The following is a 72089-nucleotide window of genomic DNA, read 5'->3' as shown; positions in this document are numbered from 1 at the left end:
CTTCAGCGCGTGAACAATGTTTGCCAGCTCTAGATCATGAACAGGGTAATTCTTCTCATGAACCTTCAACTGCCGCGAAGCATATACAATAACCTTGCCACCCTACATCAATACCGCACCCAGAACAATACGAGATGCGTCACAATATACTGTATAAGATCCTGAACCTGTGGGTAACACCAATACCGGTGTCGAGGTCAAAGCAGTCTTGAGCTTCTGAAAGCTCAGTTCACACTCGTCTGACCACCTGAATGGGGCACCCTTCTGGGTCAATCTGGTCAACGGGGCTGCTATGGATGAAAACCCCTCTACAAATCGACGGTAATAGCCCGCCAAACTTAGGAAACTACGGATCTCTGTAGCTGATGTGGATCTAGGCTAGTTCTGAACTGCCTCAATCTTCTTAGGATCCACCTAAATACCCTCTGTTGATACAACGTGACCCAAGAAAGCAACTGAACTCAACCAAAACTCGCATTTTGAGAAATTAGCATATAACTAGCTGTCTTTCAGAATCTGAAGAACGATCCGAAGGTGCTGCTCATGCTCCTCTCGAATGTGGGAGTAGATCAAGATATCATCAATAAACACAACCACAAAGGAATCCAAGTAGGGTTTGAACACCCGGTTCATCAAATCTATGAATGTTGTTGGGGCATTTGTCAGCCCAAATGACATCACTAGAAACTCATAATGCCCATACCGAGTCAGAAAAGTTGTCTTAGGAACATCAGATGCCCTAATCCTCAACTGATGGTAGCCAGATCTCAAATCAATCTCTAAAAACACCTTGGCACCCTGAAGCTGATCAAATAAATCATCAATCCTTGGCAATGGATACTCATTCTTGATGGTGACTTTGTTCAACTGCCGAACGATATGGCAGAATGGAAATAGGCTGAGTGCCCGGAGCCAAATCAATGCAGAAATCAATATCCCTATAGGGTGGCATCCCTGGAAGGTCTGCAGGAAACACCTCTGGAAAGTCACAAACAACCAGCACCGAATCTATGGAAGGAACCTCCGCACTAGAATCGCGGACATAAACCAAATAAGCTAGACACCCCTTCTCGACCATATGCCGAGCCTTCACATAAGAGGTAACCCTGCTGTCAGAATGGCCAAGATTCCCTCTCCACTCTAATCGAGGAAACCCCTGCAAGGCTAAGGTCACCGTCTTGGCATGATAATCTAATATAGCATGATAAAGTGACAGCCAATCCATACCCAGTATGACATCAAAATCAAACATGTCAAGAAGTAGAAGATCTACACGAGCCTCAAGACTCCCAATGGTTACCACACACGAACGATAAACACGATCTACAATAATAGCATCTCCCACTAGTGTGGACATATACAGAGGAGCACTCAAAGAATCACGAGGCACAACCAAATAGGAAGTAAAATAGGATGACACATAAGAGTAAGTAGATCCTGGATCAAATAGAACTGAAACATCTTTACTGCAAACTGAAATAGTACCTGTGATAACTGCGTCAGATGACTCAGCCTCTGGCCTGGCTTGGAAAGCATAACATTGGGGCTGGGCCCTACCACCCTGAACTACGTCCCTGGGACGGCCTCTAATTGGCTGGTCTCCACCTCTAACAGCCTAATCTCCACCTCTAACAGTCTGGACTCTACCTCTGGCTACTTGACCCCTGCCTCTGGCTAGCTGAGAAGGTGGTGCAGCAACTGGTGCCGGAACCATGGCACGAGAACTCTGATGCTGTGAGCTGCCCGTTGCCCGAAGGCAAAATCTAGCAATGTGCCTCGGATCACCACAAGTATAACATAACCTCGGCTACTATGACTGCTGACCCTGAAACTGACCCTGTCGACCTGAATAACCACCCTGATAACTCTGCAGTGGAGGTGCACTAATAGGAGCTGGTGATGCACTGTAGGCTAGCTGGTCGAAATAATGCATCTGAGGGCCACGATGACCTGAGGCACTGTGGGATGCCTGGAGCGCTGAATGAAACGGCCTGGGAGGATGGCCTCTACCAAAAGTACTCCTGCCTCTAGATGAGGCACCACTGAACTCACCGGAATGACGAGGTCTCTTGTCAGACCCCTGACCTCCCTGAGTAAGAACCATTTTGACTCGTTTGGCGACAATAGCAGCCGCCTGGAAAGAAATCTCATTCCCAGTCTCTTTAGCCATCTGCAATCTGATAGGCTGAGCAAGTCTATCAATAAACCCCCCTCACCCTCTCTCTCTCTCTCTCGGTGGGAAGCAGAAGAATGGCATGACGGGCCAAATCCACAAAACGGGTCTCATACTGAGTAACAGTCATACTGCCCTACTGGAGACGCTCAAACTGACGGCGACGCTCCTCTCTCAATGTGATAGGCAGAAACTTCTCTATGACGAGATGAGAGAACTGGTCCCAAGTAAGAGCAGGCGACCCAGCTGGTCTGGTCAACAAGTAATCTCTCCACTATTTCTTAGCGGAACCAGCTATCTAAAATGCAGCAAAATCGACCCCATTGGTCTCCACTATACCCATGTTTCATAGAACCTCGTGACAGCTGTCAAGATACTCCTGGGGATCCTCTGAAGGAGCACCACTGAAGTGAACAGGAAAGAGCTTGGTAAACCTGTCCAATCTCCATAAAGCCTCAGAAGACATAGCTAGCCCATCTCCGACCTGTGCCGCAATAACCGGTAGAACTAATCCGACTGGCTGAGCTGCTGGAGCTTGATACTGGGGAGCTATCTGCTCCGGAGCAGGAGCGGTAGGAGTCTAGGCTCCTCCTCCAGCCTGAGAGACTGCTGGTGCCATGAAAAATGTGCCAGTGTGGGCCACACTCTCCATAAGTCCTACCAAACGGACCAAAGCGTCCTGAAGTACTGGGGTAGCAATGAACCCCTCCAGAACCTGAGCTGGTCTGGCAAGAACAGTCTGGGCTGGAACCTTCTCGTCAAGCTCTACCTGAGGCTCCACTACTGGGGTTGCTGCTCGAGCTCTAGGCTGAGCCCTGCCCTTGCCTCGTCCTCTGGCACGGCCTCAGCCTCAACCTCTGCCCCATGTAGGAGCTGCCACTGGAGGCTCTGGCTGCTGCTCAGCTGAGGCAGCGGTACGTGTTCTCGCCATCTGCGAGAGAATATGAGTAGAAGAGTTCAATCAGTATTGAGAAAGCAAAATTGCACGACGGAGAAGAATAGAAGTGAAACTTGTTCCTAAACTTCATAGCCTCTGGAAGATAGGCACAGATGTCTCCGTACCGATCCTATAGACTCTACTAAAATTTCTCGTGAACCGTGAGACCTAGGCAACCTAGTGCTCTGACACCAACTGTCACGACCCAAAATTTCCCACTGACGGGACTGTGATGGCGCCTAACATTTTACTTGCTAGGCAAGCCAACGTTAGAGAATCATTAAACCAATTCCATATTCTCATTCAGTAATTAACAATAATTAACTAAGATGAAATATAAATAGTGCGGAATATCATAAAACTGTATTAATTATTACCACCTGGATCTGGAGTCACAATTCACGAGCATTCTACAATTTACTACAAGTAATAGTCTGAAAGAAATACAACTGTCTGAATGAAAAAAATAGTAGAATAGAAAAGATAGATGGGGACTTCAAGGATTGTGAACGCCGACAGATCTACCTTGAGTCTCCGGACAGCGGACCAATAGCAAAATCTCGATCAACCCGAGCCGGTATCAAAATCTACACAGAAAGTGCAGAGTGCAGTATCAGTACAACCGACCCCATGTGCTGGTAAGTGTCGAGCCTAATCTCGACGAAATAGTGACGAGGCTAAGGCAAGGCACCTACAAATTAACCTGTACAATTTAACAGTGTATATACAAATAACAGAAATGAAGAACTAAACAGGAAATGTTGGGAGGGGAACATACTGAGGGGAATACAAGATAAAGAACTACAACAGAATGATCACTGAAGCAGTCAATATACCATGAATCAACAGGAATAGTGAATACAGTAAGGAAAAATACACGGCATCACCCTTCGTGCTTTTACTCTCAATCTCACCATAAAATTAATAGAAACGGCACGGCATCACCCTTCATGTATTAACTCTCATATCATGGCACGACATCACCCTTCATGCATTAACACTCACAATATGGCACGGCATCACCCTTCGTGCATTAACACTCACAATATGGCATGGCATCACCCTTCGTGCATTAACACTCACAATATGGCACGACATCACCCTTCGTGCATTATCACTCTCCCTTACCATAATGCAATGCATAAATAACAACAAGGAGATAGAATAACAAGTACAAACCTTACTTCAACATTTGATTCCATAATATCAATCTCAACTTTGAAATAAAAACTCAATTATCACCAGAAAACCGTAAACATGATAAGAACGATAAATTGAACAACACTAGTATATCACGTAGCAATTAGACGTAGGAATAAGACAATATAAGAAAAACAGAGAAACATGGAAAACAGGTAAATTGGCGGTGCATAAGTACTCGTCACCTCATATATACGCCGCTCACATGAATTTCACTTAGCAAGTAATCTAAGGTTCCTAATTCCCTCAAGTCAGGGTTAGACACAACACTTACCTCACTCCGAATGCCACTTAATTCTCAATCACAACTTTTCCTTTGGAATTCACCTCCAAACCACTCGTATCTATTCAAAAATGACTCAATAACATCAAATATTGCTAAAGGAATCAACTATATTGCGTAAGTTAAAGTTTCCCAAATTTTCTCCAAAAAAATCAAAAAATCGACCTCGGGCCTGCTTGGTCAAATCCCGAGGTTCAGACAAAAATTCTTTTACCCATTCACCCCCGAGCCCGAATATGTAATTGATTTTGGAATCCGACCTCAAATTGAGGTCTAAATCCTCAAATTTCAAAATTCCTAAGTTCTACCCAAAAATACTAATTTCACCATAAAAATTCTAGATTCTAGGTTGAAATCTTATTAAAAGATATAAAATATTGAAATAAAAGAGTTAGGAATCACTTACCTATGATTTTGGGAAGATTTGGTCTTTGGAAAATCGCCTCTTAAGGTTTAGGGTTTTGAAAATATGAAGAATGAATGAAAAATCTTGTCTAAGTCCCTTATACTCAGCTGCAGGTATCGAAATTGCGACCTGAGCTTTGCAAATGCGAAGGAACAATCGCAATTGTGATGCCCTTCACAATCCCGCTGCCTTCGCAGATGCGAGGATAGTGTCGCATTTGCGACCAATAAACCTCACAAATGCGAGTAGATGTTCGCATTTGTGAACCTGCCCTTCCCAGACTACCATCGAAATTGCGAAGAAAATCTCGTAATTGCGAGAACATGCTGGCCCAGGCCTTCTTCGCAATTGAAATAGATACCTCGCAATTGCTAGGCCTGCTTATTTCGCATTTGCGAAGCCTGATCTCATAATTGCGAGATCAGAGGCATGCAACAGGTTCAATTATACCAGCAACATTTTCTAAGTTCAAAACATCCCGTGGCCTATCCGAAACTCACCCGAGCTCTCGGGGCTCCAAACCAAACATGCACACAAGTCTAAAAATATCATATGAACTTGCTCGCACGATCAAATAGCCAAAATAACACCTAGAACTACGAATTTAGTACCAAATCATATGAAATTCTCAAGAACACTTCAAAATTCATATCTTCTCAATTGGAAGTCCGAATCACATCAAATCAACTCTGTTTCTCACAAAATTTCACAGACAAGTCTTAAATATCATAATAAACTTGTACCGGGCTCTGAAACCAAAATACGGACCCGATACTAATCATGCCAAATATCAATCAATTCTTAAAAATAAATAATTTCCGACTAGGGACCTCCGAATTTAATTCCGGGCATACTCCTAGGTCCCATAATTTGATACAAACCTACCGGGACCGTCAAAGCATGGATCCGGGCCCGTTTACCAAAAATGTTGATCGAAGTCAACAAAAATCAATTTTTAAGAAAAAATTCTTATTTTCATTAGTTTTCAACATAATAGCTTTTCGGAAACCTGCCCGGACTGTGCACGCAAATCGAAGAGGGTAAAATGATATTTTTAAGGCTTAAGAGTGCATATTCGAGTTCTATAATATAAGATGACCTTTTGGGTCATCACAAGATGATGCAGGGACTCCAGACACCGGGGGTACTACCAGCCTAGCCGGTTGCAGCTGTTCAGGCCCAGGTGATTCCCGTTATGACTGATGATGATCAGAGGAGACTTGAGATATTTGGGAGGCTTCAGCCTCTATCATTTAGCAGGGCTGAGTCAAAGAATGCACAGGGTTTCCTAGATAAGTGCCAGTAGATTCTTCGCACTGCGGGTATTCTAGAGACCAGTGGGGTCTCGTTCACTACTTTTCAATTCATAGGGGATGCCTTCAGATGGTGGGAGGCTTATTAGAGGTGCAGGACGGTCGGTGCAGCACCACTTACATGGCAAGAGTTCTCAGTTATCTTCTTGAAGAAGTTCGTATCGTAGTCTCGCAGGGAGGAGTTGCGCAGGCAATTTGAGCAGCTGTGTTAGGATGGCATGTCTGTGACACAGTACGAGATGAGGTTTTCTGAGTTGGCTCGTCACGTAGTTTAGTTGGTTCCCACTGATAGGGAGAGGATTAGGAGGTTCATCGATTGCCCCACATATCACCTGTGGTTGCTTATGACTCGGGAGAGGGTGTTTGGTGCTACTTTTGACGAGGTGGTTAACATTGCCCAGCAGATAGAGATGGTTCGTAGCCAGGAGCGTGGAGAGAGGGAGGCCAAGAGGCCTCGTGGATCGGGTAGTTTCAACGTGTCCCTTCTAGGAGTCAGTTCTACCATGACAGGGGTCGTCCTTATAGGCACGCTCAGATGGCTCGTCCAGTTCACCATGGTACATCATCTAATCATGGTTCATACAGCACTCATCAGGGTCAGTCATCTCTCAGTTCCCTTCCAGCTCAGAGTTCGTTCTATGCTCTATCGATTCACGATTCATCTATTTCTGGTCCTTCTAGCAGTTATCCTAGTGCTCGGGGCTCCCTTCAGTACCCAGCACCAGGGAGTTACTTCGAGTGCGGGGAGTTTGGGCATATGTGGAGGCAGTGTCCTCGTCGTCCGGGAGGTCCAGTACAGCAGAGGAGTCAGGTTGCGACTTCAACACCAGTTACTTCACAAACCCGCCCAGCCAGCTTGGGGTAAGGCTCAGTCAGCTAGGGGTCGCCCAAGAGGGTAAGACCGATCAGGAGGCGGTCAGGCCCGATTTTGTGCTATTCCTGCCAGACCAGATGTTGTTACTTCAGATGCAGTGATCACAGGTATTGTCTCAGTATGCCACGGGGATGCCTCTGTATTATTTGACACTTGTTCCACGTATTCGTATGTATCATCGTATTTTGCTCATTATCTGGATATGCCCCATGAGTCCTTAGTTTTATCTGTTCATGTATCTACGCCAGTGGGCGATACTATTGTTATGGACCATGTATATCAGTCGTGTGTAGTGACTATTGGGGGATTGGAGACTATAGTTGATCTCTTATTGCTTAGCATGGTTGATTTCGACGTGATCTTGGGTATGGATTGGTTGTCTCCATGTCATGCCGTTCTGGATTGTCATGTTAAGACCATGACGTTAGCGATGTCGGGGTTGCCAAGGATTGAGTGGAGAGGTTCTCTAGACTATGTTCCCAGCAGAGTGATTTCATATTTGAAGGCCCAGCGGATGGTTGGAAAGGGTTGTTTATCTTATTTGGCGTTTGTGAGGGATGTTGGTGTTGATACTCCTACTATTGATTCTATTCCGGTGGTGCGAGATTTTCCGGATGTGTTTCCTGTAGATCTGGCGAGCATGCCGCTCGACAAGGATATTGACTTTGGTATTGACTTGGTGTCAGGCACTCAGCCCATTTCTATTCCACCGTATTGTATGGCACCGGTAGAGTTGAAGAAATTGAAGGAACAACTTCAAGAATTTCTTGATAAGGGGTTTATCAGGCTTAGTGTGTCGCCTTGGGGTGCACCGATTCTGTTTGTGAAGAAGAAAGATGGTACTATGCGGATGCGCATTGATTATAGGTAGTTGAACAAAGTTACAATCAAGAACAAATATCATTTGCCACGTATTGATGATCTATTTGACCAGCTTCAGGGAGCGAGGGTGTTCTCTAAGATTGACTTGAGGTTTGGGTATCACCAGTTGAAGATTCAGGTCTCGGAGATTCTAAAAACAATATTCAGGACCCGCTATGGTCATTATGAGTTCTTTGTGATGTCTTTTGGGCTGACCAATGCCCCAACAACATTCATGCATCTGATGAACAGTGTATTTCAGCCTTATCTTGACTCGTTTGTCATAGTGTTCATTGATGACATCCTAGTGTACTCTCGTAGCCAGGAGGAGCATGCCCAACATTTGAGGATTATGTTGCAGCGGTTGAGGGGGGAGAAGCTTTATGCCAAGTTCTCCAAATGTAAGTTTTGGCTTAGTTTAGTGGCGTTCTTGGGGCATGTGGTGTCCAATGAGGGGATTCGGGTGGATTCAAAGAAGATAGAGGCGGTTCAGAGTTGGTCCAGACCGTCCTCAGCTACAAATATTTGGAGCTTGACCGGTTATTATCGTCGCTTCGTGGAGGGTTTCTCATCTATTGCATCGTCTTTGACCAAATTGACCCAAAAGGGTGCTATTTTCAGGTGGACGGATGAGTGTGAAGAGAGCTTTCAGAAGCTCAAGACTGCATTGACCAAAATGCCAGTTCTAGTTTTGCCTTCAGCTTCAGGCTCTTACACAGTGTATTGTGATGCTTCTCGATCGGTATTGGGTGTGTCTTGATGCAGGAGGGTAGAGTGATTGATTATGCTTCATGTCAGTTGAAGTCCCATGAGAAGAACTACCATGTTCATGATTTGGAGTTACCTGCCATCGTTCATGCATTGAAGATTTTGAGGCATTATCTCTATAGTGTGTCTTGTGAGGTGTTTACAGATCATCGGAGTCTCCAACACTTGTTCAAATAGAAGGATCTAATTTGAGGTAGCGGATATGGTTGGAGCTGCTAATGGACTATGATATCACTATTCTGTATCATCCCGGGAAGGCCAATGTGGTGGTCGATGCCTTGAGTAGAAAGGCAGTGAGTATGGGTAACCTTGCATTCATTCTTATTGGTGAGAGACCTCTTGAAGTTGATGTTCAGGCCTTGGCCAACCAGTTCATGAGATTAGATATCTCGGAGCCTAGTAGGGTTCTAGCTTGTGTGGTTTCTCGGTCTTCCTTATATGATCGCATCAGAGAGCACCAGTATGATGATCCCCAATTGCTTGTCCTTAAGGACACGGTTCAGCACGGTGATGTCAGAGATGTTACTATTGGGGATGATGGGGTATTGAGGATGCATGGTCGAATTTGTGTGCCTAATGTGGACGGGCTGCGTAAGTTGATTCTTGAGGAGGCCCACAGTTCACGGTATTCCATTCATCCAGGTGTCGTGAAGATGTACCAGGACTTGATGTAGCATTATTGGTGGAGAATAATGAAGAAGGATATAGTGGGATTTGTAGCTTGGTGCCTCAACTGTCAGCAGGTAAAGTATGAGCATCAGAGGCCGGGTGGATTACTTCAAAGGCTAGAGATTCCAGAGTGGAAATGGGAGCGGATAACCATGAATTTTGTAGTTGGGCTCCCACGGACTTCGAGGAAGTTCGATGCTATTTGGATAATTGTGGATCTGCTGACCAAGTTTGCGTACTTCACTCCGGTTGGGACTACTTATTCTTCGGAGCGGTTGGCTGAGAATTACATTTGTGAGATTGTTCGCCTTCACGGTGTGCCAGTGTCCATCATTTCAGATTAGGGCACGCAGTTTACATCGCAGTTTTGGAAAGCCGTGTAGCGAGAGTTGGGCACCCAGGTTGAGTTGAGCATAACCTTTCACCCTCAGGCGGACGGACAGTCCGAGCGCACTTTTTAGATATTGGAGGACATTCTACGCACTTGTGTCATTGATTTTGGGGGGGTTCTTGGGATCAGTTTCTGCCGCTCGCGGAGTTTGCCTACAATAACAGTTACCAGTCGAGCATTCAGATGGCTCTGTATGAGGCTTTGTATGGGAGACTATGTAGATCTCCGGTGGGTTGGTTTGAGCCGGGTGAGGCTAGGCTATTGGGTACTGACTTGGTTCAGGATGCTTTGGACAAGGTTAAATTGATTCAGGATCGGCTTCGCACGGTGCAGTCTAGACAGAAGAGTTATGCCGACAGGAAGGTCCGTGATGTTTCTTACATGGTTGGGGAGAAGGTTCTGCTCAAGGTTTCACCCATGAAGGGTGTTATGAGGTTCGGAAAGAAGGGAAAGTTGAGCCCTCGGTATATTGGGCCGTTTGAGGTACTTCAGAGGATTGGGGAGGTGGCATACAAGCTGGCCTTGCCACCTAGTTTGTCAAGTGTGTATCTAGTGTTTTATGTTTCTATGCTCCAGAAGTATGTCAGCGATCTGTCTCATGTTTTGGATTTCAGCACGATCCAGTTGGATGGTGATTTGACTTATGATGTGGAGCCGGTGGCCATTTTGGATCGGTAGGTTCGAAAGTTAAGGTCAAAGGATATAGCTTCAGTGAAGGTGCAGTGGAGAGGTCAGCCAGTTGAGGAGGCTACATGGGAGACCGAGCGGGAGATGCGGAGCAAATATCCACACCTATTTGAGACTCCAGGTATGTTTCTAGACCTGTTCGAGAGCGAACGTTTGTTTAAGAGGGGGAGGATGTAACGACACGGCCGATTATTTTGATAGTTATAGCCCTGTTCCCCCATTTACTACTCATTTTTGTACTTTATAGTTGTTATATGACTTGCCGGGGTAGTCGGTTCGGGTCCGGAGGGATTTTAGAATAAAATGAGACACTTAGTCTCAAAGTTGAAATGGTTGATCAGATGTTAATTTGTGTGTAAACGACTCTGGAATAGAATTTTGATAGTTCTGTTAGCTTCGTTGGGTGATTTTGGACTTAGGAGCACGTCTGGATTGTGAATTGGAGGTTCGTAGTTGAATTAGGCTTGAAATGACGAAAATTAGATTTTTGGAAAGTTGGACCGGGAGTGGACTTTTTGATATCAGGGTCGGATTCCGATTCTGGGAGTTGGAGTAGGTCTGTGGTGTCATATGTGACTTGTGTGCAAAATTTGGGGTCAATCGGATGTGATTTGATAGGTTTCAGCATCATTTGTAGAAGTTGGAATTCCTTAGTTTCAATAGGCTTGAATTGGGGTGCGATTCGTGTTTTTGATGTTGTGTGATGTGATTTGAGGAATCGACTAAGTTCGTATGATATTTTGGGACTTGTTGGTATGTTTGGTTGAGGTCTCGGGGGCCTCGGGTTGATTCCGGATGGTTAACGGATTAAAAGTTGAATTTGAGAGGTTGCTGAAGCTGGAGTCTACTGGTGTAACCGCACCTGCGGAGCTTTGATCGCAGATGTGAGCTCGCATATACGGGTTGAGTTGCGCAAATGCGAGTTTGGAGGGGAGTGTGCAGGAGGTCGCAGGTGCGGCGAGATGGGCGCATAAGTGGAAGGCGCGATGGGGAATTCCGCACCTGCGGTTGCACAGATGCGGGGGAAAGGACCACAGAAGCGGAGGCCCAACTCCAATGGTTCACCGCAGAATCGGAAGATTGGTCGCTTCTACGACGCCGCAAAAGCGGTTAAATGTCCACAGAAGCAGAAAGGCTGGGCAGAATGTTTAAAAATAAGGGTTCACGATTTGGCTTCATTACAAACATTTTAAGCTCGGGTTTTGGTGATTCTTGAGAGGATTTTCGAGGGGTATCTTGAGGTAAGTCACTTGTACTCATTTTTTATCAATAATCTTGTTTCCCCATTGATTTTCCCACCTAGTTGGTGTGTATTTAAGGTGTAAATTGAGAGTTTGAGGCTAGGAATTTAGAGAGTTTGATTTGGGGATTTGGGTGACGATTTGGTATCGGATTTTGGCAAATTTGGTATGGTTGGACTCTTGGTTGAATGGGCTTTCGGGTTTTGTAACTTTTAGCGGATTTCGAGACGTGGGCCAGGGGGCTGGCTTTTGAGTCAATTTTTGACTTTTGATTAATAACTTAGTATTTTTCTTCTGGAATTAACTCCTTTAGCCCGTGTTGATTATATCGAATTGTTTATGGCTAGATTCGAGGCATTCAGAGGTTGTTTCGCGAGTCAAGGGTCTGTTGGAGTAGAGATTTGCTCGGATTGAGGTAAGTAACAGTTCTAAATTTATTTCTAAGGGTACGAAACCCCGTATTATGTGTCATGTGTTTGGTTTTGAGATGACGCACATGCTAGGTGATGGGCGTGTGGGCGTGCACCGTAAAAATTATGACTTGGTCAATTACATGAAACTGTGTAGTTGAATAATCTGTTGTTATCCGTACATTTTCCATGTATTAGAGAAATTGAACTGTAAATCATGTTGGAAATCATGTTTAGGCCATGTGTTGACATTGTAGTAGGAGTGTTCGTCGGTCGGTACGGTACGATATTTTTAGTATTTGGTTTCTTAAAATGCAATACCAATACCGTACCTAATTAAATTCGATATGGTTCGGTTTTTCTCCTTTCGGTTTGGTAACTTCGGTTTATTCGGTTTGAATACTAACTAGTGCATAGAGTCATAGATTGTAATATTCTAAATTAAAATACTCAAACGTACAAAACTAGAAATATTTGTTGACAAAAGTTTTATCTAAAACTAGCAAATATCAACCCAGAGAGAGAAAACTGTACATAAAAGAATAAATTTGATCATTAGAAATGTTTTGTTACTTGCTTAGAGTTAATTGGTGAACTTAGAGAATAAAGAAAAGTAAAATTTTAGATTTTTATATTTATATTATAATTAATAATATGTGTATTATGTAATATAATATATATATTTCGGTATGGTATCGGTATTTCAGTATTTCATTTTAAAATACCAAATACCATACCTAATACCAATATTTATTAAAATTTAAACCAAATACCATACCGAATATCAAATACCAAATTTTTTGATTTCGGTACGGTAATTCGGTATTTACCAAATTATGCATGACACTACACTGTAGGGACCCACAGAGGTCACGTACATATTGAATTATCTGCTAAATTATTGTTTGTACTTAGTCACAGATTTATTTACATATTATATCTCAGTCTCTATTATTCCTTGTTGATACATTATATCATTTCTGTGTGGGTTGATTTTCACAATTTTTGAGAGCCCGAGAGACTGGAGAGGTTGGTGACTGAGTGAGGCCGAGGGCCTGATTATGAGGATATTTATGAGATCGGGCTGCACGCCGCAACATATTTCATTGATATATTCCATGATTGGCTTGTTATAGCGCTTGGGCTGAAGGAGCCCCTCCGGAGTCTGTACACACCCTAAGTGAGCGCAGATACCTACTGAGTGCGAGTGCCGAGTGCCGAGTACTAAGCGACTGAGAGGAATGGGTGACTATGAGGAATGAGTGATTGTGAGGTTGGAGTGAATGGGAGGACTGAGTGACTGTTGCTATGTGAGGATGCATTTGACCTCATTATTGTTGTATTTCAGCTGTCATATATCACTGTCTTGAAATTTCTGAGAGCTATTATCTTCTGCTTCAATTGAACTTGACATGAATTAACTATTTTGGTCTTAATCGAATTTGAAAGCACGCCTACCTTCCTAAGTTGAAATTACTGTAATTGAACTATAACTGTGAAGCTTGTCACTATTTTCAGTTCTTTATTTAGTATTGTTACTTACCGAGTTGGTTGTACTCACGCTACACCCTGCACTTCGTGTGCAGATCCAGGTATTTCCGGACATGGTGGGTGTTGATTCCATCGCACAATTGATCTTTTGGAGATTCCAAGATAGCTGCCCGGCGTTTCGCAGACCTTGTCTCTCCTTCTCTATCTTCCGCTTATTGTATTTAGTTTCAGACTATCATAGACAGTATTTTCTAGACTTGCGATGTATAAATGCTCATGTACTCTGTGACACCCCGATAGTTGGGAACTTCCGCGTTGAGTTTTGGGTTTTTATCCTGTTTATGAGAACTTTTATTATTTAAACTGCTTTAATTCATTTTCTGTTAAAAGTGTTAGAAATATTTTGTAATGTCGGCTTGCCTAGTACCACGTTAGGCGCCTTCACGACAGGTTAGGATTTTGGGTCGTGACACACATAACTTTGGAACTTGTAAATTTTCGAACGTGTAAACTGAAAAATGAAAAAAATCAGAACTGAAAAAATTAAATTTTTTTTTTTTGGAGGGGGGATTGAGGAGGTTGGGTGGTGCATAAAAACGAAAAAATAAAAAATAGAAAAATTTAAAATACAAGAAAAAAAAGTATAAAAAAAATTGCGGGGGTGGGGGAGAGGGGGGGTGTACAGAAAAACGAAAAAACAGAAAATAGAAAATTAAAAATACAAAAAAAAAGTAAAAAAATAAATTGCGAGGGGAGGGGGTTGACGGGGTAGGGTGGGTAGATGGCGCAGAAAAACGAAAAAAAATAGAAAATTGAAGTTGGAGGGGATTGGGGTTAGATGTGAGGGTAGGTGGGGTATTTGGAAAATGTTTTCCTAACTAGGTAAGTTATTTTATTCCAATTTAAGAAAAATGTGATATCTAGAAAAATATTTTCCAAACTATTTTGTGCAACCAAACACACCTTAATCTTAAATAGAAATTCTTAAATATATCTATGTCTCGTTGTGAATATTTTATTATTTATATGACTTTTTTTTTTACAAAGATCAGTAAAAAAATCATAGAAAAATCTTTGTAAAATTATTTTTCTTAGTTCAAAATTATTATAACTTGGTATAAGAGATGACGAAAATATTATACTTTAACTAATCAAATATAATAACATAATTAAATATGCAGGCACAAATGTTTGTAGTTTGTTATTGTAGGGTATTAAATCAATAATTTACCTTTACTTTCTCCGCCTTTTTCGTCCTAACTACTGAAGCCCCATTTCCCCTTTCCCTCTCTCTCCCTCTTCCATTCTTTCCTTTTTTTAACTCATTTTGATACATAGAGAATGTTTCTACACTTGCCAAATATCCATATATAGGTGACAACATACATATATATTAAAAAAATGGCGTTTTCTCGTGATCTATGAACAGTCTACATGATATAATTGGATCTACTAGAAAGAGAGAGAAAGAAAACCCCTTTGAAGTTTTGGGATAGTTTCTTTTAATTGAAATGAAATGTCTCTGAAAATTGAGAATTTTTATTGAGAAAGTTATCAAGATTTTTCCCGGCATTTGGAAGAATTTGACTTGTTGTAGCTCCAAAAGTGACTTTTTCTTTGCTATAAAAGGAAGAGAAAGCTTCATAGTAAGTGGGTTTTTATTATTTATTTTTTGGTTCTGTACCCATGCATATTTTTTACTGTAATTGGTTTTTACTTTGCTTGTTTTTAATTTGAAGTAAATTTAAGTTGCTGGGCTTATTTTAATGTATAGTTCTTGTTTGAATACGTCAAGAACAATTAATGGCTGAAAACTGAATCATTTAAATACAACTGAAAAGCGAAACATATAACAGAAATATTGACAATTAAAGGTTTTTTTTTTGGGTAATATGGACAGTATGTTTAGTGGAATGCTAATTCAAGCGAGCTATCGTCACTTATGGAAAATGTTGACTGCTAATTTAGAAGTTCTTTAGATTCAGAACATCATTGTATGTATCTCAATTGAGACTAAACTATATACTAAATGTGATTCATTATGTAATGGTGGATAAGGATACAAAGTTTTGGAGCTTTTAGTCAAAAGTGGGTAGCTTGGAGTTTTTACGGAAAAGTGGATACTGATACAAAAAACTTGGATTGACAGCTTTAGTGCCATTGTTTATGATGATGAAGTGCATACATAGGTTTTGGGAGCATTCTTGAGCTATTTTTACTGTGAATTATAGCTCAAGCTGAGCTTTATTAAACCCTTTTAACTTTCACCATATTGTCGGTGAAGAAGATGAAATAATGAGGGAAGGTTTATAAAAAAAAAAAAAAAAAAAAAAGAGTAGAGGGGCAGGCTCATTATCCCCCAAGTTTCGAATGTTGCGGTTGGTCTTAGGGTTGACCCCAGGCTGATTTGCATGAATTACAAAACTTAGGGTTATACTTTATAGCTTAAGGTAATTTAGTTAGTGTTCATATGAGTGGTTGTTATCTTTCTTGCTTATAAGGTTTTCCTTTTACCCTACTAGGAAGGTCTATAGACGAGTTTTTTTCTGTGTATCTGATCGATGATCAAATGAGAGATTTGTATGTTGGCCTACAACTGTATTCCGTGCAACATTGTAATGAGCAAAATATTGTGGTGTTGCATTATATAGAGGTGTAACCACATTCTACTGAAGAAATGTGATATAATATAAAGGTCCATCAAAAGGAAGGGGTTTCACTTGCGTTAGTCTCTTTGGATTACATGAGTATGATATTTCTTTTATTGATGCATTTTCACTTTTGATTACAGTATTTACTAGATTATCCGTGCACATTTTCTTTTACCGTATTATTCCTTTGCTCATTACAAAATCTACCTAATAGTGCTGAATGTCAGTTATAGCTGATAGAAGGATTGTTGACGATATTCATATAAAAAAGTTGCAGCATATGCAACAATTTAGAAATTTCCTCTTTCGATCTATCATCAGATTTGGTTGGTTGCGGAAATAATTTATGGTGTTATCTGTATAGATAATGTAAAAAAACGCAACCGGTAGTCCTTTTTCTTGTCTTATCCATGATATGGCCAACTCTACTGTATTTCCTATCCTTTAAGATGACTAACTTGAAACTTCAAAACTTACGTGTGAATATGAAGCATGTTGATTTTTCAACTTTTATATTGTATCAATCTTGCCACTTCAGATTACCCTATGTTTATACAAATTCTTTGTCTAATGTATGTAATTCTTGCATGTGGCTGGTCTTATGGGAAGATCTCTTCACATACCTCTTTCTTAATTTATTTAACCAATATTAACATGAAAGCTTAGCATTCCTTGACAGGATTTGAGATTCACTAAATACTTAAATATCTACTACCCTGATCACCCTTCTTAACTTGACAGGATTTTATAAACTTTGGGATTTAGCTTATAACAAATGGCGGTCTTTTGACCAGAATGAATCCTCAGGCTTTCATTAGGCTCTCAATAGGGTCACTAGGGTTGAGAGTGTGTGGGACAGCTACTGGTGCAAAATCAGGGATAAGTGCGCTATCTTCTCCTTGTGTATGTGAGATCCGTCTTCGAGGTTTTCCCGTGCAGACAACATCTATTCCCCTGGTATCTTCTCCTGAAGCTACTCCAGATACTAACAATACAGCCTCCAGTTTTTATCTTCAAGAATCTGATCTGAAAGCATTACTAGAACCTGGCTGTTTATTAAAGCATCACGCATGTCTAGAGATTGTTGTTTTCACAGGACGCAGAGGAACTCACTGTGGTGTTGGTATTAAAAGGCAGCAGATTGGGACATTTAAGTTGGAAGTGGGTCCTGAGTGGGGTGACGGAAAGCCAGTCATTCTGTTCAATGGATGGATAGGCATTGGCAAGAACAAGCGGCTAAATAGAAACCTTGGAGCAGAGCTTCATTTAAGTGTGAAGCTGGACCCTGATCCAAGATACATTTTCCAGTTTGAAGATAAGACAAAACTAAGTCCTCAAATTGTTCAGCTTCAAGGAACTATCAAGCAACCTATATTTAGTTGCAAGTTTAGTCAAGACCGGTACAATTTTTGCTCTCTTGTAGATTATGAATCTTTTCCCTTCGTGTTTCGGACATGGATGAGGACTATTTACATTGACACAGGCATTTCGTTCTTTGGTTCTAAACTTTAAGTTGCTTCATTTATATCTCCCAGATCTCTCGTTTCCTCTTGCCAAAATTGATTTAAATAAGGTTCTTATAGTAGGATTATCATTTCTTTCCCTGCTTTCAGCTTCCATAAGGGACCGTTAATTTTGGTCGAACGTAAATGTATTTTGCTACCTTGAACTTGCAGGGTATCCCCACGAGATCCGTTGAGTAATTTTTGGTCAAGCTCTAGTGATAGCTCTGAACTTGAAATTGATAAAAGAGAGAGGAAAGGATGGAAGGTGAAGATTCATGATCTCTCTGGCTCGGCTGTTGCAGCAGCCTTCATTACAACTCCTTTTGTGCCATCAACAGGTTGTGATTGGGTGGCCAGATCCAACCCAGGAGCTTGGTTGATTGTTCGCTCTGATGTTTGCAGGCCTGAAAGCTGGCAGCCATGGGGAAAGCTTGAAGCATGGCGTGAACGTGGGATCAGAGACTCCATCTGCTGTCGCTTTCATCTGCTATCTGATGAGCAGGAATGCGCAGATCTTCTCATGTCCGAGATCTTGATCAGTGCTGAAAAGGGTGGGGAGTTCTACATAGACACGGACAGACAGGTTCGAGCAGCATCAAGTCCATTGCGTAGTCCAAGAGGGAGTGGAGATTTCACGGCTCTAAGTCCTGTAGCAGGCGGGTTTGTCATGAGCTGTCGGGTGCAAGGGGAAGGGAAATGCAGCAAGCCCGTCGTGCAACTTGCCATGCGACATGTGACCTGTGTGGAGGATGTTGCCATTTTCATGGCTCTTGCAGCTGCAGTTGATCTGAGCATCGAAGCATGCATGCCTTTTCGCAGAAAGCTCCGAAGAAGTGCTAGCCATTCCTGGTGATATATATAGATGTTTATATATGTGATACTGATTTCCTTTTCATGAAGCAAGCCAAAGCCCCTGTATCTCTTCTAAATTGTTGTAACAACTGGACTTGCTGTACAGATTAAGCTTGATATATATTTACTTTCTTCTGGAAAATCAGTTCATTTCCATTTTAGTCGTTGTCGAGCGCATACAGGAAAAAACTGACTTCTTGCTTGCTGTTATATACTCACTAAATAAATGGCGGTGGTCTCAGAAAAGAAGTGAAAAATTATACTAGTAGTGATTATCTCGAGAAAATTTGTACTCCATAAAGAAAGGCACCTGAATTGAAGGAGAAGAAATATTAACTCATGCCTGATGTATAGGAGAAGAATTAGGCAGAATATTATTTCGTAATCATATGTACTACTTAGTTAATACTAGCAACTAATTGGGCTTGTTAAGAAAGAAATAAAAAGATGTCAGTACTAAATCTGAATTGAAATTTTTAAATGTGTAAAATGCTCCCTACCAAGAAGGACTCTTTTCCTTTGGACAAAAGGAAAGAAATCTTCTTCAAACAAACAAAAATAAATAAATAAAACACCCCCACATTATTTTGTAGCCTGTTTCAGTTTGTTCGCCAAAATTAACACACAAAAACAAATCAAAAATAAAGGAAGCAAACGAGAAAGTAGAAATACGAAATGATGTTCTACATACAAAAGTGTAAACAACAAATTTTCCTCTACAAACTAATTTCCAAATTCAGCTCTAATTTTACAAAAACTCAAATATCCAACATATCATCAGAATCTAGAAATAAAAGAAGAGATCATCAGCCAAGCTTATATGGTTCTCATCCATAATATTCATCCTATTCTGTTCTTCCCCATCACTATCCATTGAGCCTCGATCACTTGAAATCAACGGCACGGATTGATTCAAAACCTCAGATAGCTGATCCTTTACATCGGACGGTGGATCAGCAGCCACGTGTCCATCAGTCAAATCCACTACCTCCTCTAATTTGCGCGTCCGTGGACCACTCGCCGGACAAAGTAGATCGCCGCCTTCGATTCCCACCGGGATTCCGAACACACATCCTGGATCAATCACTTCATTTACCCCGGCATGATTCCCACTCGCCCGATAAGGAATGTCTATAATCGCCGGCGACGGAGATGGAACACCGGCGGGAGAACTGTCATCGGGATAGCGGATCTCCATTGTCACCGGCGCCAGAGAAGGTGCAAAGCTGCCGTAATCAAGCAAATTCACGGCGTCATCTAACGACATCGACACAGCTAACACAACAATCCACCGATTCCGATAAACCTCCGTTTTATTAACAACAAGGCCGTTAACAGTCACAACGCCGTCGACGAAATTCACGACGAGCGTCTTGTTCGAAGCAAGAGTCTCTACAACCGCACTCCCCTTCGCGCTCCTCGCAAGATCCCCAAAACGGTATCGTTGGGGAACAACATGGTGACGGTAGTCGTAACGGAAACCGTCAGGGCGGGAGAACAAAGCCGTATCAGACGGCGCAAAAACGGAAACGGAAGTCAGCCTTAACAGCTCTAATCTTCTAACAGTCAACGCTGTAGCTGCAACAGTGAATCGTCTTCTCCTTAACGCTCTAATTGCGCGATCAAGAAGATAACGATGATCTTGAGATTGAACCACAGGCGTTCGAGTTTGAACTTGAGGAACTGAGCATTCTGTTGCTGACGTGGCGTCCAGTACACCGTCGATGCCGTGAACGATGATATGATCGCCCACGTAGATGTCAGGTTGCCTGATTTTAACAGCCCCAGTTGAAGTATTTCTCGAAGAAATTATTATTTCTGCTGCTAAACTCTTGAAAAGGAAGAGACAATTGTTATTGTAAAGAGTTGGAATTTCAGCGGCATTGGAAGTGGACGACAGGTGGGCCCATGTGAGCGGGGTCTTGAGAGTATGGTAAAGAAGGATAACAGAGGAGGGGTGTGGGGGGAAAATATTGGCGGTGGCGAAGGAGAAAATGAAGTCTGGTGGAGCCAAAATTGTGCCGGAGAAATTGTTGTTGTTGGTGGAGTCGAGGGTGGAAGCGAAGAGGGAGTAGCCACGGTTGCGTAGTGCGTCTGCAGCAGCATGGGCAGAGGAAGAGGGTGGTGGGGTGGAGAAACAGAAACCACAAGAAAGTAGAAAGCAGAAGAAGAAAGTATAGGGATGGAGATCCATTGCTGTGTTTCTTGATTTCAATGGTGATTGAAGTTTGAGAGTTTATATTATATTATACTGGTAATTGATTGCAAGGTTTGTTCTGATGAGTCTCGAAGAGAGTATGATAGGCGGTTGGGACTGTTAAAGTAACAAGTGCTTCTTGATTTGCAGTTTCTTTTGGCGGGCATTTTATTTATTTACTGTTTTCGGCTTCTAAAATGGAAATTTTAAAAATAGTTTCAAACCCCATGTGTGAAAAGTTAAGTCTTTACTCTCCCTCCCTCTTTTTATCCACAAGAAAACCACGAGCAAAAAATGGATTTCATCGCGGTTTTCTCTTTGTTTATTGTAGTTATGTGTGTGGGACAATTCTCAAGGCAGAGTGCAAATGCAAACGTGGTAACTGACGATTGAGTAGAAAATCAGCTAAATACAAAGTGCAGAAAGCTGGAGAGAATGATGTGTGTAGTGTAGCTGAGTTCAACCCTGGGCCCTAGCGAGTCAAAGTGTGTTCTTTACCGATATTTTATGTGTGTGCGGCAATTATTTAAAATTCGTAATAAATTGGTCGGTTAAGAGAAAAAGTAAAAGAATATATAGTTTAATTGAAAATTATATTCAAATCTATATTTATCTATACTATATTAAAAGGACGAATGTCCTCGTCTTTTTTACCCTTTTAAAATAGAGTTCATATTGGACAAAATAAATATTTAATTATTCTCCTAATATTTAGGAATAGTCATTTATTTAGTTTTCTAATATTTAGGAATAGTTTTTAAATCCCCCCTTTTTTTCCCTAAAATTTAGGACTTTAAATCAACTCAAATTCTCTTGTTAAATTTTTCCTTATTTGAATTAGAATTATTTTTCTTAATTATATTTGAACTCCTTTTGTGTATGGACTACGTGCAACATCAGCATTAACTATTAAGACTAGCATCAACTAAAATTTTATAGTGTTATTTATACATGTGCACAAAGAATAATTTGAGGTAGCTTATAAATTTTTTATTTCTGTATGTAAATAGTTTGATCATCAACGACGGATAGAGAAATTAAAGAGAAAAAACACTAGAAAAAAGATTAGGGAATTCCACGATAAATCTTCTAAGTCTAGCCTATGAGATAAGTTTGTATAAATTTTATAGTTGATTTTAAAATACTAAATATCAGAAAAACTAACATGAAAATTATTATAGTTATGTTACATAATTCAAATAAGGAAATAATTTATACAAGGTAAATTTTTTATATAAAATGTGATTCCTTATTTGAACTGTGTACGTAACTAAAATTTCAACTAGAATAATTTTTAAATCATTTAGATTGTCAACTAAAATTTTAGGATGGTTCTTATTTGAGGTGTGTATGTAGTTAATCATGATATTTAGAACTTTAAAATTAATTAAATTTTACTTAATATAAATTATGTTCTTATTAATTGAATTGGGACAATTGTTTATTAACTATGATTTTCCATCCTCTTGGATTCTCTTTGTGTAATACTTTTGCACTACTTTTAAATTTATATAAGCGACACTTCCCAGTATAAAGGCATTAACATACGTATATGCATTTTGTCTAATGTAAAATCTATTCTTAAAGGGTAAAAAAAACTAACGACATTTCGTTAAGGGTTTTCGTGCTTTTAATATAGTGTGTGTGTGTATATATATATATATACTAGACTTAAGGTACGCGAGTATTACTGCTATTACAATCAGATTCTAACCACGTAAATCACCCACAAAACAAAGTTAAAAAGTTTAAAAATATATATTATTCATTAGTTTTATCATTATGATAGGATACAGAAATACATATAAAAATTAAAATAAAATTGACTGATGTCAAAGACTAAGAACATAGGAATATTATTTTCAAAGCTAAAAGATGCTTGGTTGCGACAATACAACGTACATAAAAATTAATCTCAATAGTTATGTCATCTTTTCATTAAATTTTTACAACACAGTAAATATATAGTTCTTACTTTTAGCTAATAAATTATTTTTCAATTTAGAAAGAAGAATATGCTATTTATCATTAATTGGTATTTAGTGTGGAAAACTCACGTTTTTTTTCTTCCACTTAATACATAAATGGAGACCACTAGATTGGAAAACGTTTAATTGCAGAGGAGTTATACGAAGGTGTAAAAGTTAATGAAATGAAAATTAAACATGAAGTTATAGAAGCGAACAATCATAACAATGAAGACCCATAAATTATTTAAAAAAATATTAAATAGAAACGAACTAATGGAATAACATTCTCTAATTAATATAAGCTTTAATTATTCTTGTCCAAGTGCAATTTTATTTTAAATAAAGAGCAACTTATGATGACACAACATTTAATATTTAGTTTATAATTTTCACTTGATTTATGTTTTTACCTCATATACTATTTTAATTTCATTTAAACACAATATTAACAGATAATAGTTATCTACTAGACAAATTTTTATCCCGTAATAACGTCATAGTATACACTACAAGAAAAAAAGGCCTTTAGCGAGGGAAAATTTGGTCGCTAAAAGTCCAGTTCCAGTCGTTATTGATCATTTACGACCGAAAAAATTACGGTCGTCACCGGTCGTTAAAAGTTTCGACGTTAAAAGTGCACGACCGGATTGGAATCCGGTCGTTAAAAACTTTTTAGCGACAGCAACAAATCCAGTCGTTATTCCTCCTTTTAGCGACTGAATTTCCTTTCGCTAATTGTCATTTCTTGGTCGCCAAAACATCAATAACGATAACAAACTCAGTCTTTATAAGTGCTTCTAGCGATAAATATTTTTTCATTAATTGTATAAATAACGACAGCTAATATTGACATATCCACACATATCCGAACATATACAAAAAAGTGAGTACTCATATAAACATCATTGCTGATTACAAAGGATTAGAGTATCACATTACCAAAAATATACCAAACCAAATTGTATGACATTATTTTTTTCAACTCCTAAAAGAGAGAAAATAGAACTATAGCATATACAAACAGCAACATCTTTAAAAAAATCCCTCGCAAAACGAAGTGGGTTCCTCTTGCACTTTAACTTGTATGTTACTGCATTACATCAATAATTAGGGAAAAAGATTAAAAACTTGCTGCATCAATTTGCTTGTGGAAGCCTTGATATTGCATAAAACTTTAGTCATGTAGAAACACACAAGAATGCAGAGTATTGTGCAGAAATGCAGAATGATGTGCAAAAATGCCGAATGCTGTGCAGAGATGAAGAACGCTTTACAGAAATGCAGAAAACTGTACAAAAATACAATAATACAGAAATGCTGTCCAGAATGCAATAACACTGTAAACATGATGAATATTATCTACAAATGCAGAACGTTGTCTAGAAAGGCAGAACGCTACCCAGAACTACAGTTATACTAGAAATACAATTCCAAGTTTATTAAAAATCTATCTTAATTTTTTTCTGTCCACATCATTGTAGTATGTACAATGTCTAAAATGGGATAGATGAGAAAAAGATAAAGATAAGCCTAATGTTCATGAGATCTATATGAAGATTGCATACAATGTAATTACATATATTAATCATAGGTGGAGGTTGACTTATGTCTCACATAGGTAGGGCTATCCTTCTCAATTTCACTTGAGTGAATTAGGGATTGCCATTGACAATCTACCACAAATATAATTTATTTTGAGAAGAAAGAATTTCAGTAGTAAGAGTATGAAAGCTTTCTCTTTTGGGGAACCATATTATCTCACATATAAGATATCAATGACAAAATTCTTTCCATTTTTTTGCTGAGAATGGTAACATTTACACAAAATTCTTTTCCTTTGTACTATAAGATCATCTTCCATTCTTTTTTCTAGCTTATGATATTTGTAGTTTTGAGATTTACTGGAGTTGGAATCTAATTTATAAGTTTAGAATGGAGTAACCATGTAAAGTTAATAGGAGTAATATTAAATGGAAGGTCGGCAAAGATATGATCACATACCTAAATAGTCAGAGATAGGAAATAAATAGTTATAGTGCAAATGATAATGGGACAACTTATAGTTGGACATCTTGATATAATATCACTTCATGCATGTCATTAATTCGGAGAAGTTACAGAAAAAAAAACTTCAAATGTAACCCATGGATAAGGATTCATATTAGTATCTTTCACTTTGGATTGCTAATGAAAAAAGCCTATCAATTATACCTAATATAATGAAAGCATTTAACATTCTTGAACTAATAGCGAAAAAAAAGAGAAATGACATACCTGAAATGGTATTTATCCTCACAAACAACAATCACGAAGTAAAAATGGTGAACCAATGTCTGCACGAACAACAACAACTACCTCCTGGAATTGCTGAGCATCGACTTCAAAGAAATTCAAGCAACTTGTGCTTTCAGGGAATGTCGAGCAACTTCTGCCTTCTTCACCTTCACTTTCCTGATATGAGTTGATTGCGAGACTCAATGCAGATAAATTATTGAACAAGTGAAGCAATAAAAGAACAAAACATAAACAATCATCTCCAAGAACTCACCAACAAAAAAAGAAAACAATTTCCTTTTAGGGAGAAAAAAAAGAACATAATGAGAGAGGTAGAATAAAAGTGTTATTATACCGAATTATTATTTTGAGCTTTTCATCATAAAGTAAGATATGAAGATGTGATTTACTTCACAGATACAAATGCACAATTCTAGAGGAGGAAATTTATTGCCAGGGAAGTATTGTGAAACATGAAACTTCTTTACTTGTTGCTTGTTACTCGAAACATGTGATATTCAATTGATATTTTTATTGCAAGCTGTATCAAGAGAAACTAAAGTTCTTATTATGTCTTTAGTAAGTTGAAAAAAATAAGATGCTAAAAGATCACGTCTTTAAGCAAATCTTAGATATAGTCCATTTCTACTTAAACCAATATTATTCTTTTCCTTGAGGATCTTCAACAGAGTAAGCAATGTCCAAGAAACATTAAGCACCGTCAATATACTCTTTGCTATACCTAGTTAAATCCATCCAACACTTGGACGCATCATTTGAAAACCTAAAATTCATATATTGATAATAGATATTCAAGTAAAGACAAGAACTTTATAGAAATGTAAAATCCCCTGTATTTCAGTTCAACCAACTAGTGATAATTTTTTAAAAACCCATTATGTCTTCATTGTAATATCTTCAGCCATAACTGCAACGAAAAACACATAGATAAAGAGTAATTTATAGAAAAATCATACATGACAAGGAAAAAGAGATTACAACTTCCTATATTTGTACCTATTTGTCCCTTCACCTCATGTACCAAATGAATCCATACTTAGGTCAACAAAACAACAAAAATTAAAGAAAATTGCAACTCTGGGTAGGTTTAATCCAAAATAACTAGACTCTGATAAAAGATAGTATTGGGAAACATTAATATTTTAAGAAGGAATCAAAAATACTTGATAAGCACAAAGAAAAGCAGACCAATACCATCAAACCGAGAGACCATTGGACAATGAAACGAATATTCAATTCCACTCAATAGTTAAAACATCAAGTTTAGCGATTTGGCATAAACTTACAATAAGAAGGAAATTCTTAGACGAGCAGTCGATGTTAACGGAGGAGATAGGCAGTATTCTTATTCAAAGAAGTTTACTCCAAGATGGGCAATCGCAAGAGACGGCGCCGTCAGTGAGCAGTTTTCTTAATTCTTCCAATTGAAACAAGAGTTTTTTTATCCAAACTATGGGTTTTCTTTTGGGGATTGTGGGGTTGGGTTTGGGCAAAAAAAAGAGGGAAAAGGTTTGCGCCTGTTTTATTTAATAAATTACTTTTTAACGACCGGATATTTTTCTTTTAATGATAGAATATTTTTTTCTCATAATGTTGAAATTAAAAATTTACTTTAATGTCCAAAAAAATGTTGGTCACTAGAAGTACACTTATAATGACCGGATTCATGTCCTTTCGTTAAAAAATGATCGTTAAAAGTCAAGTTTCTTGTAGTGATAGGATTTCAGGAGTTTATTTATATGATAAAAAATATAATTTATTCATAAATTTGTATTATTGACGCTATAAACACGTGCAACGCACGTACACTAAAACTAGTGCAATTAAATTATATGAACTGAGTACTAATTTATATTTGAAATCAAATATGAATGAGATTAGAAGTTTACTTATAGAACATTACTTACAATATTTTCAAGCCAATATTTTAATAATTTCATTTGGAATTCAAATTATTAAGTTCAATATTTTGCAAATATTTATAGCTTAAATAATATTTGTACCAAAATTACCGGTGTAGTATTTATGTTAAATCAAAAAGAAAATATTTATGTCAAAATAGGTCGAGTCTTTATTCTTTTTACCAAAATTTCAGCGAATCAACTTTGGAAAGCGAATAAATTGCTGGGGCCACCTTGTTTCATGCTTTCTGCCCTCTTCTTCTTCTTCTTCTTCTTTTTCTTCTTCTTCGTCTCTCACCTACCACACAACTCGAATTTAGGGCTTTTACAAAAGGCGCTATTTCACAAATTCTCTTTGTTATTCTATTTGATATAAGCCACTCTGGTTGAATTTGAAGATAGCTAGCTATGGCTAATGGAAATGAAGGAGACAAGACTCTGCTCTCCATTTGTTATAATCGTGGCTCACTTCAGCTACTCGATCAAGTATTCTACTCTATTTTCTCTTTTTATTTAAGCAACTTCTACTGCGGCTTTTCATTTTAGAGAAGTGCTTTTGTAAATAGATTTCCTTGATTTTTTTCTGGTCTGATTAAAAAGACCAAAAAAAAAAAAACACTTTTCAAATTTTTCGTGAAAAAGATTCTTACTTTATTTTTAGAAACTGAAGTTGATGGTTTCTAAGTTGTTTGCTTTTCAAGTTCTGTGAGCAGCTTGTTGTTTCTCTTTGACTTGACATTTGAGTATATCTTGAACAGAGAAAACTCCCCCTAGAGACCATTTATTTGGATATCCAGGATACAAAAGATGGCTGGTAATCTTTTTCTCTCTTTTATATCCTTTATTGACTGTTTTTTTTAAAAACCTTGAGCAGTTATGTATATTAGTTTTTAATGAGCTCTTGTGGTGGTTCTGTGTGACTTATGATTCCGTTTTTTTCTTGTTGTTATTGTTGCCGTTATTGTTTGAAATGAAGTAATGTGGTCTGGGAATTCATATAGTTGACCCCAACTTGTATGGGATTGAGGCACAGTAGTAGTAGTTTTTGTTGTTGTTTGATAGCTATGCCTCCATTTTTCATGTATATAAAAAGTTCCTGCTTAGTAGTACTGGAATTATGTATAAGCAAAATAGTACTGGAATGGCGAGTAAAGTGGAAAGATTGTCTCTCTATCCTTTTATGTGGTTCACTAACTGGTTATCATGCCTAAAAAGGTTCTTCAGTATTGAGTGGTTTTATTGACTTGATTCTGCATATGCACCAGGGATGCAATTAAAGAAATGGTTGTCCGTGGAGCACCTGCAATTGCTATAGCTGCCGCACTGTCTTTGGCAGTAGAAGTTTCAAACCTGTCTTCGTTTGATGGGACTTCTGATGATGCATCAGATTTCCTTAGTAATAAATTGGATTATCTTGTTTCAAGGTATAGTATTGCAGAAATATTTGTCTGCTTATCTCTCGTAATTGTGAGATTCCACGTTGTTTGATTGCGTGAAGGGTATTGATGAAATTTTGTTCCCTTCGTGCAGTCGGCCAACAGCTGTTAATCTTTCAGATGCTGCAGTTAAGCTTAAAGAAGTTATAAAGAAGGCTGCTACCACAGCCAAAGATGCAAATTCAGTTTTTCAGGTGGTAACATTGTCTTGTTTGGCTAACACTCACCTATGCTACTTAAATATTATAACTGCAGTAGTAAGGGAGTGAGACAAGCCTGGAAGAGGGATGCAACTTAATTGGGAATAGTTACACCACAGAAATGTAGTAACTTGACTTATACTTTTACTCTGTTGCACGACACTTAACTCTCATCTGTTCCATCAGGCTTACATTGAAGCTGCTGAAGTTATGCTGGAGGATGATGTTACTTCCAATAAGGCAATTGGATCATACGGAGCTAGTTTTCTGAAGGAACACCTGACCGACTCTCAGAAGATAACAATTTTGACCCACTGCAACACCGGAAGGTCCATTGCAATACTATTTTTTCTTTTTTATTTACGTTGTTGTGATCGGTACATTACCCTACTTGACTTGATAAGGTCTTCTCCAGTAAGCTATTGCTTCCCTGCAATTGCAATTGATAATTCTGTAACAGGACCAATGGAAAGCAACTGTGATAATGATTAGTTACCCATATGGGGTAACTCTAACTTTTATTCGTACTTTCAACAGTCTGGCTACAGCTGGATATGGAACTGCTCTTGGTGTTATCCGGGCACTTTATACTGATGGAGTTCTAGAAAGGGCATTCTGCACAGAAACCCGTCCCTTCAATCAGGTAATGCATGAGCTATGGTTGTTTCTAGCTTTAATTACCCTAGTAGAGCCTGCCACTGAATATTACAGCCATATAACAAATGAAGGTTATGTATGTTATCTCCGTTGAACTGCAGCAATTAAAGTTGTAATTTTTCTTTTGCAGAGTAAATGCTAACTTATAGACATGTCATAATAAATGTTTATGGCAATTAAGAGTGAAGAGTGTTTCTTTTTCTTATTAGTGGACTCATCCTCTTGGTGGTTCTAGCATAATCTTGTGATGTTGGTAATTTACGGTTGGGCTAGCATAATCTTGTGATGTTGGTAATTTACGGTGGGGCAAGTTAGGGTTCAATAATAGTCTGTTATAATATGTGATGCTTTGATTGTTGTCTTCGTAGATATATGGTATGTGTATGAAAGAAAAATTAAACAAGGACTTGAAAAGCAGATGTATCTAGTCTATTGTTGCTGCAAACTCAGTAGTCACCTTCTCCAATCAGTCATAATACTTGCAACCCGGCACTTTATTAGAAATTTAGAATAAATACCGAACAGTTATTTTTGGGCCTTGTAATTCACTTATACACACACAGAAGAGAGTAAGGAAAAAGCTTTCCGGCCATTCTTTGTTTCCCTGTCGCTGGTTCTTTGCATATCAGCTGACATCATTTTCCTTTGGCCAAGTCACACTGGAACAATAGGTGCAAATATACACTTTAGCAGCTAGGTTGAGGAATTCCAGTGTAAAATACTTTGAGGTCTAAGCTGAAATAAGGCCAGAAATGACTAAATGAGCAGTGGTTGAAATCCATTTCTAGTAATCACTAATAGCAGTGAGGCTAACATTTCAGAAACTGTACGGGAAAAAGATACTGCATGAACTTATGTTTGGCAGTAACATGTCAAAGACCAGTAAATTATTACGTAGCAAAAATAGGCTTTAATCTGCAGATAAAATAGGTTAAGGTAGGGCAAAATTGTCACAGAGACATCATTTAATACCTTTATGGAATATAACTGCATTATGTAACTATTGGATTTTTACGTTCTAAGTAACCATGTCCACTTACATATACAGTTCCAGACTCTATAGACCTTGGGACATGTCAGTTCAAATTCCTTATTCTACAAGGAGTATTTCACTTCCAATTTTCTTTAGACTGACCTAAAAAAATCCCCATCAAGTACCTATTTATATAGTACTAAAAGATGCTTCGAGTGAAATGTTGGAGTACATGACATACTCCACCTTAACCTCCACGTAGGTTTGTAGCAGCTAAAACCTTTAGTGCTAACCTAAGTTAATGCCTTTTAACCCGATTCTTCATTTCATCAAAATTGGAGCTAATTGCAGAAGACCAATCGGCATCTAAAGACGAGGGACTACATACGTGCATCTTTGTGTGGACTTTAGTAGCTTAGTAAATGATACTTGGTCGACATATTCATATTCTTGTTGACTACAAATTCAGGAATCTTGTACTAAGAATCAGATGCTTAATAGTAAATTTAAACTGAAATATGTGGTGGACAGTAGTTCTGATTTGTCTTGTTGAAAGACTTCTTTTCTAGTTTGACTTGTTGTACTACAATTTGAGTCATCCTGCACCTGGCCCCCAAACAGAGAACAGTTGGGGTTAAGATACGTCCTCACTTCTCCATTTAATATCAGGGATCCAGATTGACCGCATTCGAGTTGGTTCATGAGAACATACCAGCCACCCTTATAGCAGATTCAGCTGCAGCTGCATTGATGAATGCTGGTCGGGTGAAAGCTGTCATTGTTGGAGCTGATCGTGTAGCCGCCAATGGTACATATGACTTATAATTCGCATGGGCCTTTTGCTTTTAGAACCACTGTTTTACAGGAGCTTTAAATGTCATTGCAGGTGATACTGCCAATAAGATCGGAACTTACAACCTTGCTGTTTCTGCTATGCATCATGGTATACCATTTTACGTTGCTGCTCCTTTGACTTCTATTGATCTATCTCTTTCTTCGGGACAAGAAATTGTGATAGAAGAAAGATCTCCAAAGGAGCTGTTACATACACGAGGAGGACTGGGTGAACAAGTTGCTGCCTCTGGTATTTCGGTTTGGAACCCTGCATTTGATGTCACTCCAGCAAATTTGATTAGTGGAATTATCACTGAAAAGGTCAGCAATTGTTATATCTGCCTCTATTTCGCATTGTTCTGTCTATCCTTATACTTGCACTGTCTATATTTGTGTGCTTACGACCCCACGCTTTTTTATTTTCTGGCAAATATCAAATTACTACCCAAATGATAAAATTGACAAGGGACAACTATTTGAATAGGGTGTCATCACGAAGAAGGGGGCGGAAACATTTGATATTGCTGAGTTTGTGCGCAAGACATCTGGAAATTTGTGATGCTGGTTTTATTATTTTTTTTCAATTGGTACTTCTTGACTTTGCTAAATTCCTCGCATCATACAGGAAGCTATCAGTAGTTCAGTACTCAGCAGGCAACATCTATTGCACTTCAATAATTGTTATGCATTGTGGTCCTACTAGAGCATGGAAAAAATGTACAACTGTGGGGAAGTAACAGTAATATGTACACCAATGGAGCTTTTCCATGAAAATATTTGGCAATTTCAATATTGGATATTTTCTCCATTTTCCTTTCCTTTTCTTATTCGGGAATTTGAATTTGACAAAATCACCCTCAAGATGAGCCAAATGCTACATTCTCATGTAATCACCAATTTGAAGTTCTGGACCACCATTCGCATGAAATAAACAAGGATTTGTTGGCCCTAAATTACAGTTTAGGATGGCGCCATTTTCTAATGAAGATTTTTATTTAACGAGTGGTGCGGGAATGGGCAAGGCAGGTGGCAGGCAGAGGAGTGGTGGGGGAGATAGCAGAGTTGGAGGTACGAAGGCTTACATGGCAAGCTATTCCAGACGACGTGTTTAAGATAACAAATTAATGGTACGTACTTTCAATATGTGCTAAGAGATTTTTTTTCCTTCCTTTTTTTATTATTTAAATTCCGTGCTAATCAAACACCAATATACAAAGGGAGTAGTCATTCATTTAGGAGCATATGTTGTCTGGTATATCTCATGAATCGCCTGGAGTTTGGCTACTAACTTGTCTCAGAGCTGGTCAGTGTTCTTTACCTCTCCACCAAAATGTCTTTTCTGTAAGTTGCTTTTCAATGTGTTTTCGGATTTCAACCACTGAAAACACTCCATATTGGTTGAGTGCAGGGCTCTTGTTGTTGAGATCTTAAAAAAATGTTCGCATTCGATGCCTTTGATATGTAGTGCCCAAACGACCATCAAACCAAATAGGCTAGACCATGTCCTGTGAAGCCTTAAATCTTCTGTCATGTTGCTTCGGTACGTTTGAAACCTAGTGTTAATATATATACATACACTCAAATGCAGATATAGGAAACTTCATACATATATGCGAAAAAATTAAGAACTACACATATAATAAGATTACACTCATTTTGAACCCACTAGATCTTGAATCCGCCTATGCATACACCTCTTTTGAGGATAATATACATATGAGGGTGTACATGGACCGGGTCTGTTTGATTTTTATCAAAACCAAACCAAACCAACTATATCGGTTTGGATTGGTTCGGTTTTGTCATGTTTTTCGGATTTTTTGGTTTTGTTTTTTAATATGAATATTATTTCAATCTTACTTTGTTAAATTTTTTATAAGTAAATATATGTTTAGTAAAAATTGAAAAAATTGACAAATATATGATCTATTAAAATATTTTTATGGAAATTTTTTCTTAGACACATGATAGTTATTTTTTTGTTGTCGGACAATAGTTTTACGTTGATGCACACTTTCAAGGTTAGCCGAATTTAATAATCAAACATAAAAATAAATCTGAACCTATATAATGATATGTTCTATTTAATTTTAAATTATCGAAATACCATTTCTATCGAAAAAGATATAAAAATTTAATAGATCTTGATATATGAATATGAAAGAACAAAGAGATTGACATATTTCATTAACACTTATAAGAAAGTGAAAGTGATCAACTGATTATACAATACATTATTTAAAGTTAACAAATGTGGAGCACTTCATATTTAACTAAATATTACATCACATAAAAGAATCGCAAATATTGTAGACATTTTAAAAAGAAATTCTATAAAAAGTCTTAAAAGTATATAGAAAAATTATATATTTATATATCGGTTTAGTTTGGGTATTTTTACTCAATACCAAATCAAATCAAACCAAACTTAATCGGTTTTTTTAATTGGGTTGGTTTGACTTTTCGGTTTGATGCAGTTTTTCTGTTCGGATTTGTACGCCCTATCACCAGTGACTCTAATGTTTTTTTTTCCAGACAATTAGTTGATGCCAGAGTTCTTATCATACATTTTATAAAGCATACACTTTTCCGAGCTTAGAAAATCAATTTTAACTATTGTATGCTTTGTTTAGAATCTTCGGAAGACGGTGCTGGTCTTCCATGTCAGAGCATCCGGCATTTCCTTTTACCGACTTTTGTGGAATTGCCACTAAAGGTTGACTTGTATCATAGATTATGTACTAAATATGCACGGATTATAATGTAAGAATTGTTGTTATATGGTGAATAGTAATAAAGGGTAGTTCGGTGCACTAAACTCACGCGTCGAACCACAAGAGTCTATTGTAATAATAATGTATAAATTATTATGGGGGTATTGCTTATCTTAGTGATAAAGCCATATACTAATACTCTCGGAGTATTCATCCTGACATAGCACGCTTAATCACTCAGTATTTCCAGTCACTCAGCTCTCTCAATCATTTAGCACTTTCAATCACTCGACACTCGCACTTAGTAGGTACATGCGCTCACTGTTGGTATATCAGACTCCGGAGGGACGGATCCTGCCCAGGCGCTAATATAAGCCAATCATGGCATGAATCAATAAAGCTTGCTGCGGCGTGCAACCTGATCCCATAATTATCACTCACAATCAGGCGCTCGGCATTACTTAGTCATCAATCTCTCCAGTCTCTCGGGCTCACAAATCTCATGACAATCAGCCCAAACAATGATAATACGATGTAACAATAAATGGCAACAAAGACCGAGATATGATATGCAAATGATAAATATGACTGAGTACATACTTGCAATTTAAGTAAATAATTCAACAACAGAAGTTACCTCCGTGGGTCCCAACAGAACATGCATATAGTCTAAACATGATTTCTAATATGGATTGTAGCTCAATTACTCTAACAAGTAGAGTTTCATGAATAGAAACAAGGTTTGATAACTACACAGTATCACTAAATCAATCGAGTCACAATTACTATGGTGCACACCCACACACCCGTCACCTAGCATGTGCGTCACCTCAACACCAACCACATGACACGTATTTCGGGAATTCATATCCTTAGAACCAAGTTTAGAAGCGTTACTTACCTCAACCCACGCAAATCTCTACTCCAACAAGCCTTTGCCTCGCGAATCGGCCTCTGAACGACTCGAATCTACCTACAAACAACTTAATACATTCAACACAAGCTATATGAATCAATTCCATATGATAAAGCTAAGTTCTTTAACAAAAGTCAAAAAGTCAACCTCGGGCTCACGTCTCGGAATCTGAAAAAATTAACAAAATTCGAACACCCATTCAATAACGAGTCCAACCATACCAAAATTACTTAATTCCAATCTCAACTCGACCTTCAAATCCTCAAATTAAAGTCTATGAAGTTTCAATAATTTTTCTCAATTTTGTCCAACCCAAAACACAAGTTAAATGGTAAAAACAATGATAGATTCATGCATATTAACCAAATCCAAGTTAGAATCACTTACCCCAATCAATTCCTTAAAAATCCCTCCAAGAATCGCCTTAATCCGAGCTCCCAAAGTTCAAATGTGAAATAATATTCTAACCTTCGTTTTTGAAAATATATAATCTGCCCATTGAATTCCTCTTCGTGATCGCGAAGCACAAAAAGCAAGCTGCCAAAATTAACCCTTCGCGAATGTAGAACTCTAAGCGTGAATACTCAATTCAACAATGAGTCCAACCATACTAAAATTACTCAATTCCAATCTCAACTCGACCTTCAAATGCTCAAATTAAAGTCTATGAAGTTTAAACAATTTTTCCCAATTTTGTCCAACCCAAAACACAAGTTAAATGGTAAAAACAATGATAGATTCATGTATATTAACCAAATCCAAGTTAGAATCACTTACCCCAATCAATTCCTTAAAAATCCCTCCAAGAATCGCCTGAAATAATATTCTAACCCTCGTTTTCGAAAATATATAATATGCCCATTGAATTCCTCTTCGCGATCGCGAAGCACAAAAGGCAAGCTGCCAAAATTAACCCTTCGCGAATGTAGAACTCTAAGCGTGAATACCCAATTCAACAACGAGTCCAACCATACCAAAATTACTCAATTCCAATCTCAACTCGACCTTCAAATCCTCAAATTAAAGTCAATGAAGTTTCTACAATTTTTTCCAATTTTTTCCAACCCAAAACACTAGTTAAATGGTAAAAAAAATGATAGATTCATATATATTAAAGAAATCCGAGTTAAAATCACTTACCCCAATCCATTCCTTGAAATCCCTCCAAGAATCGCCTTAATCCGAGCTCCCAAAGTCCAAATGTAAAATAATACTCTAACCCTCATTTTTGAAAATATATAATCTGCCCAGTGAATTCCTCTTCGCGATCACGAAGCACACAAAGAAAGTTGCCAAAATTAACCATTCACGAATGTAGAACTCCAAGCGCAAACGTGATGCACAAGGACTTGAGGTTACACGATCGCGGACCTCCTCACGCGATCGCGAAGAACAAACGCATGGCTCCATGCCTCTCTCCCTTCCTTTTTCGCGAACGCGGTCCACCTCACGCATTCGCGATTCACACTCTCCTCAAACATTACGTTCGCGACCCATACTTCATGAATGCGAAGAGTAAAATTTCCATCCGCCATAAACTACTCTACGCGATCGCGGCTCCCTTTCTGTGAACGCGATGAAGGAAACCAGACTCGGAAAAACCAGCAATACCACCAAGCCAAAAATGAAGCCGAATTTGATCTGAATCACACCTGAGGCCCCCGAGATCCCGTCCGAACATACCAACAAGTCCTAAAACGCGATACGAACTTAGTCGAGGCATCAAATCACATCAAACAACATCAAAAACACGAATTGCACCCAATTCAAGCCAAATGAAACTAATGAATTTCCAACTTCTACAATCGATGTCGAAACCTATCAAACCAACTCTTATTGACCCCAAATTTTGTACACAAGTCATAAATGACACAACAGACCTATTACAACTTTCGAAACCAAAATACGAGCCCGGTAACTACAAAGTTAACTCTCAACCAAACTTCTCAACTCTCCAAACTTCAGCTTTTCCAACTTTCGCCAATTCAAGCCAAAATCACCTACAGACCTCCAAATAAATATACGAACACACTCCTAAGTTTAAAATCATCATATGGAGCTATCAGAACCATCATAACTCCATCCCTGAGTTATTTACACATAAGTCAACATCCGGTCAACTCTTTCAACTTAGACTTCCAACCTTGAGACTAAGTGTCCCAATTCATTCCGAAACATCCTCGAAACCAAGCCAACCACCCCGGAAAGTCACATAACAAAAACAAATATAGAATAGGCAACAAATGGGGTAACGTGACTATAATACTCAAAACGACCGGCCAGGTCGTTACATTTTCCCCCTCTTAAACAAACGTTCGTCCTCGAACGGGTCTAGAGTCATTGTAACACCCCGAAAATTTTTGAAGTGTTTCAAGACCATTAAGAGGATTTACAGGTGCTAATTATCATAATTCATATATGAACAGGACTAATAATATGAAGGATATCAATTGATCATGATAATATATGTATGAGGTGCATTAAGAATGGTTTATGTAACAACCAGATTGGTCTTCTTAAGCTCTAGCAGGTCGTTCGACGGTTTGATACCTTGAGTATCTTCACTTCATGTATTATGACTTGTACGTGTGGCTGGAATTGAATTTCGGGAGATTCAGAATTGATTCAGACGAAAAATTCTCAATTCGAAAGCTTTAAGTTGGAAGAGTTGACCAAAGTTTGACTTTTGAGTAAACGACCTCAGAATCGGGATTCGAAGGTTCCAATAGGTTCGTATGATGATTTCGGACTTGGGTGTATGTTCGGGTTGAGTATCGGGTGGTCCGGGAAGATTTCAGCGCTTATAGTGGAATGTTTGCAATTCAAAGGTTTTAGAATTTTCTAAGTTTGGTATGAAGTGGACTTTTGTGTTATCGATGTTCGTTTGGGGTTTTGAGCCTTGGAATAGGTTCGTATCGTGATTTATGACTTGTACGTAAAGTTTGGCGTCATTCTGGAATGTTTAAGTGTTATTCGGACGCGTTCGTCGAAGTTTGAATGTTTAAAAGTTAAAAGGAGATTTGATCGTCGATTCATGGGTTTGGTGTTGTTTGGTGTGATTTGAGGCCTCGATCAGGTTCGTGTTATGTTTTGGGACTGGTTTGTGTAATTGGACGGGGTCCCGAGGGCCTCGGGTGTGTTTCAGATGTGTTTGGGTTGTGTCGCGCTCTTATTTGATGTTTCAGCGTCGTTTTCTTTGGTATAAAGGATACTATATTGCGAAAACGACCTTTGATTTGTGATTTGATTGAACCATTAGACCCGTATCGTAATTACGGAGTCATAGAAACAAGAATCATCGAATTCTGATGTCGTTTGAGAGAGTTATGCCCATTTCAGTGTCGGGAAAGATTGCTGGTGTTGCTGGTGCTGAGGTATCGCAATTGCGAACATTGCAAAGATTATAGATTTTTGCCTTGGTTCGCAATTGCGAACATTTGTTCGCAATTGAGAAGTCTGTAGATTTTTGCCTTGGTTCGCAGTTGCGAACACTTGTCCCCAATTGCGAGAGTCCGCAAATGCGAATCCTGTGTCGCAAATGCGACATATGCACCTGGTAAAAGGACTAGGAGACAGGATTTTGGAGACATTCTCTCATTTTTGGAACCCTAGGCTCGGTAGGAGGAGATTTTGAAGAGGGATTTTCATCTACAATCTTTGAGTAAATAATTTTGTTCAATTTCCAACTATTTTGCATGGATTATATAAGGATTTTAACATGGAATTGGTGGAAATTGTGGGATTTTTGAAGAAAAACCTATAAATCGTATTTTTAGATTTTGACCACGAAATTGGACATGGAATTTGGAATAAATTATATATATTTGAGTTCGTGATGTTATGAGTAAAGTTTATCTTTGAAAATTTTTGGAATCCGGGCACGTGGGCCGGAGGGTTGACTTTATTGACTTTTCGAGCGGAGTCGAGAATTGTAATAAATGGATTAATTATAAGCATTGGAGTATATTTTGATTGATTTGCACATTGTTTGACTAGTTTCGGGTCGTTTGGCTTTGAGTCGAAGCATTAGAGTGGCATTGGAGCCGGTTATTAAACTTCGGAGCGAGGTAAGTCTCGTTTCTATCACTGTGAGGGAGAAATTACCCCGTATGTGTTATATTCTTATATGCTACATGTTGTGAGAGCTACTCATGTATGAGGTGATGAGTGTCCGTGGTATACTAGGATTCCTGATTTTTCCGGGTAGACTTATGTTTACGCCATGCTTTTAATTGTACTATTTGAGTTATCCTTTCCTGTTTAATTCCTTTATTTTGCGTTACGACTTGATACTAGGCTTGCTTAGAGTGATAGAGTTGCTATCGTAAGCGATTTGACGAGCTACTTGATTAGTCGCAGAATAATTGTGCTTCCTTTACGAATTTCTCTCACGTTGTGCGATTTCATCAAAAAGCTTCTTTAAATTTCATAACTCACACGTATATTTGTGAGTGGGGTCAAGGAACCGTTAAGGCTTCTTATTCTTATGGGATCAGGCCGATCGCTTCAGTAGGATTATGTACCACACTCTTATGGGAGATGTACTACACTCTTATGGGATCAGGCCGTTCGCCTCGGCAGGATTATGTACCACACTCTTATGGAATCGGGCCGTTCGCTTTCCGCAGGATTATGTACCACACTTTTATGGGATCGGGTAGTTCTCCTCGGCAGGATTATGTATCACACTCTTATGGGATCGAGCCGTTCGCCTTGGTAGGATTATGTACCACACTCTTATGGGATCGGTCCATTCGCCTCGGTAGGATTATGTACCACACTCTTATGAGATCGGGTCGTTTGCCTCGGTAGGATTATGTACCACACTCTTATGGGATCAGGCCGTTTGCCTCTACAGTATCATTTTTTATGGGATCGGGCCATTCGCCTCGGCATCATCATATTCTAATGGGATCGGGCCGTTCGCCTTGGCAGCTTCATGAAACACTCTTATGGGATCGGGTCGTTCGCCTCCACAACATCGTGCGTAATATTTGACAAGAAGCCATTATATCCGTGAGTTTTATTGATTTGAGTTGTGACGACCTATCTAGTGGGAACCATTTTACATATATACTCCGGTTGAGAAGGTGACCGATAATTGAGAGCTTGAGTTTACTGTTCAGAGGAGGATTGTACCACGTACCTATATTTGTTTATACTATTTATTTACCCTGCCTCATATTTGTTTACTTCCTACTATATTTGATTTATTGGACCACTAGTAAGTGTCGATGTCGACCCCTCGTCAATACTTCTCAGAGGTTAGGCTAGATACTTACTGGGTACGCGTTGATTTACGTACTCATGCTGTACTTGCTGCACTTGTTGTGCAGGTATATATATGTCTGGTAATCTTTGGGGCGCTAAGGCGTGGCTATTGCGGGGACATCACGGTGAGCTGCATTCCATATTATGACCTGCAACATACGAAGTCTCTATCTTAATTAGTTACATTATCGTGTCTATTTTGAACTCCAAACAGATGCTGTATTGTTATTGTACCTTCTAGTAGATGCTCATGCACTTGTGACACCGGATTTTGGGGGTTCCTAGTGGATGTTCATTATTGTAGTTCATGTTATTATTATCATTTCACCTTATAATTTTATATTTTATACGGGATTTGGTAAAGAAAATAATAGGTTTCTACGAGTATCAAATTTCACTCTATTTATTTAACGGGATTTATGATTTTAAAAATAACGAAATGAGTAATTAAGTTGATAATTCACTGTTGGCTTGCCTGACGGCGACGTTGGGCGCCATCATGGCCTATAGTGGATTTTGGATCGTGACAGTTCATGGTCTAAGAAGATCCCTAAGACTAAGTGAAGTTGGAAATTATATGATAATGTTATGTTTCAAGTGAGTTTGCACAAGACCTTTATTCAAACGAGCATAACTCTCAAGATATGAAGTGTTATATGGTGTATGACCTATCAAATGAAAGGTATATGGAGCTAGTTTCTAATTCTTTAAACCTTTCATCATTTGGATATTTCTACAAGTGGTTATGACCTTTTTACGAAAGGGTAGCAGAATAGCTATGCGAGTCTTGCGTAGCCTACGCAGCATAGTATCGTAGCCTACGCATCGTGCGTAGGCAAATCCAGCAGCTGCCAATTGAAGAGGAATGAAAGGCCACCCTGCGTAGCCTTTGTGCGTAGCCTACGTAGGAGGGCTATGCACCCATCAAACCCATTTCTAAAGTATAGAAATAAGGGGTTTAGAGAGAGAAATAGATAGTTCTTCAACTTGGAATGGATTTCTAGAGAGAAGGAGGAGCTCTTCCACCATGGATACACTTCAAGGTAAGTTATTTTGATACAAAGATGATTATATAATATCATTTAGTGATAACACTAACATTATATATATGTCATATTGGAGTATGAGTAGCATGTTTATGAGTTTTATTTGAAGTTGTAATGGGATATTGTATGAACCCTAATGGTGGGTCTTGAGAATGTCATTTTGGGTAAAGAAGAGGATGTATAGTGATGAATTGATATAAATGGAATTGTTTTGAGTTTCTAATGATTCGAATAGACTTTATAATTTAATTGATGAATGAATTGAATTGGGAATCACCATTTGGATAAGATACAACACTAGTTCTAGAAATAGATGTTCTTGAACCTAGGGTTTTGTTGGAGAAGACGATGAATAGTGACTTGATGATGTTGGGTAATTAACATAGTATTATTAATGACTCCAAATGAGTATTAAACCATAAGAATGGAATTGAATAGGCTAATGGGTGAACCTATTGGATAATCTGGGATGGTTGAAGGCTTGTTGCCGAATTGTGAAGCCTAAATGGATATTTACGAATCTTTTTGTATTTGGTTTGATGTAGTTGGGATATCTAATGGTAGATATTAAATTGTGGGCGATATTTGGACATTTTAATCAATTGGAGCATTGTAGTATTTTTTGAGCTGGAAGTTTGAGGTAAGTTGATTAAGACTTACTCTTCTTGAGGGATTCTCTTTAAAAATATGACCTAAGTTGATACATTGTATTATTTGTAAATGTGCATCCGTACTTGTGGGGACAAGCGGTAAAGATGTCACCATGTGTTTCTAAATTGTTGCTTTTGAAGTGTCATGTAGTTTTATAAAAATCATGTTTTCAAAACTTGTTGAAAAAATGACACTTAATGAAATTCTTAGAAGTTTTATTAAAACTTATTTGTTGATAAGAGTACAAAATGCTTGAGTGCTAAATATATGTTTTCATGAAAAAGTTTATCTTTTGAAATTTCAACAAAGGAAGCACTTGTTGTATCTTTAGATTGATGTTAATTGCTAAAGGTTTTAACATGAAAAATGTTATTCATTTGATTTTGTTCAAATGGTTTGGATTGGCTATGAAAATCATGATTTGATAAAAATAGATCCTTTGAGGCAATTATGCTATGAATCTATTTTTGATATGTCAAATATTTTGGGAGTTACTAGTGGAGACCATCGAGATTGGTTCGAATGTTGAGTTCGTTACCATGAAACTACACGTGCCGGTGTAGGGACACATTCTAAGGCAAAGCCGAGGTTTGCGGATTAAAGTCCCCCATTGAGAAGGCATATGATCATTACTTAAAGTAATGAGGTTAAGTCGACTCGTACGTCACTATGGGAAGCCGCCCAGAGAAGTAGGGTCAAATACTTGTTGCTAGGATGATCACCTAGTAGTTGTTCATTATGTCGGTGTCGGTATAGTACTCCCAGTGAAAGGTAAAAGAGAACTTTCTTATGTTTAAGCCGAAAATGATTTCAATGACTTAATGAGATTGAAATGGTTTTATGTGATTTCTATTAAAATCTTGGGTTGATAAAGACGTTCTAAAACTTTATAGAATGGCTTACATTTCACTTGTCTTTTATTTGAAATGATAAAGAGCATGGTTTATATAACTGTTTATCAATTTATGTCCAATATTGGTTGCATGGTTTTTGTAAAATCTTGTCCCAGGAACTTGGGTTAGAAAGAGTCTATGTCACTTATTGAGTACCACTGTGGTGTACTCAGCTCTTAGGGGTCCCCTCCAGTGCCCCACTTACTTTACGTATTTCAGGATGAGGTATGATACATGGCATGCGGACAGGGCTAGGATGACTCTCTCCCTGAGGTATATGGTGAGGCACCACTCCTATTTCGTGGTAGCTATCAAGTTATATTCTTAATTTATGTTAGTTGGGCATTAGCCCAAGTGTAGTTCTATTCCTTGGTCTAGAGGCTCCATAGATAGTTATGAAAAGTTGTAGTAATAGGGTAGTATGTGACATACATGAAAAGATAATTATTTTACTTAGTCTCATTATTATGATTATGAGAGGCTTCATGTATGATTTTGAATTGGAAAATTGTTCCATGGTTTAACTTGAAAATGTATAAAATTTTCAAAGAGCTTCCGCAGTTAAATTGGTTTTCATGCATATGGTTTGGGTGCATCATACGGGTTGGTTCGCTTGGGTCAGATAGTGTGTCGGGTGCCTGTCACGTGGATTTAGGTCGTGACAAACTTGGTATCAGAGCACTAGGTTCTAAGTGGAGTCTTAGGAAGTCTATGGAGCCGTGTCAAGTAGAGTCCCTCTTATCGGTGTGTTGCCGACCACACTTATATCGGGAAGGCTACAAGAACATTTAGGGAGTTTCACTTTTTTTTACTCTAGATCGTACGTTGTATCTGAAGTGAAAGACATGCTTCTCAAGCGTATTGACTACCTGTCGTGGTAGATAGAGAAATGACAAGCACAAAGCTCAAGGTCCAAGATATTACACGTGCTACTTGAAAAATAGCTGGGAAGGATCAGACTATCCATTAAAGAATTAAATGATGGGTTAAGGTTGAGAACATATTTAAAATTGATACAGTCAAGATGTACAACTGTGGTGAACAATAATCATAAGTCGAATTCTGAGAACTCATGGAAAAGAAAATGAGGTGACGATGTCAGTTGGTACTGTTAGAATGGTGTCAGAACTCACGAAAGATTGTACTGAAGGTTGAAATAAATGGGTAATGCCTATATAGGAATGCTTTAAATTATAGATCAAGGTATTGGGGCAGCCATTTGCGTTGACAATCACTGTTTACAGTGATGTGATGTCAAGGAATGACAAGAATCGAATTGGTAAGAGAATGTGAATGAATCAAGTTCGTACCGAGCACCTTGTAATTCATAAGGATGAGGATCTATTTGGGATAACACCAAGAATGACCAAAAGTATCTTTTAGAAAAGGGGATATAAGGAAACCTTCATGATTTTCAGAAAAGTAAACAAGGCAAAACGCAAGTTATTTTGATGGAACCTTATGTCATGACCCAAAACTCTAACCTGTCGTGATAGGGCCTATCGATGGTACTAGGCAAGCCGATTTTTCAAAATACTTCGAATGTTTCACAAAAATAAACCAAAAGCTTGATATAACAGAGTTTTCATAAAGACAGGAGTTAAACTCAAAATACAACGCAAAACAAATAGCCCCAAACATCGGGGTGTCACCAAGTCATGAGCATCCAAAACAACCAGTCTAAGAAATAGTGTCCACAAGAGTCGGTGTCTAAATGCCAATACAGAAAAGAAAAATAACAAGAAAGGAGAGACAAGGACTGCGAACACCGGCAACTACCTCGTGAATCTCCGATACTCAACCACGCACGAGATCAACGTCCTCCGTGACCGGACACACCTGGATCTGCACATGAAGTGCAAGTTGTAGCGTGATTACAACCAACTTAGTAAGTAACAAAAATAAATAAGGAACTGAGAAGTAGTGACGAGCTATACAATTACTGTTCACTTAAGTAGTTTTAGCAATGAAAGTAGACATGATTCAATTTCGGAAATATAAATTAAGTCAATTGTACACTAACTCAGTTCAGATAAACCGGATACAATATTTTTTCAGAAGTTCAGAACAATGACATAACTCAACTAAGTGCAGCAACAAAGGAAACAAATGCAACCTCTCAGGATAACAATCACTCAAGCTCTTAATATCTCAAACACTCGGCTCTCAGCCCTCAATAATCACACTCAATAGGTACATGCGCTCACTGGGGGTGTACAGACTCCGGAGGGGATCCTTCAGCCCAAGCGCTATATCGCTGCAGCATGCAGCCCGATCCAATCATATAAGTAGCCATAAGGCTCGTTGCGGCGTGCAACCCGATCCATATACATTCAGCCCTCAGGCTCGTTGCGGCGTGCAACCCGATCCATATACATTCAGCCCTCAGGCTCGTTGCGGCGTGCAACCCGATCCATATACACTCACATAGGTCATAGCTCGACACTCAGGCCCTATCTCAGTCACTAACCTCTCCAGCCTCTCGGGCTCTCAGAAATCATACAAATCAGCCCAAAAGAGATAATAACAAGTATCAACAAGAAAACAAGAGGAAACAGAGATATGACACACAAGTAAAACTGTGACCGAGTACAAGACAACAAATAGCAGCTAATTCAACAAGTACCCAACCGCTGCGGGTCCCAACAATGATATCATATGGCCTAAACATGGTTTCTAACATGAATGGTAGTCAAATTTCTACAAGACAGAGGGAACATGTAATTAACAATAAGCTATTCGACTTTACATTCGCACGGGACGAACCAAGTCACAATTCCCCACGGTGAACGCCCACACGTCCGTCATCTCCAAAATAATCACATTATACCAAAATTTGGGGTTTCATTCCCTCAGGACCAGATTTAAGACTGTTACATACCTCAAATCGCACAAAATCCTACTCTGAAATGCTTTCCCCCCTCGAATCAGTCTCCAAATGCCCCAAATCTAGCCATAAGCAGTACGATATAATTAATATAGCCTAAAGGAATCAATTCCACAAGAAAAACACGAAATTATAAGCCAAAATCCGAAATAGACTCAACTCGCACCCCTGGGACCATGTCTCGAAATCCAACAAAAGTTACAAAACCCGTAAGCCCATTCACTCACGAGTCTAACCATACCAAATTTACTCAAATCCGATAACAAAATCCCATTCAAAACCTCAAAAATGTAACTCAAGAACACTTCCTCCTTTTTCCAATTATCCACCCCAAATCACAAATTAGATGATGGAATTAAAGACATAATCATGGAATTTAGCCAAAATCAAGTAAGAATTACTTACCCCAATCAACTCCACAAAAATCCCTTCAAGAATCGCCCAAATCCGTGGTCTTTAGCTCAAAATATGAAGAATGGGTTCAAACCCTCATTTTTGAAATTAAATATTGTTGCCCAGAATTCCTTCTTCGCGAACGCGACCGTCCTCTCGCGTTCGCGTAGACCAATTTGACTGCCTCTCAGTTTAACTCTTCGTGAATACTTCACCAACTCTGACCTCCGCGAACGCGACCCATGCCTCGCGAATGCGTAGACCAAAAGGCTGGGGGTGCCCAGCTTCCTCACTCCTCTTCACGAACGCGATGCCACTCCCGCATTCGAGATGCACACACAGACCACACCTTCGCGAACGAGAGTCTCCTTTCGCGAACGCGAAAGAGGAAACCAGAAAAACATAGAAGCAGACATCAACCATCAACCAAGGTCCAAAAATGATCCGTTAACCACCCGAAACTCACCCGAGCCCCCCCGGGACCTCAACCAAACATACTATCAAGTTCCAAAACATCATACGAACATTGACGATCCCTCAAATCACCTCAAACAACATCAAAACACGAATTACACACGGATTCAAGCCTAATGAACTTTGAAATTTCCAAATTCTACAAATGACGCCGAAACCTATAAAATCACGTCCGATTGACCTCAAATTTTGCACACAAGTCATATTCAACATTACGGACCTACTCCAACTTCCTTAATCGGAATCCGACCCCGATATCAAAAGGTCCACTTCCGGTCCAATCTGCCAAAAATTCCAATTTTTGCCAATTCAAGCCTAATTCTACTACGGACCTCCAAATCACATTTCGGACGCGCTCCTAAGTTCAAAATCACCTAACGGAACCATCAAAATTCAAATCTGAGGCCGTTTACATATATGTCGATGTCCGATCAACTTTTCCAACTTAAACTTCCAATTAAGAGACTAAGTGTCTCAATCCACTCTGACAACACTTTAGGTTCGAACCAACCAACCCGGTAAGTCATATAATGGCTGTAGAACACAATAGAAGCAAAAAATGGGGAAACAAGATTGCCACTCTAGAGACAACCAGCCGGGTTGTCACATCCTCCCCCTCTTAAAGAAACGTTCGTCCTTGAACGAGTAAAGAGACATACCTGAAGTGGTGAAAAGATGAGGATAACTGTTGCGCATATCATGCTCGGTCTCCCAAGTCGCCTCCTCGTCAGGCTGGCCCCTCCACTGAACCTTCATAGAAGCAATATTCTTCGACCTCAGCTTTTGAGCCTGCCTATCCATGATCGCCACCGGCTCCTCAACATAAGATAAATCCTTGTCTAGCTGGACTGAGCTGAAATCCAACACGTGAGACGGATTGCGGTGATACTCCTGGAACATAGAAGCATGGAATAATGGGTGAACTCCCGCTAGACTGGGAGGTAAAGAAAGCTCATAAGCAACCTCCCTAACTCGCCGCAACATCTCAAAGGGACCAATGAACCTTGGGATCAGCTTGCGCTTCTTCCCAAACCTCATAACGCCCTTCATAGGCGAAACCCGGAGCAAGACCCGCTCTCCAACCATGAATGCAACACCGCGAACCTTCCAATCCGCATAACGCTTCTGTCTGGACTGGGCTGTGCATAGTCTATCGTGAATCACCTTAACCTTATCCAGAGCATCCTAAACCAAGTTTGTACCCAATAATCTACCCTTGCCGGCTCGAACCAACCCACTGGAGACCTATACCACCTGCCATACAGAGCCTCATACGGTGCCATCTGGATGCTCGACTGATAACTGGTGGCTGTCCATCCTGCCCCGTAGCACGCGTCCTCACCATCTCTGAGAGAATAGAACAATAGAAATTCAGTTACCAGAATCAAACAATTCGCACGATAAGAATTCAAGAATGTGAAATTTCCTAAGGGTTCGGCAGCCTATCGAAGATAAGTATAGATGTCTCCGTACCGATCCACAAGACTCAACTAAACCTACTCATCACTCGTGAGACCTATGTAACCTAGGCTCTGATACCATCTTGTCACGACCCAAAATCCTAACCTGTCGTGATGGCGCCTATCGATGGTACTAGGCAAGCCAATTTTTCAAAATACTTCGAATGTTTCACAAAAATAAACCAAAAGCTTGATATAACATAGTTTTCATAAAGACAGGAGTTAATCTCAAAATACAACACAAATAAAAATATTCCCAAACATTGGGGTGTCACCAAGTCATGAGCATCTAAACAACCAGTCTATGAAACAATGTACACAAGAGTCGGTGTGTAAATGCCAATACAGAAAAGAAAAATAACAAGAAAGGAGAGACAAGGACTGCGAACGTCGGCAGCTACCTCGTGAATCTTCGATACTCAACCACGCACGAGATCAACGTCCTTCGTGAATGGACACACCTGGATCTTCACATGAAGTTCAAGGTGTAGCGTGAGTACAACCAAATCAGTAAGTAACAAAAATAAATAAGGAATTGAGAAGTAGTGATGAGCTATACAATTACTGTTCACTTCAGTAGTTTCAACAATGAAAGTAGACATGATTTAATTCCGGTAATATAAATTAAGTCAGTTGTACATTTACTCAGTTCAGATAAACCGGATACAATATTTTTCCACAAGTTCAGAACAATGACATAACTCAACTAAGTGCAGCAATAAAGGAAACAAATGCAACCTCTCAGGATAACAATAGCTCAAGCTCTCAATAGCTCAAACACTCGGTTCTCAGCCCTCAATAATCACACTCAATAGGTACCTGCGCTCACTAGGGGTGTACAGACTCCGGAGGGGTTCCTTCAGCCCAAGCGCTATATCGCTGCGGCGTGCAGCCCGATCCAATCATATAAGTATCCATAAGGCTCGTTGCGGCGTGCAACCCGATCCATATTCATTCAGCCCTCAGACTCGTTGCGGCATGCAACCCGATCCATATATATAGCGCACAACTCGGCACTCAGGCCCTATCTCAGTCACTAACCTCTCTAGCCTCTCGGGCTCTCAGAAATCATACAAATCAGCCCCAAAGAGATAATAACAAGTATCAACAAGAAAACAAGAGGAAACAGAGATATGACACACAAGTAAAGTTGTGACTGAGTACAAGACAACAAATAGCAGCTAATGCAACAAGTACCTAACCGCTGCGGGTCCCAATAGTGATATCATATGGCCTAAGCATGGTTTCTAACATGAATGGCAGTCAAATTTCTAGAAGTCAGAGGGAAAATGTAATTAACAATAAGCCATTCGACTTTACAGTCTCACGGGACGGACCAAGTCACAATTCCCCACGGTGCACGCCCGCACGCCCTTCACCTAGCATGTGCGTCACCTCCAAAATAATCACATTATATCAAAATACGGGGTTTCATACCCTCAGGACCAGATTTAAGACTGTTACTTACCTCAAACCGCGTAAAATCCTATTTCAAAATGCCTTTGCCCCTCGAATCAGTCTCCAAATGCCCCGAATCTAGCCACAAGCAGTACGATATAATTAATATAGGCTAAAGGAATCAATTCCACAAGAAAAATACGAAACTATAAGCCAAAATCCGAAATAGGCTCAACTCCCCAGGCCCACGTCTCGAAATCCGACAAAAGTCACAAAACCCGTAAGCCCCCATTAACTCACGAGTCTAACCATACAACATTTACTCAAATCCGATTACAAAATCCCATTCAAAACCTCAAAAATCTAACTCAAGAACACTTCCTCCTTTTTCCCAATTTTCCACTCCAAATCACAAATTAGATGATGGAATTAAAGACATAATCAAGGAATTTAGCCAAAACCAAGTAAGAATGACTTACCCCAATCTACTCCACGAAAATATCTTCAAGAATCGCCCAAATCCGTGGTCTCTAGCTCAAAATATGAAGAATGGGTTGAAACCCTCATTTTTGAAATTAAATATTGTTGCCCAGATTTCCTTCTTCGCGAACGCGATCGTCCTCTCGCGTTTGCGTAGACCAATTTGACTGCCTCTCAGTTTAACTCTTCGCGAACTCGACCAACGCTTCGCGAACGCGATGCTTTACCAACTCTGACCTCCGCCAATGCTACCCATACCTCGCGAGCGCGTAAACCTAAAGGCTGGGGGTCCCCAGCTGCCTCACTCCTCTTCGCGAACGCGATGTCACTCCCGCGTTCGCGATGCACACACAGACAACACCTTCGCGAACGCGAGTCTCCTCTCGCGAATGCGTAAGAGGAAACCAGAAAAACACAATAGCAGACATCAACCATCAACCAAGGTCCAAAAATGATCCGTTAACCACCCAAAACTCACCCGAGGCCCCCCGGGACCTCAACCAAATATACCATCAAGTCCCAAAACATCATACGAACTTGGGCGAACCCTCAAATCACCTCAAACAACATCAAAACATGAATTACACACGGATTCAAGCCTAATGAACTTTGAAATTTCCAAATTCTACAAATGACGCTGAAACCTATAAAATCACGTCCGATTGACCTCCAATTTTGCACACAAGTCATATTCAACATTACGAACCTACTCCAACTTCCGTAATCGGATTCCGACCCCGATATCAAAAGGTCCACTTCCGGTCCAATTTGCCAAAAAATCCAATTTTTGCCAATTCAAGCCTAATTCTACTACGGACCTCAAAATCACATTCCGGACGCGCTCCTAAGTCCAAAATCACCTAACAGAATTAACAAAACCATCAAAACTTAAATCTAAGGCCGTTTACACATATATCGACGTCCGGATGACTTTTCCAACTTAAACTTCCAATTAAGAGACTAAGTGTCTCAATCCACTCTGACAAGACTCCGGACCCGAACCAACCAACCCGGTAAGTCATATAACGATTGTAGAACACAATATAAGTAGAAAATGGGGAAACAGAGCTACTACTCTCGAGACGACCGGCCGGGTCATCACATCCCCCCTCTTAAACAAACATTTGTCCTCGAACGAGTATAGACATACCTGAAGTGGTGAAAAGATGAGGATAACTACTGCGCATATCATGCTCGGTCTCGAAAGTCGCCTCCTCGACCTACACAGAAGCAACATTCTTCGACCTCAGCTTTCGAACCTACCTATCCAAGATCGCCACCGGCTCCTCAACGTAAGATAAATCCTTGTCCAGCTGGACTGAGCTGAAATCCAACACGTGAGACGGATCGCCGTGATACTCCCGGAGCATAGAAACATGGAATACTGGGTGAACTCCTGCTAGACTGGGAGGTAAAGCAAGCTCATAAGCAACCTCCCCAACTCGCCGCAACACCTCAAAGGGACCAATGAACCTTGGGTTCAACTTGCCCTTCTTCCCAAACCTCATAACACCCTCCATAGGCGAAACCCGAAGCAAGACCCGCTCTCCAACCATGAATGCAACACCGCAAACCTTCCGATCCGCATAACTCTTCTGTCTGGACTGGGATGTGCGTAGTCTATCCTGAATCACCTTAACCTTATCCAGAGTATCCTGAACCAAGTCTGTACCCAATAATCTAGCCTCGCCCGGCTCGAACCAACCCACTGGAGACCTACACCGCCTACCATACAGAGCCTCAAACGGTGTCATCTGAATGCTCGACTGAAAAATGTTGTTGTAAGCAAACTCTGCTAGAGGCAAGAACTGATCCCACGAACCCCCAAACTCCATCACACAAGCACGAAGCATATCCTCTAATATCTGAATAGTGCGCTCGGACTGTTCCTCCGTCTGAGGGTGAAATGCTGTGCTCAACTCCACTCGAGTACCCAACTCATGTTGTACGGCCCTCTAGAACCGTGATGTAAACTGCGTACCCCGGTCAGAGATGATAGATACCGGTATGCCATGAAGTCTGATGATCTCGCGGATATACGCTAGAGCCAGCTGCTCGGAAGAATAGGTAGTCATCACAGGAATGAAATGAGCTGATTTGGTCAGCCTATCCATAATCACCCAAACTGCATCAAACCTCCGCTGAGTCCGTGGGAGTCCAACAATGAAATCCATTGTGATCCGCTCCCACTTCCACTCCGGAATCTCTAACTTCTGAAGCAACCCACCTGGTCGCTGATGCTCATACTTCACCTGCTGACAATTTAGACACCGAGACACATACTCCACTATGTCCTTCATTCTCCTCTACCAGTAATGCTGTCTCAAGTCCTGATACATCTTCGCGGCCCGGATGAATAGAATACCGCAAACTGTGAGCCTTCTGGAGAATCAACTTACATAAATCATCTACATTGGGCACACATAGCCTGCCCTGCATCCTCAATGCATCATCATCCCCAATAGTGACCTCCTTAGCATCACCGTGCTGGACCGTGTCCTTAAGGACAAGTAGGTGGGGGTCATCATACTGACGCTCCCTGATACGATCATAAAGAGAAGACTGGGAGACCACACAAGCCAATACTCGACTCGGCTCAGAAATATCAAATCTAACAAACTGGCTAGTTAAGGCCTGAACATCCAACATCAATGGCCTCTCTGCTGCTGGAAGATATGCTAAGCTCCCCAACCTCTCCGCCCGGTGACTCGAGGCATCGGCCACCACATTGGCCTTCCCGGGATGGTACAAAATGGTGATGTCATAGTCCTTAAGAAGCTCCAACCACCTCTGCTGATGCAAGTTAAGATCCTTCTTTTTGAACAGATGCTGCAAACTCCGATGATCAGTGTAAATCTCACAATGGACCCCATACAAACAGTGCCGCCAAATCTTCAAGGCGTGAACAATGGCTTCTAACTCAAGGTCATGGACAGGATAGTTCTTCTCACGGGGCTTCAAATGGCGTGAAGCATAAGCAATCACTCTATCCTCCTACATCAGAACACACCTAATACCGATCCGCGAGGCATCACAATACATTGTGTAAGAAAGAGAAGCTGATGGTAGAACTAGAACTGGAGTCGTGGTCAAAGCAGTCTTGAGCTTCTGAAAGCTCTCCTCGCACTCATCCGACCACCTGAAAGGAGCACCCTTTTGGGTCAATTTAGTCAATGGCAATGCAATAGATGAGAAACCCTCAACAAAACAACGGTAATAACTAGCCAAACCGAGAAAACCCCGAATCTATGAGGCTGAGGACGGTCTGGGCCAACTCCGAACTGCCTTTATCTTTTTTGGATCTACCTGAATACCCTCACTGGACACCACGTGCCCCAAGAACGCCACTGAATTGCGCCAAAGCTCACATTTGGAAAACTTTGCATAAAGCTTCTCCTCCCTCAACCGCTGTAACACAATCCTCATATACAAGGCATGCTCCTCCTAGCTACGAGAGTACACCAGGATATCATCAATGAATACAATAACGAACGAGTCAAGATAAGGCTAAAACACACTGTTCATCAGATGCATGAACACTGCTGGGGCGTTGGTCAGCCCAAAAGACATCACAAGGAACTCATAATGGCCATATCGGGTCCTGAAAGCTGTCTTAAGAATATCTGAGTCTCGAATCTTCAGCTGGTGATACCTGACCTCAAATCAATCTTGGTCAAACAGATCATCAATAGATAGCAAATGATACTTTTTATTAGTTGTGACCTTTTTCAACTGCCTATAATCAATGCACATTCTCATAGTACCATCCTTCCTATTTACAAATAGAACTGGTGCACCCCAAGGTGACACGCTAGGCCGGATAAACCCCTTATCAAGGAGTTCCTGAAGCTGTTCCTTCAATTCCTTCAACTCCGTCGGTGCCATACGATACAATGGAATAGAAATGGGCTGAGTGCCCGGCACCAAATCAATACCGAAGTCAATATCCCTGTCAGGCGGCATGCCCGACAGGTCTGTAGCAAACACATCCGGAAAATATCGTACCACCGGAACAGAATCAATAGTAGGGGTCTCTGTACTTACATCCCTCACAAAGGCCAAATAAGATAAACAACCTTTCTCAATCATCCGCTGAGCCTTCAAGTATGAAATCACACTACGGGGAACATAGTCTATAGAGCCACTCCACTAAACCCTCGGCAACCCCGACATTGCCAACGTCACGGTCTTAGCATGACAATCTAGAACATCATGACATGGAGATAACCAATCCATACCCAAAATCACGTCATAATCGACCATACTAAGCAACAAGAGATCTACTCTGGTCTCTAGACTCCCAATAGTCACCACACATGACCGATATACACGCACCACAATAATAGTATCGCCCACTAGAGTGGATACATAAATAGAGGAAACTAGAGACTCATGGGGCATATCCAGATAATGAGCGAAATATGAGGATACATATGAATAAGTGGAACCAGGGTCAAATAATACAGAGGAATCTCTATGGCAAAATGAGACAATACATGTAATCACTGCATCCGAAGCAATGGCATATGACCTGGTAGGGAGAGCATAGAAACGGGCCTGGCCGCCCCCTGACCGGCCTCCCCCTCTCGGGCGGCCCCTAGCTAACTGAGCTCCACCCCGAGCTGGCTGAGCGGGTGGTGAAGGAATTAATGCTGATGTTATAGACTGGCTCCTCTGCTGAGCTAGATCTCCCACTAGGCGGGGACACTGCTTCCTCATGTGACCAAACTCTCCACACTCATAGCAACTCCCCGGTGCTGGTGCTGGGGACTGAAGGGAGCCCCGAGCACCGGGATAACTGGTAGAAGGACATGGCATAGACGAGCCCTGACCCGATGGAGCACAGGACGAACTCTGAGCGGGGAGAGCACTGAGAGATTAATGGCCCTGCTGATAACTGTGTGAACTATGTCCAGATGATGCACCACGGTGAACTGGCGATTCTTCTGAGCATGTTTGAAAGGACGACCCCTACCATGGTGGAACTGACCCCCAAAAGGAACACCACTAAATCCACCCTATCCACGAGGCCTCTTAGCCTCCCTCTTAACCCGCTCCTGGCTACGAACCATCTCAATCTGATGAGCAATGTCGAAAACCTCATCAAAAGTAGCACCAAACACTCTCTCTCTAGTCATAAGCAATCGCAACTGAAAAGTGAGGCCATCTATGAACCTCCTGATCCTCTCCCTATCTGTGGGAACCAACCAGATAGCATGACGGGCCAACTCAGAAAATCTCATCTCATACTGTGTCACGGACATATCACCCTGACGAAGCTGCTCGAACTGCTTGCGCATCTCCTCTCTGCGGGACTGAGGCACGAACTTCTCCAAGAACAGACCGGAGAACTGCTGCCAGGTAAGGGGTGCTGCGCTGACCGGCCTACGCCTCTCGTAAGTCTCCCACCAACTGAAGGCAGTCCCAGAGAACTGAAAAGTAGTGAACGAGATCCCACTAGTCTCTAGAATACCTGCAGTACGATGTATCCTCTAGCACCTGTCCAAGAAGCCCTATGCATCCTCTCCCTCGATACTAGTGAAAGATGGAGGCTGGTATCTCCCAAACCTTTCCAATCGACGCTGCTCATCATCGGGCATGACAGGAACCACAAAGTCCTGAGCAGCTACAACCGGTGGGCTGGTGGTTCCCCCAGTGTCTGGAGTCCCTGTACCACATGCTCTGGTGTGCAGGCGGCAGGAGTCTGAGCATGTCCTCCATCCTAAGAAGTGGCTGCTACGGCCGGAACAGAGACCGCCTGAACAAGACTGGCGCACATAGTCAGAATCTGAACTAAGGCCTCCTAAAGGCCTTGAATCACAATGGGCACAGGTGGTGCCTAAGCTGGTCCTAAGGGCTCATCCACAACTAGATCCTTCTTCTGAACCAAGGCAACTAGTGGATCTATAGTTGCTGCCCTAGCTGCGGTGTGAGCTGCACCTCTGCCCCTACCACGGCCTCTACTGCGACCTCGGCCTCTCACGGCCCTAACTGGTGGTACTGGTGGTTGTCCATCCTGCCCCGTAGCACACGTCCTCACCATCTCTGAGAGAATAGAACAACAAAAATTCAGTTACCAGAATCAAATGATTCGCACGACAAGAATTCAAGAATTTGAAATTTCCTAAGGGTTCGGCAGCCTCTCGAAGATAAGTATAGACGTCTCCGTACCGATCCACAAGACTCAACTAAACCTGCTCATGACTTGTGAGACCTATGTAACCTAGGCTCTGATACCAACTTGTCACGACCCAAAATCCTAACCTGTCGTGATGGCGCCTATTAATGGTACTAGGCAAGCCAATTTTTCAAAATACTTCAAATGTTTCACAAAAATAAACCAAAAGCTTGATATAACATAGTTTTCATAAAGACAGGAGTTAATCTCAAAATACAACGCAAATAAAAATATCCCCAAACATCGGGGTGTCACCAAGTCATGAGCATCTAAACAACCAGTCTAAGAAACAATGTACACAAGAGTCAGTGTCTAAATGCCAATACAGAAAAGAAAAATAACAAGAAAGGAGAGACAAGGACTGCGAACGTCGGCAGCTACCTTGTGAATCTTCGATACTCAACCACGCACGAGATCAACGTCCTTCGTGACTGGACACACCTGGATCTGAACATGAAGTTCAAGGTGTAGCGTGAGTACTACCAAATCAGTAAGTAAAAAAAATAAATAAGGAATTGAGAAGTAGTGACGAGCTATACAATTACTATTCACTTCAGTAGTTTCAATAATGAAAGTAGACATGATTTAATTCCGGTAATATAAATTAAGTCAGTTGTACATTTACCCAGTTCAGATAAATCGGATACAATATTTTTCCACAAGTTCAGAACAATAACATAACTCAACTAAGTGCAACAATAAAGGAAACAAATGCAACCTCTCAGGATAACAATCACTCAAGCTCTCAATATCTCAAACACTCGGCTCTCAGCCCTCAATAATCACACTCAATAGGTAGATGCGCTCACTGGGGGTGTATAGACTCTGGAGGGGCTCCTTCAACCAAAGCGCTATATCGCTGCGGCGTGCAGCCCGATCTAATCATATAAGTAGCCATAAGGCTCGTTGCGGCGTGCAACCCGATCCATATACATTCAGCCCTCAGGCTCGTTACGGCGTGCAACCCGATCCATATACACTCATATAGCGTACAGCTCGGCACCCAGGCCCTATCTCAGTCACTAACCTCTCCAGCCTTTCGGTCTCTCAGAAATCATACAAATCATCCCAAAAAAGATAATAACATGTATCAACAAGAAAACAAGAGGAAACAGAGATATGACACACAAGTAAAACTTTGACTGAGTACAAGACAACAAATAGTAGCTAATTCAACAAGTACCCGACTGCTGCAGGTCCCAACAGTGATATCATATGGCCTAAGCATAATTTCTAACATGAATGGCAGTCAAAATTCTAGAAGACAGAGGGAAAATGTAATTAACAATAAGCTATTCGACTTTACAGTCTCACGGGACTGACCAAGTCACAATCCCCCACGGTGCACGTCCGCACGCCCGTCACCTTGCATGTGCGTCACCTCTAAAATAATCACATTATACCAAAATCTGGGGTTTCATACCCTTAGGACCAGATTTAAGATTGTTACTTACCTCAAACCGCGCAAAATCCTACTCCGAAATGCCTTTGCCCCTCGAATCAGTCTCCAAATTCCCCGAATCTAGCCACAAGCAGTACGATATAATTAATATAGGTTAAAAGAATCAATTCCACAAGAAAAATACAAAATTATAAGCCAAAATCCGAAATAGGCTCAACCTCCCCTCCTCTAGGCCCACATCTCGAATTCCTACAAAAGTCACAAAACCCGTAAGCCCATTCACTCACGAGTCTAACCATACCAAATTTATTCAAATCCGATAACAAAATCCCATTCAAAACCTCAAAAATCTAACTCAAGAACACTTCCTCCTTTTCCCCAATTTTCCACTCCAAATCACAAATTAGATGATAGAATTAAAGACATAATCATGGAATTTAGCCAAAACCAAGTAAGAATCACTTACCCCATTCAACTCCATGAAAATCCCTTCAAGAATCACCTAAATCCGTGGTCTCTAGCTCAAAATATGAAGAATGGGTTCTAACACTCGTTTTTGAAATATAATATTGTTGCCCAGATTTCCTTCTTCGGGAACGCGACCGTCCTCTCGCATTCGCGTAGACTAATTTGAATGCCTCTCAGTTTAACTCTTCGCGAATTCGACCAACGCTTCGCGAACGCGATGCTTTACCAACTCTGAACTTCACGATCGCGACCCATGCCTCGCGGACGCGTAGACCACAAGGCCGGGTGTCCCCAACTGCCTCACTCCTCTTCGCGAACGCGATGCCACTCCCGCGTTCGTGATGCACACACAGACCACACCTTCGCGAATGCGAGTCTCCTCTCGTGAACGCGTAAGAGGAAACCAGAAAAACACAACAACATACATCAGCCATCAACCAAGGTCCAAAAATGATATGTTAGCCACCCGAAACTCACCCAAAAATGATCCAAAAATATACCATCAAGTCCCAAAATATCATACGAACTTAGTCGAACCCTCAAATCACTCAAACAACATCAAAACACGAATTACACACGGATTCAAGCCTAATAAACTTTGAAATTTCCAAATTCTACAAACGACGCCAAAACCTATCAAATCACGTCCGATTGACCTTAAATTGTGCACACAAGTCATATTCAACATTACAGACCTACTCCAACTTTCGTAATTGGAATCCGACCCCGATATCAAAAGGTCCACTTCCGGTCCAATTTGCCAAAATTTCTAATTTTCGCCAATTCAAGCCTAATTCTACTACGGACCTCCAAATCACATTTCGGATGCGCTACTAAGTCTAAAATTACCTAACAGAGCTAACGGAACCATCAAAATTCAAATCCGAAGCCATTTACACATATATCGACGCCTGGTCAACTTTTCCAACTTAAACTTCCAATTAAGAGACTAAGTGTCTCAATCCACTCTGACAACACTCTGGACCCGAACCAACCAATCCGGTAAGTCATATAACGGTTGTAGAACACAATAGAAGCAGAAAATGGGGAAACGGGGCTACCACTCTCGAGACGACCGGCCGGGTCGTCACACTTTATGATTTAAGAGGAATAAATATTTGAAGTGATGTATCGGCCCAAATTAGAACTTCGGACGGATTATGAATATTGCATATATAGTTTAAAACTCAAGAGCTTGCAAACGATAATGGTACACGTGTGAGGTTGATGAGTTACAAGTGATCCAAGGCTACGTAGTGATGCCACACGAATCCTAACATGTTATCTACTGCAACGAGATTGAAGACACCTCAATATATGAAGGTGATTATCATACGAATGATTCAGTACCCACAAGTAGAATCCATTAAATAATGGGAAAACAAGGAGGTAATATTAATTGCACGAGGCATAATGACATGAAGGTGTGATATTAACTATAGTTAGAAAATAATTTATGTTATGATGAGTACATGTAGAGAGATTGCACGTTTCTTACATTTAGCATTGTGAAAATAGTGTATGTTATGGAAAGTTATACGGGTATAGCTTGAGACAGTTGTATTTAAATATATTTGAGAATGGACTAAAGGGAAAGATGCTAGAAAAAGATTTTTTAAAGTAAAATGGGCACAATAAGTGATATTCTAACTTTATTGTTGTTGTAAGGATATGAAGAGATGATACTTGGCAACATGAGTTGCGGCTAGAAGTGCCATGATACTTGGGTATGAGAAGGGGCAAAGAAATTGTAATAACCCGACCGGTTGTTTTGCTTTCTAAATTCCCGTTACCCTAAATAAGAATGCCCGTAGGTGCTTTTACTTTTTTATAACTTGCGGGGATGGTTAGTTCGGGTTTTGAAGGGTTCGGGTTGAAATCAGAACACTTGGTTCCTTAATAGTGGCATAAAATGGATAAATGTTTGACTTGAGTCAACATCTTGAGTAAACGACCTCGGAATCGGGATTTGATGATTCCAATAGGTTCGTATGATGATTTTAGACTTAAGGCGTATTTTCGAATCGGGTGTCGGATGACCCGGTAGCATTTAAGCGCATGATGTTGAAAGTTGGCGCATTGAAGGTTTTCAAGTTCATTTAATTTGGTTTGAAGTAGGTTTTGGTGTTATCGAGGTCCGTTTGGGATTCCAACATGGGAATAGTTTCGTATGGTGATTTATGACTTGTACGCAAAATTTTGTGTCATTTCGAGAAGTTTAGGTGTGTTTCAGCTCATTCGGGGTAAGTTGGAAGAATTTGAAGTCCATAAGTTGATTTGATTTGGTTTGGGATTCAATTCTTAGTTTTGATATTGTTTTATGCGTTGTGAGGGTTCGAGCGAGTCTGTTTTATATTTACGAACTTGTTGGTATATTTGGGCGAGGCCTCGGGGAACTCGGGTGCCATTCGGACGATGCACGGAACTTGTTTGGACTTGGAGCCATGGTCGAAACAACAGCAGTTTCTGGTGCATTCGCACCTGCGATGAGCTAGCCGCAGGTGCAAGCTAGTGAGCGTAGGTGCGGATGGGCAGTGTCCGCAGAAGCGGGCTCGCTTCTGTGATGAGGGAATCAGAGGCGCGGAGGGGGCCAGTATAGGCAAGGTCACAGGTGCGTGAGGCGAGCCGCAAAAGTGCTCTCGCAGGTGCGCCCAGTGCTGGGTTGTGTGTGTTCCGCAGAAGCGGACCCTTGCCCGCAGAAGCGGCATCGCGGGTGCAACCCAAGGTCCGCAGAAGCTGAATTGCTGGAGGCAGTGAGGGATTTTAATGTCTGGACTTAGGCTATTTTGGTTCATATCTTTCACTTCTTGGACGATTTTAGAGCTCTTTGAAGAGGAGGTTTCACCTAGCACATTGAGGTAAGTAATTTCTATACAAGATGAGTTTAATACATGCATATTTGGTAGATTCTTAACACATAAATATTTTAAAATGTGGGTTTAGTTGAAAAACGTAGGTTTTGATTAAAAAATAGGATTTCACCAGAAATATTATTATGGAATTGAGTAGAAATTATATATTTGAGTTTGTGAGGTTATGGGTAACATTTATCATCGAAAATTTCTGGAATCCGGGCACGTGAGCCAGGAGTGAATTTTAGGGATCTTCCAATTTGGGTTGGGTAATTTCTCAAATGGCTAAATTATGAACTTATGAGTGTGTATTGATTAATTTATATAACATTTGGCTAGTTTCAGATCGATTGACACCAAGTTGAGGCTTTAGAGCGGATTTGTGGACCGGAAGTGAGCTTGAGAATGAGGTAAGTCTCTTGCCTAACCTTGTAAGAGGGAACTCATCCCCTTAGGTGTACCTTTGTTGTGTATTATTGTGTGGAGAGCTACGTACGCACGAGGTGACGAGAGTCCGTGCGTAGCTATATTCCATGATATGTCTGAGTAGTCTTAGATCCACATCATGCTTTAATTGTACTGTTGTATTTATTATCCATGTTAATTGTCTTGAATAGAGCTGAGACTAGGTACTTTGAAGTTGCAAATTTTCAATTTAAATTTCTTATTTTGGGAAGAATTGAGGAATACATAATAACTCTGAGAAATCCATGCCCTCTCGCGTCGTAAGTACTTCCGCGAGCAAGGTAAATTTCTCTACTCTCATGGGAGCGGGTCGTTATCCTCGGTAATATAATAGATGCATCTATGGTTCGTGTCGTTCGACCCTCGTCAGTGCACAATATTTTGGATCGGGCCGTACAACCTCGGCATAAATCGTGAGTTATAATACTCGGAGCCCGAATACACTTGATATTATTTTTATGACTTGAGAGGTTATAATTTATTTAATGGCCTGAAATTGTTGAAGTTAGCATGTGTCAATTGGAGACTTTTAAATTGACTATCAGTTAAAGAACCATTTATTCATTGCTGGTTATTGTGTTATTTTTACTATTCATGTGTTCCATGCCTATGTAGAATTTCTGTACTTATATTATGTCACGCCCCGAAATCGGGGAGCGCGGCCGGCGCTCAACCGAGTGAACCCGACCGAGCAAGCTTGTTAGATTTTCTTCTACCCAAACTCATCCATGCATAAAGAGGAGATGAACTCCATTAATCAAACATTGAAAAGATTTTCATTAACAACTCCCATTTCATTTTCATTAGAAGCTTCATATAAAATTTCCAAAATATTATAAGTTTATAGATATAATGAAAAACATGTTTACCAAATACCAACATTTCTAGTTCAATTCCCCACGTCAAACACCACCCATAACTTGTCTACGGAGCCTCTAAGTACAATAGAAGAGTAGTATGGAAGTGCCGGCTATACCTTAAAACACAATGTACAACTCAAATAACATCAGGCATGGAATAGAGTAGGGCTCACCAAAATCTGTTGAATAGAGAGTGACTGCTAACGAGGACCAAAGCTGCCCGTTGATGAACCACCTGCATCCATTGAAGATGCAGCGCCCCCGACAAAAGGGACGTTAGTACATATGGAATAGTACTAGTATGTAAAGCTAACTGTCCTCTTTCAAAATAGAATGCCAATGTAAGAAAGGGAAATTCATGGAAACCACAATAAACAATCAATGATATCCAAAAGCCAAGTTAAAACATAGTAATATTCAAGATACAAAGATAATATTATATATTTTTTGGTTGGGAGATCTTTAGCACCCAGGGGCGGCCCTTCCATAAAGCAGGTAAAGCAACTGCTTTAGGCCCCACATTTGTGGGAGCCTCATTTTTTGTTACACCTAATAGGCTATGTATAAGTTTGAAAAACGTTATGTGAAGTGAAAAAGTTTGATTTCTTTCTTTAACAAGTATAGAGAAGAAGGATTTGACTGTTATGATTTTTGCCAAGAAAATGTCACTTGAAATGAAAATCAAACCCGAATTTAGTAAAAAACGTATGATATACATGAAGTAACAATTTGATGAGACTGTTGATAAGAAAATCTCAAAATCTTTCAAAGAGTCTTTTGGAGTTGATCACTTTATACATAGTAGACAATGCTATTTTTTTCATTTCGAAATAGATTTGAACAATTTGAAGCATATGAAAATATTTTTGGTTTTCTATTTAGCGATAAAAATTAAGATCACTAGATGATGAAAATTTTAAAAAAATATTGCCTTAATCTTGAATGTTCTTAAAGTATAATAATTAATTCGATATTGATGGTTTAGATTTATTTTTGGAATTAAAAATATTAAGAAAAATAATACATTTAGAAGATAACAGCTTAATTGATACACTCGGTCAAATAAAAATATTTGATTCTTTTTGTAATGCCTATATTACTTATGGAATAATGTTAATAACTCTTGTTACCGTCGCTTCAGCGGAAAGAAATTTTCAATATTAAAATTGATAAAATCTTACCTAAGATCAACAATGTCTTAAGAAAGATTAAATGGATTAGCTATATTGTCAATTAAGAAAGACTTATTAGGAGTTATTGATTATAAGAAATGCATAAAGTACCCATTAAACTTGTTCGGAAAAATAATTTACACACCTAAATATCATGGGCGACTTGTTACCCTCTTATTCTAAACTTAAGTGAATTTAATACCCCTTGGGTGATGACCTGGCGTGAAAAGTGTAGTTCATTTCGTAGACATGCGTGAAGGCAAGAAAAACAACTTAAAACTAATTTAATTGTCCAGGTGTCACTTTCCTATTGGATATTATAACTAATTAAACTTAATACTAATTTTTACTCTTTTCGTTTTCATTTTTTTTTTCTCTTTCTTTATTTTAACAGAATCAGTGAAACACTGGCCCGTCATTACCATCTCTTGCCATCCTCTTCCTCCCCATTTTTGAAACTAAGTCATGTTTTTTTTTGTTTCTCTTTTTTTAATTTCTTGCTGAATTTTCATTCCCACTCCTTCATTTCCTCCGCCATATTCACCTGTCTTTATAAATTTCATTTTATTGCTCATATTTTATCCCTTTAATTTCCTGGATTTGATAGAAACATAAGTTCTCCAAACCAATTGCGTCAAGAATTTAGTTTGGAATATTTTTTATGCTTGACTGGAGAGCTTGATGTTCGCCGATACCATTTTTCGTACAAGGAATTTTCTCTCCTTTTCTCTTCGACCTGGGTGTCTGGGTTTTCTTTCCAACTCAGTAGAAATCCATCACCTTGTTCAAATTACTTGGACCATCTAGTATTTTATGTTCGATTTAATGGACCATCTAGTACAAAGTTTTTTGGTGAGATTGATGTGAAGGGGAAATGGTCAAATTAGAGGTGTTAAAATGGAGTGGTATGGGGAAGTGGTTCTGATTTCAGAGATAGACTTGATGGGTTTAAGGGAGGTTATGGCAGTGAATGGCTTCCATGGTGTCAGGCGGCAAAAAAAATGATGAAGGAAGGTGGAGAAGATGAAATGAAAAAAAGAGTGGAAAAGGAAAGAAAAAGTAAAAAAATAATGAAATAGTGCAACATTTGATACATGGCGCGTGTTAACACAGCCCACCCCATGACTGGTTCAATGTTTTGAAGGAGGTATTAAATATAGTTTAGATGAGAATAGTGGGGTGTTAGGACACCCGTAAAGTTTAGGTATGTAAATAATTTTCTCGAACAAGTTTAATGGGGTCTTTATGCATTTTCTCAAAATTATTATTAATAACTTTGTATCTAAGAAACACTAGAAAAATAGACTTCAAATAAATAAATAATATTTTTATAAAAAAATTAAGGCCCCTCGTAATTAAGTTTGGCTTCAGGCCACAAAATTCGTCGGGCCGCCCCTGTTAGCACCGATATATCACTGTTCACAATACCACTATTCACAATTCCAATGTTCACAATACCAATACCACCGTTCTTTTAGCACAGAGTCCGATCATGACCCGATCGGCTAGGCCATCTCATCCGAGACATCAACCACAATCACAATTTCAATTATAATTTCTAGCACAATCACCACCATGTGTGCGGCATGGTGTTCGATCACGCCCTAAATGGCTAGGCCATCTCACCACAATGCCCTGTGGATCGACATCATCCTTTTCTATCAATCATCTCATCCCAATTAAGGGAAATAATTTTATCACATCAATCTCATCCCAAATAAGAGGAATAATTACAATCCACTCCTACACCGGCACGTATAGTTTCGGGGTTAGGTTATTTCAACCTACCTTTCCTCGGTGACTATCGATACTCCCAAAAATATTATTTTTATTTTTGCACACAAAGGAAACAACAATACAAATGCCTTTACCTCATAACCTTTCATACTGTATATAGCCTCATTGGCACTTTCAACAACTTTCAACATCATTATTTCATTGGCTCTCTTGGTCATACATATGGTTCTTCATTCATGGCACAATGGTCGTATTTCATATTTCACACTTTCATTCTTTCCTTTTATGGATCATCAACACAAATATCAATATATATAATATTCCGAAAACCACAACTTTAGGTTCATTAGTAATGAAGACTTTAAACACAGTGGATTTCTTTCCAAGAAATGGAGTAAAATGATTGGCAATCGAAGCACAAGTTAAAATCGTAAACAAGTAACACACCATTTATTCTTAAAATACTTTTCCCCAAAAAGGGCAATACACCATTTCAACTCATGAATATATAAGAGCTCAAAACACATTGGAAATACTTACAAAGCATAACATTAGTTAAAACAACCACATATGGGCTTCACTTGAGTTCATAAGCTTTTAGGCAATTCTATTTTCGAAGTCGATTTTGGAACAGTAGAATCAAAGCTCATTTCGTAATCTTTCTCACATCATCTTATTTCATTGACACCATTGGCCACAAGTATAACTTTCACTCTTGGCATGTTGGCCACACTTTATACCCCCAATTCACTTATTTCACTTCCAATCATCAACAATAAGATATTTTCAATCAAGACTTTAGGTACACATATGAGCAATTAAGAGTCCTAAGCATATTGAGATTTTCTCACACAATTTGGCATCATAGCCTTCATTTGAAACATGACTCAAAGACATAGCATTTTAATACACATATCATTCTTGAACACATTCCCAAAGGATAACATAATGTGATAGGAACGTTCGTGACACGTTTTGAATACATAATTCTCTATACTTTGCTTATTCGGGACAATCGAATTTATTGGGAATATCTCTAAACATAGAATAAGTAACTTGAGACAACCATACTTGAAACTTATGGGAACATCATGGAATTAAATTCTAAGAGAGTAGTTTAGCCAACATACCTCGATTTGAGCTTTCCTTAAATTACTACAATGTTCCGAAAATCCTAGCAATCCCAATCTCAACCTTCAAGCTCCAAAAATACTACAATGCTACAATTAATTAAAATGTCCAAATATCACCCACAATTCAATACCTACCATTAGATATCCCAACTACGTCAAAATAAATACGAAAAGATTCATAAATATCCATTTAGGCTTCACAATTCGGCAACAAGCCTTCAACCATCCCAAATTATCCAATAGGCTCACCCATTAGCCTATTCAATTTAATTATTATCATTTAATACTCAGTTGGAGTCATTAATAATACTATGTTAATTACCCAATATTATCAAGTCACTATTTATTACCTTCTCCAACAAAACTCTAGGTTCAAGAACATCTATTTCAAGAACTAGTGTTGTATCTTATCCAAATGGTGATTCCCAATTAAATTAGTTCATCAATTAAGTTATCAAGTCTATTGGAATCATTAGAAACTCAAGACATATGTATTTATATCAATTCATCACTATTCATCTTATTATTTACCCAAAAATGGCATTCTCAAGACCCACCCTTAGGGTTCATACAATATCCCATTATATCTTCAAATAAAACTCATAAACATGATACCCATACTCCAATATGACATATATATGAAGCTCAAGTGAAGAGATTACCTTTTGGTGGAAGAATCTCACTTTTCCTCTTTTTGGTGTTCTTGAAGATTCAACCCATTTTCTATGGATTAGATCCATAATAATGTTAGTGTTATCACTAAATGATGTTATATAATCATTCTTGTGCCAAAAACACTTACCTTGAAGTGTATCCATGGTGGAAGAACTCCTCTTTCTCTCTAAAAATCCATTCCAAGACGAAGAACTAACACATTCTCTCTCTAAACCCACGTTTTCAGCTCCTTAAAATGACCCTTGAAGCTGCGTAGGCTACGCACAAAGGCTACGCAGAGTGGACTTCCATTCCCCATCAATTGGAAGTTGCTGGATTTGCCTACGCAATGGTGCGTAGGCTACTCTGCTTTGGTGCGTAGGCTACGCAAGACTCGCGTAGCTGTTCTGTCACCGTTTAGTAAAAAGGTTATAACTTCTTGTATGAATCTCTAAATGACAAACGGTTTGAATCATTAGAAACTAAACACATAGACCTTTCATTTTATAGGTCATATACCATATAAAACTTCATATCTTGAGAGTTATGCTCGTTTGAAGTTAGGTTTTGTGCGAACTCACTTGAAACTTTACCCCATCGTATAGTTTCCAACTTGACTTAGCCTTGGGGATCTTCTTCGACCATAAACCATTATTAATGCACCTCATACATATATTATCATGATCAATTGATATCATTCATATTATTAGTCTTGTTTATACCCGAATTAATATAATTAGTACCTGCCAATCTTCTTAATGGTCTTAAAACACATAAAAAGTTTACGGGGTATTACATTCTCCCCCACTTAAGAATATTCGTCCTCGAATGTTTTACAAGTAATTATTAGGCACAGTATTATCCTCCTTTCACCTTAACTAAAATCTTTAATCGTTCTTGACTTCATATAGATCTTAGACATTCTCCCAACATTTCAACTTCCTTAAGGCCCCAAAATTTGGCTAACTCCCAAATGTTTTAGAAATTTCGGCAGAGTGTCCTTTGAAATTGGGTCTAACCACCTACCAGAGAATCACCAAAATCAGTCCTAACAACATATACATGAACCAATGAGGCAACATAATATTAAAACAATGCTAATCGTGGCCTCACGAGCAGTATACTACCATAAAGGAACACCTTTAACATCAGCTATACGGTTGATACATAATTCATAGAAGGTAACTCTTAGCATTTTCATAGAACACAACTTTATAAATACATGACTATTCAAACAAATGAGGGTACTTCTTTTTCATTTCTTCCTCGGCCTCCCAAGTGGCCTCTTCAACCTGCTGGTTTCGCCATAACACTTTCACAGAGGCAATTTCTTTATTTCTCAACTTTCGGACTTGCCGATCAATAATAAAAACTGGAATCTCTTAATAAGACAATTCTTCTTTAACCTCAATAGTCTCAACCGGAATAATGAATGTCGGGTCTCCAACTACTTTCTTCAACATAGACAAATGTAACACCGGGTATATGGAGGACAATAATAGGGAAACATCATACTCATAGTTTGGCCTATTTTATTTCCTTCAAGATTTCATAAGGCCTAATGTGACTACACATAATTTACCTTCCTTAAAAATTCACCCAATATATTCATAGAGAAAATCTTGAGAATAACCCGTTCACTTTCTTCAACTCTAAATCCCTACGCCGAACACCCAAACTAATGGCCAACAATTACTCTAATATGTGCTAGCATGAATATGACCATAAATTTTTCTATCCAATATATTTGATCACCAGATGATGCTTCTTCTTTGACATGTTTGAATCCTTCAACCCCCATAGGTTACTACCAATAGGAACAACGAGGTTCGAGATTTGGATGGAATTATTCAAGAATCCATCAACGTGCCGAGAAGGGTATTTTAAGAGGTTATATTCTAAGAGACATGAGGGTGACCACCAATAGTGCTGCCACGATTAATCATTGTGACGAAATCACCAATTCAACAAATGAAGCATAGAGTTGCCTAGTAGGCATTGATAATATAGGGAAAATTAGTTTAACTTGAAATGAGAATATTCTGGCACCCTGAATGTGATATGGGTTTCAAAATACATGAAATTGCATTATGCTCTTAACGGTAACTAGCACAAGGGATTTATGCCACAAGCCTATGAGGATGAAAAAGAAGTCGAACACATGTGAGATTATTATCATTTTGACAGCTTAACCCTTCACAATAGTTGATCCTATATGAGAGGACTAGTGATACAACAAACTTGTCTTTCAAATCAATATGCTCATCATAAGGCAGCTTAACTTTCAACCTCACACAAGTGAAATCATGTAGCTAGGACATCTTAATATTGGGATGAAATCATGTATTGGTTAGAGAGAATGAACACTTTGCTATGAGCTAGACATGTTTTTTGCCATATTAACTATCAAGCTATAATACAAGGCCACTTCACGGGCAACTACAATACTAGGAACAAAGTGAGTTACTCACTGAGGCATGATCTAGGGGGACATGAAAGTAATACTGAGATGGGAGAACAAAAAGATCTTTCTGCGACGAATTTGTGAAAATCTCAAATTTCCCAGAAACTTTTATGCGGACAAGTTACCCCTTTTAATTGACAGGTACACATATAATCGGTGTTGAGATATGCTTTTATGTTACTAAATAGTGAAAATGATTCATGATAATATTCACAAAGGAGTAAAGTGACTGTTCAAACCATATGAGTCACGTACACAGGAGAAAGAGACTAACTCAAGAAAGATCTCGGCACTAGGCTGCCTTACATTGGATTTGATGCCACATAGGTAAACTTAATGATTGTGCATGCATAAGCACAAGTGAGCAAATGTTATCCATTTAAATCAAAAGTTTCTGTAAGAAATTCATCAGGTATAGTCCCTTGTTGAGAATTTAGGAAAGCAAGTGTAAAGTATTAATCCTAGAGTTATAACTCAATTCAAGGAAATCATTATAGAACTCAATTCCTCACGAGGTTGTAAATAAGAGATTTTATGATAAGAGTGGCTTCATGAATAATGTCTCTCGTTCAGAAAGTAAGTACATGCAATGTTTTGTGATCCAGCGTTTTGGTTAAGACCATATTTATGTAGGTCCCTTCAATATGGATGTACATATACAACAAGGAAAACAATTCGGTGTTCACAATGAGGTAGCAAGGAGTGACTTACTCAATGACTTTAGATTGACAGGGCAGTACCTTAATTGATGCCCCTCTACTCCACATCCAAAACATACATTAGTACCATAGTGGTGTACCCTCGAATGACATCTCATACACTTCACACAATGAGGATAGGGTCCGCTAAACTGACTCGCCCCACTTACTTGATATTTACCCTTTTTACACACATCATAAGCATCCCCTTTATCCTTCCTCCAGGACCCGTGATGGGATTAACAATCTCTGCACCAGCTCGTTGTATGGGCCTTTGGAATTGCCCAAATCTACCACCCCTAACACGCTTCTGAGCATACTCACATCATGATGCAAAATGTTCCCGCCCGCATATCGGGCAGACCGGGATGGGTGTATCCAACCTAAGGGTGTTTGTTATCTTTGAGCCCCCTCTTTCCACAACCATAACATATTTCAAGAATCATCCAACATAAACCCGAGTGGCTAAACCCGAGTGGCTCTTCTTTCATATCAAACATTCCGGCTTATTGATGCCAATAATCCTCTTTCATTTCTTAGGTGCTCCGGTAATGCGGTAACATTAATAGGAACAAGGACACTTCCCCTAGCAACTGGTTCTTTCATTCCCTCCTTGCTGCCTCAAACCCGTGGGTTACTCATATGGAAAATGAGACATGACGAGGAATTTAGCTTCCTATCTTGAGCTCTATCGCAGGATCTGGAGCATCAAAGAAGTGTGAAATTCCTAAATGTCCATGTAGCCTCCTTATTATAGATGTGGTCGATAACACACCGATAAGAAGGACTCTACTAGACACGGCTCCGAGACATCCTAGGACACTTTAAAATATTAGGCTCTGATACCAAGTTTGTCACGCCCCGAAATCAGGGAGCGCGACCAGTGCTCAACTGAGTGAACCCGGCCGAGCAAGCCTGTTAGATTTCCTTCCACCCAAACTCATCCATGAATAAAGAGGAGATGAACTCTATTAATCAAACATTGAAAAGATTTTCATTAGAAGCTTCATTCAAAGTTTCAAAAATATTACAAGTTTATAGATATAATGAAAAACATGTTTACCAAATACCAACATTTCTAGTTCAATTCCCCACGTCAAACACCACCCACAACATGTCTACGGAGCCTCTAAGTACAACAGAAGAGTAGTATGGAAAGGCCAGCAACAAGACCCCGGCTATACCTTAAAACACAATGTACAACTCAAATGACATCAGGCCCGGAATAGAGTAGGTCTCACCAAAATCTGCTGAATAGAGAGTGACTACTAACGAGGACCAAAGCTGCCTGTTGATGAACCACCTGCATCCATTGAAGATGCATCTCCCCCGGCAAAAGGGACGTTAGTACATATGGAATAGTACTAGTATGTAAAGCTAACTATCCTCTTTCAAAATAGAATGCCAATGTAAGAAAGGGAAATCCATGGAAACCACAATAAACAATGAATGATATCCAAAAGCCAAGTTAAAATATAGTAATATTCAAGATACAAAGATAATATTATATATTGTTTGGTTGGGAGATCTATAGCACCGATATATCACTATTCACAATACCACTATTCACAATTCCAATGTTCACAATACCAATATTCACCATACCAATACCACCGTACTTTTAGCACGGAGTCCGATCACGACCCGATCGGTTAGGTCGTCTCATCCGAGACATCAACCATAATCACAATTTCAATTACAATTTTCAGCACAATCACTACCATGTGTGCGGCATGGTGTCCGATCACGACTCGATCAGCTAGGCTATCTCACCACAATGCCGTGTGGATCGACATCATCCTTTTTTATCAATCATCTCATCCCAATTAAGGGGAATAATTTAATAACATCAATCTCATCTCAAATAAGGGGAATAATCACAATCCACTCCTACACTGGCATACCGTATATAGCCTCATTGGCACTTTCAACATCATTATTTCATTGGCTCTCTTGGTCATACATATGGTTCTTCGTTCATGGCACAATGGCCGTATTTCATATTCCACACTTTCATTCTTTCCTTTCATGGATCATCCTCACAAATATCAACATATATAATATTCTGAAAACCACAACTTTAGGTCCATTAGTAATGAAGATTTTAAACACAGTGGATTTCTTTTCAAGAAATGGAGTAAAATTATTGGCAACCGAAGCACAAGTTAAAATCGTAAACAAGTAACACACCATTTATTCTTGAAATACTTTTCCCCAAAAAGGGCAATACACCATTTAAACTCATGAA

General features: G+C 39.6%; 2 protein-coding genes and 2 long non-coding RNA genes across 5 annotated transcripts; 3 read left to right on the top strand and 1 right to left on the bottom strand.

Annotated features, from left to right (window-relative positions):
- The first annotated feature begins 14943 nt into the window (after positions 1-14943).
- On the top strand, positions 14944-18854 carry LOC104117749 (uncharacterized). The gene is made up of 3 exons (XM_009628834.4): positions 14944-15350; positions 17097-17755; positions 18032-18854. The coding sequence occupies exons 2-3, from the start codon at positions 17151-17153 to the stop codon at positions 18711-18713; spliced, it is 1287 nt and encodes a 428-aa protein (XP_009627129.1). The 5' UTR covers positions 14944-15350; positions 17097-17150; the 3' UTR covers positions 18714-18854.
- Positions 18855-23753: 4899 nt separating this feature from the next.
- On the bottom strand, positions 23754-26658 carry LOC104117748 (uncharacterized). Its single transcript, XR_691139.4, has 3 exons — positions 26461-26658; positions 25154-25330; positions 23754-23969 (listed from the first exon to the last, which is right to left on the bottom strand). It is a non-coding gene; the product is annotated as an uncharacterized lncRNA (long non-coding RNA).
- Positions 26659-27318: 660 nt separating this feature from the next.
- On the top strand, positions 27319-31983 carry LOC104117747 (methylthioribose-1-phosphate isomerase). The gene is made up of 9 exons (XM_009628833.3): positions 27319-27561; positions 27834-27889; positions 28341-28499; positions 28606-28705; positions 28898-29040; positions 29249-29354; positions 31011-31149; positions 31228-31496; positions 31660-31983. Exons 1-9 carry the CDS (start codon positions 27484-27486, stop codon positions 31732-31734), a joined length of 1125 nt encoding a protein of 374 aa, XP_009627128.1. The 5' UTR covers positions 27319-27483; the 3' UTR covers positions 31735-31983.
- Positions 31984-32201: 218 nt separating this feature from the next.
- On the top strand, positions 32202-40395 carry LOC138903472 (uncharacterized). Of its 2 annotated transcripts, none has more exons than XR_011412579.1 (2): positions 32202-32302; positions 40142-40395. It is a non-coding gene; the product is annotated as an uncharacterized lncRNA (long non-coding RNA). The 2 variants fall into 2 exon arrangements; XR_011412578.1 differs by lacking the exon at positions 40142-40395 and adding an exon at positions 32393-32506 and having other exon boundaries at positions 32212-32302.
- The last annotated feature ends 31694 nt before the right edge of the window (positions 40396-72089 follow it).

This window comes from Nicotiana tomentosiformis, chromosome 12 (assembly GCF_000390325.3).
Source record: "Nicotiana tomentosiformis chromosome 12, ASM39032v3, whole genome shotgun sequence".
Classification (NCBI taxonomy): domain Eukaryota; kingdom Viridiplantae; phylum Streptophyta; class Magnoliopsida; order Solanales; family Solanaceae; genus Nicotiana; species Nicotiana tomentosiformis.
Note: the sequence above shows the minus strand (reverse complement) of the source record. Positions and strands in the feature narration are given on the sequence as shown.

Coding starts and splice junctions, on each gene's coding strand:
- LOC104117749 (XM_009628834.4), top strand. CDS start 17,151: ATGAATCCTCAGGCTTTCATTAGGCTCTCAATAGGGTCACTAGGGTTG. Junction 17,756..18,031: donor TGCAAGTTTAGTCAAGACCG/GTACAATTTTTG, acceptor TTGAACTTGCAG/GGTATCCCCACGAGATCCGT.
- LOC104117747 (XM_009628833.3), top strand. CDS start 27,484: ATGGCTAATGGAAATGAAGGAGACAAGACTCTGCTCTCCATTTGTTAT. Junction 27,890..28,340: donor CAGGATACAAAAGATGGCTG/GTAATCTTTTTC, acceptor CATATGCACCAG/GGATGCAATTAAAGAAATGG. Junction 29,041..29,248: donor ACCCACTGCAACACCGGAAG/GTCCATTGCAAT, acceptor TACTTTCAACAG/TCTGGCTACAGCTGGATATG.